This window comes from Saccoglossus kowalevskii, chromosome 3, assembly GCF_978046115.1.
Source record: "Saccoglossus kowalevskii chromosome 3, keSacKowa6.1, whole genome shotgun sequence".
Lineage (NCBI taxonomy): Eukaryota > Metazoa > Hemichordata > Enteropneusta > Harrimaniidae > Saccoglossus > Saccoglossus kowalevskii.
The window spans coordinates 38,585,993-38,658,081 of NC_140643.1; the positions used below are offsets into that span (position 1 = coordinate 38,585,993).

Below are 72,089 nucleotides of genomic sequence, written 5' to 3' on the forward strand. Positions count from 1 at the left end.
AGTAACAAATCTTTAAATGGTAAAAACAAGAACCAAGTATTCTGTGGGTTTGTGATATCAAATGTTTTTTAACCATTTTTTAAAATAAAATTAAAATAAGTACAGTATTGAAAGGGAAAAATCAGCGAAAATTAAGGTCATCAGTACTAGTATGACATACATGCAACTAGTCAAGAGTCATTGACAATAGAATATGTGCAATATATGCAACATATGAAACTATATTATCAATGTCAGGTGTGGATCCAGGCAGGTGTACATGTACATTTGTACCATACATGCTGTATTAGAAGTACATCTCTATACACACATCAATCAAAAATTATATTTATTGCATTGTTGGGTCGTAAACATTCAAAAGGACAACCATAATTTACTTAAGCGCACATGTTACTAAGAGAGAGAAAATATGCACTCAGACTTGCCATCACGATTCTATTTTACCTGAAATCACATAGAAGACTGGTAACCATGACAAAGTCAATGCAAAAGTGTTTTGTTTTACAGTTGCATTCCCACTGCAGAAGTCCCTTTACAAAGCCCAATGGATTTCATTCAATTCGCATAAATTCAAATCAGACTCAAGTGATTTGGTGATTAGACACCTTGATCTTCAGTACAAGCTACCAATATTTCTGGGTTTGTTGTCAAACCAACCAATTTTATTATTTCCATGGTGATCACAATAATCAGTGAAGGTGTTCTTCATATACTGTAGAATACTTTATTTTTGCTTAGAAATAATTTTCGCTGAAGTAATTATTCAGTGAATTTAAATTCCAGTGAATAGACTTTTTTTTATATAATGTACATTCAACTCGTCAAAAATCAGTGAAAATAAATTCCATACAAAACCCTCAAAATGTCTTTTCGGCGAAAATCAATTCCAGCTAAAATAAAGTATTTTACAGTAATACAAAGTGGGAATGCAACATTTGTGTATATATCAAGTAAACTTTTCTAACATGGCATTTACTTGGTGTGTACACTTCTAATAGCTCAAACACAGTACAGTACAGTACAGTACAGTAAACTGTATTCTCCATAATGCAGCAAATAACAATATAATGCTTTACTGTTACTGTATACAAATATCCAGGATAACTGATTCCAAAATGCATTTATAGCTATTTTAAAAACATTAACAAAACCAATTTAAAATTTTAACAAATTAAATATATCCAAACATAGAAAATATAATATAACGTCAATTAAAAACTTAGTCAATTGTTTTTTGAAGTTCAACTTCTAAGACCAAGAACAAACTATAATACACAGCACTGATTCAGCAGACCCCAATCAGTTACAATTCAATTGTTATAGAAGTGTCACTGAATTCATGCTCAAGCTCGGCTAAATTTGCATGCACCTCAGACTCTGTCTTGGAGACCTCGCTAGTTCGATCAATTTCTGAATCGCGCGACGAATTCAGCAGCTCAGTTTCTGTTGAACAATAATCAGCATTCTGTTGCTGATCACTTTCGCTACCACTTTCCAGAAGCTGCTCAATCTGTTCGGTAATTCCTAACGTTGGATGCAAGTCTCTTTTACCCAGATAATATAGTTCTTTATCTGGAATGTTTGGCTGAGTATGCATACTTTGGCTCCTCTGAATGTTTGTGACTTTACTGGTATAAACTGGACTATCAATACTATTGATGGAAACTTGTGAATACTGTCTCCTGACCCCTATAGATGAATTGGAGTTTCCAAGTTTAGAGAAAGATTCTTTCAACCTTTGAGGCAAACTTTGTTTTGAAGAGTTTGTGGAACTCATTCCAAGTTCCATCATAGAAACACTGATATTGTTTTGTTTTGATTCTACGCCAACATTTTGCTGAGACAGAGATTTTGCATTCCCATTTTGACTATCACTAAAACTGTTACCGAGTGATTTATCAACATTATGAATGCTGACTGCTCTACTGAACTGCAGCCCCCTATCTGCTAATGCATTGTCAATACTGCCACCAAGGCTAAATGTGGATAGAACACCAGGGCTGAAGTCCAAAGATGAATCACCCCCACTGGGGCTTGGCAGGGAATTGCTTTGCGGAGAGGTACTCATTGTCTTTCCGTTCAATCCAGAGGAAAAATCAGTTGTTTTATATTTTACAGTTTTGTTTTTTCCATCCGCAGTTGTAGGACATTCCCGTAGTTCGTGGTATGGATTGTGCAAGTAAGGATTAGCATCAAATTCCGGAATTATCTGAAGCTCATCCTCCCCGGATGACGAGTACTGGTATTTATTAACATCAAGCCCACTGATATTATGCTGGTTATAACAGCAACATTTCGTACACCAGCTAAAATTTATACTGCTATGTTTTCTTTCTCCTTTCCTGGTGTAACGAAATGGCTGTGTTGCAACATAACTCATTGTCACACACATTCCTAGCTCACAGAGTCTGAAAGTGAACTGGAAAATCCACCAAGGCCACGGCTGTGGGGCTTCATGTCGAGCATGTAACCCATACACATCCACCATCCCATACAGCTGCAGTCCACAGCAAAGTAATCCAAAGCTGGCAGTAACAAGGGTAACCTTTACAGCTGTACCTAAGCTTGTCCTTGGCTTTTTCCTAATTGGTCTTATTCCTGGTAAAGCATATACAGCTTTTTGTAGACTCATTTTTCTCATTTCTCTGAGCCTATGGACTGTAGAACTATATAATCTTTTAAAAATATAAATGTAACTACAAGAAATTAGAAGACCCCAAAGAACAAAGGCAGCTTGGCAAACAAGAAGAAGTATCTTGGCCTGGGAGGTGAACCCAACAATTAGGTCAGCTGAAACAGAAAGTGCAAAATGCACACAAATAATTGAAGTTAAAATCTTAACTTTTTGGATTTTAGGAGAAACCAACTGCATTTTTGTAGATTGCAAAAGAGCCAGAAACAAAATGCTGAAAGCAGATGTCAAACAAGGGAAAGCTAAACTATGTAAAAAATAAGCTAATGGTGCGGGAAATAACTGGCGTGAATTGTATGGGTCTACTAACAAATACACAGCTCTGTCAATACCCATCACTAACATGATAAAGTTCAAAGCAATAAAATATCCCTGACTAAGAAGTCTACGAGATCGAAGTCTGATCATACTGACAAGGGAGTAGAGTGCCAAGAGTGCAAACAAGATTCCAATACCATACACATGTATTTCCCAGGCAGGCCCCCACACTTCATTAATAGCAGTATCCCATTCTGGTACTGGTTCAGCATGAGATGGCATTTCTGGCTCAGGTTCAATTTCTGGCTCATTATTTGTGTCAGGCTCAGGGTTTCCATATTCTGATTCAGGTTCCACATTTGACTCTGGTTCTGGTTCTGTTTCTGTTTCTGTTTCTGGTTCTGGTTCTATTTCTGGTTCACTTGTTACTTTTCCTCCAGAAGAATTGTCTCTATCAACTGGTTCTGATTCTGGTTCTGGTTCACTTGTTATTTTCCCTATGGATGAATTGTCTTTTTCAACTGTTTGGTATGCTGGTCCAGATTCTGGCTTCGTTTCTGGCTTACTTGTTACTGTCTCTTCAGATGAATCATGCTTCTCATCTGATTGGTGTGGTAGCTCCGATTCTGGTTCGCTGACTGTACTCACAACAGAGGGAATATGTTTGGTTGTAGTTGATTGCTGGGTTGGTTCTGGAAAGGGTTCTGGCTCAACTTCTGGATCCACAACTGCTACTGGTTTGCTGACTGTTCTCATACTTGAAGTGGTGTTGGTAACTAAATGTTTGGTTGGTTCCATCGATGGCTCTGGTTCTACATTTGATTCTTGGTCACTAGTAAGATGTAGCACGGCTGTGGAGATTGCTGGTTTTCTTGTTTTGTACGTTCCTTTATCAGCAGGTGCGGTAGTCGCATCATGTATCATTGTTTCTGGTTTTACAGATGGTTCCGTAAACGGCTCTTGTTCATCAGTAAGTTTCTTTTGACTTTCATTAGTTGTCGTGAGTGATGGAGGGGTATACACAGAGAATGGCTCAGGTCTAATATTTGGTTCTTTCAAAGTAGTTAACAGGGAATTAATAGTATTCATGGATTCTGACATTTGTGTTGAAACGTCAGATTTTAAGACAGTTGTTGGTTTCAGTACACTGGTTCGATTAATACTTGAAGAAAATGAGGGAACTGAAGTGTTGGTGATTTGTTGTACTGCATCTATGGAATTTGCTGGTATTTCTGTATTTGCATCACTACTGAACATTCTTGATGTAGTTTCCGGAATAACAACTTTAATCGTTTCATTTTTATCTGATAAATCTGGATATTCTGTTACATGTCCTGTAGTGACAGACGATATTGACAATATATCAGAATTCAGATGTGATACTGTGATGGTGGTGGCCTGTTGAAAATGTTTAGTTGAAGCAGTATTAGTGGGAAGTGAAGTACTGATATCAGATGAAGATTTGATGTCATCATTCAAACTTGACATTGTGGAAACATGCGTTTTTTGTTCTGGATGAGTTGTATTATTCATTAACATAGAGCCTTGATGTTGATTAGTGATTTCACTCTTATTGATTGTTTTTGTGAAACTTAATACTGAAGATATTCTTGCACCACGTTCAGAATTTGCTGCAAACATAGTTGAATTTGTATTCCTATTTCTAGTTGTTGTGTTTCTGTTCAAGAAAACAGAATGAGTTGTCATTTTTAATGGTGTACTTGACCCAGAACTCAAGGATGTATCAGAACTCAACTCTGTATTGGTGTTTTGAACAAATTTAATTGAACTTTCTTTAGGACTCATTAGCAGGGCAGTAGACGACTGTAATTCAATCTCATCAGACACATGGACTCTTGACTCTAATGTGGGTAGTATCGGTAAAATATCAGTTTTTTCAACAGACTGCTGGCCAACTGATAATGAAGCACTGGAATGGTGTTCTAACAAAGATAAGCTGTGGTTCTGTGTACTTGGCATGCTTGAAGCGTTTATTGACACTGGTGATACTATATGTCTGGCACCAGTTGCATTTAGTAGACTTCTCCATTTTGATTGTACACTCAAATTGTCTTTGGTAACTGGCAACAAAGTACTGTGGGATTCACTTGGATTCACCTCACTGCTACTTTTGTCCAATGCAGTTTGATGAATGTCCCATGAAGTAATTTGTGCTTTAAGTTGCATTGTTGTGGGAACACTTTGCCCAGTGTCCCCATTCTGCCTCGTTATTTCTTCATTTAAATCGACTGACTTGCCAGTTATTTTGACAGGCCTGCCCCATGCTGTGGTCTGCTTTTGTGGGAGTACTGATATAAGAATGGTTGACCAGTTCTGCTTTGTTGTTGTAAATGTAGCAGATTTTTCTTCTGAATGGGTTGAATTCCTAGTGAACTTTGTATACAGTGAATCTGGTAGATATGCTGCTGAGGTTGGTTTTGTCTTATGAAGTAACACTGGTGTTGAGAGGAATTTATTTGACGATTGAGTTGTCCTATTTGAAGTACTTGCAGCATGAATGTTGATACCTCCTGCATCTGAACTATTGGTCCTATTTATTCCATGATTGTAATCAGCTGTCGGTGTTATTAACTTATTTTTCACATCAGATAATTGCACTTCATTTTTCCCACCATCACCAAGTTTAAACGATAGTTTTGCCGTCTTGTGTCTTTCATCTTCAATCAGACCATTGTGCAGGAACTTTGTCTGGCACTCAGCAACACTGAATAATGATGCTATGATATAAACAGACACTACCTTCAAAGAGACGTCTCTGCTCATATTTGTCAAAAAAGCCGCAGAATAAATATCAGTCTTTTAATCACGCCATTATTCTGTCACCGCAAAGTTGTGGTTCTTTGAGAATACTTGCCACGGTGTGAAGTATAATGGCAGCTAGCTGAGATCTTTAACCTGAGCGATGACATTTGCCCAGTAAAACTATTCTTTCTTTAGCAGTCGTCAGCCACCAGGTATGTGTATAACACTAAATAGATTAAACAAAACAAAGAATGAACATCAATGAGTACATTGAATTGATTTCCTGTGGTTAACATTCCTAACCAATTTATTCACTCAGCCCAAAATGTTAAAAACCACATGTGGCAAACTGTGACCCTACTTACAGCAGGGGGGGGGGGGGGGGGCAAGTAAAAATTTAGCAATTGATTTTAAAGTAGCATGCGCAAATTACACAAAATCTATATGGCGCATGTCATAATTTGATAAACCTAAGGAATATTATAAAGAATTTTTATTATTGAAGCACACTAAAGGCAATCTGGTAGGTTATCCAAGTAATTGCTTCTGAATAAGACTAAAATAGGAAAATAAATGTGTATAAATGGGTAAAAGTAAACTGTCTAAAAAGGAAAAAAAATATTGCATCTAAAATGGGACAGTAAATCTCTAAAATCAAACAGTGAATATGGCTAATAAGAGAAAGTGAATGCGTCTAAAATGGGAAAGTGAATTGTCTAAAATGGAAAAAAATATTACATCTATAATGGAACAGTAAATCTCCAAAATGAAACAGTGAATACGTTTAAGAAGAGAAAGTGAATGTGTCTAAAATGGAAAAGTGAATGAGTCTGAAATGGGAAAGTGAATGTGTCTAAAATGGGGAAGTGAATGAGTCTAAAAAAGGATAGTGAATACGCGATGTCTAAAATGGGAAAGTGAATACATGATGTCTAAAATGGGAAAGTGAATATGTCTAAAATGGGAAAAAAAGAATGCATCTAAAATGGAAAAGTGAATGTGTCTAAATTAAAAGAATTGTTACTCGACCTCGCTATTTTAATATATATATTTTCATTAATTTGTATGTAACTTATTTAAATTTTTAGATACATTTTTAAAATTTTACTCACTGGATGGGATTGTAGAGGAAAAGTGACACTATTTATGTCAATGTAAAAAACAACTATGAGATTTAATTTTCCATAGTGGAATATATTATTATTATTTTTAATATTTTGAAGAAAAGACTGTTATAAAAATCATTAGCAACAATTTAAATATGTTCTGAATTAAATATTAATTAGAAAAAATCCATTTAATTTTAAGCAGAAATGCATTTTTTCAGGTACTACAAAGTTATTTAGCTAAAATTCCGCTTTCCATCAATTTTTAGCAATCTGTCGATTTTTTTGATTTTTTTCACACTTTTTTGTGTTTAATTCGTTTTTATGTAACCAGATTTTTTTTTTTTTACACATTTGCCAAAGTAAAACATTAATAAAAAAATAAAAAAAATAAGCATGATTTTGCTCTTTTGTTCATCATTGCAGTACCAACTATAAACGACAAGGGGGGGGGGTAATTTTTGGGAAGACATATCCCAAACCCTGACCATAACATTAATCAGTTGAGGTCAACAGTATTTGCGGTCGCTACTTAAATTATGTGGCGATGGTGTGTTGATAACAACGTTTTGCCACACGAAGTAGTCAGAGGATTTATATGCACAACGCGAAAACTAAAGCATGAAGCTAAGAACATAGCTCCATGCTAAGACTGAAAAGTTAGTGATCTTTCGACAAGTGCTACTACAAGCAAGCATGTACTGTATGGTACGATACGGTCAAAATAAAAGAATACATCGTGGCAGAACGGGAGACGGAAACCAGTAGCATTGATAAATGGTTACAGTGGGTCGTGAATCAAACTGTGGTGTGAAATTTATATTTGTGGTCTAAAGTTGTAAAACTTTAGAGTCCTTCGTTGTCTTCATTGTTTTACAGCTTTGTGTACCCGGTCGCCCACGCTCACCAACTCGCCAATAACAACAATTCAAACGGAACTGGGACACTTTCATTTCGGGGAAAAAATCATTTAAATCCTACACAAGGCACCATTTATGAAACCGTTCTGTCTGGTATAGGTATCAAACATAATACAATCCATATAAAAACTTACATTTCTGCATTCTTCCTCAAAACAGTCACACACAAAGGCAGACAGAAGGTTGATCGACTCCGTGCTCCAGACTTATAGCAGCCGGAAATGACATCATCATAAAGTTGAGACAATAAGCAAAAGCGCGGGGACGTGATGGTATGTGGTGCGTTTAAAGAGGATTATTGACCACCTGACGAGAGACTGCGTATTTCCATTGAATAGTACGTGATACTCATTGTACATCTTTCATTCCAGTTGTCTATGTACATTTTCTAGCGCTCAGTAGTATTAAACGGAGTCCATAATGTACACCTTAACCATCTTCATAATAATAGTCCACTCCGATTAAACTTTACTCAGTTATCTGTTGTGATTGATATCAAGTCCTCACTCCCCAGGATTGCACCATGGAATAATAGGATACTATTGTTCTTGTTGTTTAAACTGCCAATTTGGCTTTTTCTCTTATTGTCTCTTTAATCCAGTAAGAAAATAAACTGAAAATTAATCTCATTAACAACCCCGCGCGTTTCAATAAAATTCACTGTAAATTAATTTTCTGCGAAAGCCTCGGGGAAAGCCTGGTCTGAGAAGTTGCCAACGAGTTCTGTGAGTAAAAAAATGTGTTGGAAATTTCCATTCAGAGTTTGTAAAACGGTCCAATGGAACATTTAGAATTTAGGCGAAATATAATTTTGTTCGCATCCCAAACTTCACTGGGTATTTGTTGAGTCCTTCTCTAAGCACGTCGTCCTGATATCGTTGATGGCGCTATGTGCATAGTCTTAAATGTAACGCTCAAACAAAAAGATTGTGTCCCGGGACACGGTTGCGTGCCTAGGATAATGTCTGAAGAAAATTGCAATTGATTTTCTAAAAACTGATGGCTGGAAATTTCCCGTCAGTTGTTATGTTCAACTTGCTTATAAAATGAGTGGGAATTGTATCCTTGTTCGAATATTGAAGAACTGTAAAGTATTAAAATGGTTCAAAAAAATTACAAATACCTAGATGAGTATATATATACATATATATATATATATATATATATATATATATATATATATATATATATAAGTGCTTTTCGACAAGGGGAGAAGTAAAACACACTGAACTACCTCGAACTTCTGTTACGCTACCACTTTATACATATATGCATACTTATTATATTATTATTATTATTTGTAGTTTTATATACTTTATTGTTCCCAATAATAAATTCTTTAAAAAGAAAATGGCAAAAAGCATTGTTCTCAATGAAAAAAAGTTGCCGATAAACCTTTAATCTACATTTAAAAACAATGTTATCCCTCTTTGATAAATTAATTAGACCAATACTAGTATACGGTAGTGAACGGTATCATTGCGTAATAACATCCCAACTAGACAAGATTAATGAAACGCAATTAATCAACACAAACGTTACAATTACAAGCACTAAACAACGACAATTAACAAAAAAGTAGAAAAAATTCATCATTCATTGGAAGAAATAAATAAATTCAGATAACACCAAAAATAACAAACCAAGAAAAAACAAACCGAGGACATACAGAGAATTCAAGAAAATGTTTGAAATGAAAAATGATTTAACATTGCTAACAAATATTGATATACGAGAGTCAATCTCTCAATTCTGTTTAAGTAACCACGACCTGAAAATCGAAACAGGGATCTAGGGAGGCATTCGGAAGCGAAATTACCCATAGAAAATAAAATCTGTTATCATTGCTTAAATAATGAAGTAGAAGAAGCCGGAAAGCAAATAAATGACTTCACAAATTTGACAGAAGAGAACAAATTTATAATGATAATGAAACTTTGTAATCCTGAATGACAATTGCATTGGCCAAATTTGTAAAAAAAAAAAAAATAGATTATGAGACAGCAACACCTCTTGTTGGCTTAGCACAACCACGATCTGTATGAACATTGTACAAAAAATAGTATAAGTATAGATGTAATTGAGCGTCTGATCTCTTTTTATAGGTCCAATGAAGTTAGACACTCGGATATCACAGAGGTGATGTCTGTGGGCGTTGTTACGATTCTTGGATTCTGGAAATACGCCCTCGTAGGGAAAGAATAGAAAATCTTTCGATAGTTTGATTGGTTAACATTTGAATCGGCGCCATTTTTGTTTTTATTTTTTTCAAGAAATCTACGCCTTGTGTCTCGGATTGATGTAAGTTATTGTTTTTTTATTTTGTACTTCATCAACCACAATTTTACTGCATGGCTGTTTCAAACCGATGTTGACTTAGTTTGACAGCTCCGTTTGGTCAGTAATGTAATGTAAAATGTAAGTACATATGATATGCGTATGTTAGCGATACGATGTATATGGTACCAGGACAGTGGTACCATGTTCTGACGACAACCTTTTGCATTGCACATTTACAGTGACTGTTTGTAAAATGGTGGTCCGTCCCAAATCACATTCGTCCGCAGATTCGTTCCAAGTTAAATAAATATAACACCTACCGTACAGGGGCCAAACGGTCGAAAGTACATATCCTTCCATGAATTATGATACCTCACAACAAAATTATTAGACTCTCATTTTATATTGTCTGTCATTAGGATGTCACGATGCTATAAAATTTAAAAAAAAATGAAATTAATCTAAATAACCCTCCAAAATGTCCAAATTTCCAGTATGTCATTTTCTCCTGAGATACTTAACCTTTAACCTCAATTTCTTATTTTTATAGCATTATAGTTCTTAGTCGTTTTGTATTTTGTATGTCTTAGTTTTAGTGTTTTTTTAAAGACTATACTGCTGTACCTTTCTGTGTCAGTGTTCTGTCAATAAAATATTATTACTACCGTCAATAACAAAAAAAAGTGTCTTATTCTTTATAACACACTGCACGTCTATAACCAGACTCATCTGAAGCTAGCAAACACAATAATCAGTTTCTCTTGCAAACCATCTATGTATTAGGATTAGGATTGACTGCAACATCAGAGAATGGAGTTAGTGCATGTTCAACTTATTGGCAATGGTGAACAAAACTGCCACACCCAAAGCCAAACTTTGAATGCGTGTACATGTGTACATGTTTCGAATGACAGTTAAATAAAGACTATATTCTATAAAAAGTCAAATTATATAGACATTGCAAGTATATCAAACAAAGTTTGATAAAAGATAGAAAAACTGTGCTTCAATCTGTGCTTTAATTGGCCTATCAAGATTAATCAACTTAGGATGAACCAATGTTCACCACTGTGATTGGTACAAAAAACAAATGTGTTATTTAGCTACACTGCAGTGCATTATGTCTAGCTGATGTGAATTGATTTTCTTCATCTTGAAAAATGGAGCTGAACCTGCAATAAATGTTCAAGGTGTGTAAATAGCCATGGCCTAAAAACAACAACAGAGAAATCAAACGCTACAAAACTGTAACTGTTGTTAGATGGGAAGGAGGTGTTTGAGTTATTATTATGGCACACTATGTCACAGTATGTTGACACTGTATCTGATTACTTGTAAAATGTTTGTCAGATAGTCTTGTTAAAGATATAACAGGATTACAACTTTGTAATACATTTACAAGTCAATACAGTGGTTCCAGAAAAACTGTTTCATAACACATTTATTGTGCATTTCATTCAAATCCAATTGAGACAACTGGTTATAATAATAATTCACGTAGTGTTGAATTACTTGTTCATAAAAAAACTGTGCAAACAGTGAAAATGAAACTGTATTGATCAATCGTAATATTCTTAAATGTATAGCATTTTTTTTTTCACCCCAGCATATTTCAACCATAATATCATGGATGAGATAAGTAAAATTGAGATGTTGAAGAATGAGTTAGAGATTGAAAGATCCAATGTGTACAAAGCTGCAGAACTAGGTAAACAACTGCTGGAAGATAACCAGAATTTGGAAAGTAGACTTGAATCTATGCGAACAGACCATGTGTCTAGAGTGGAAGTAAGTCTATACAACAACTACTAAATCTCATCATGAGAAAATTCACTCATTATATCATAATGTGTATGAGTGAGAGGATTCATGATTTGGAGGCTAATTATGGGCGTTTGACCCGAGAACAGGAGATCATTTGCCAGATGTTTAGGAAGGTAAATCTTCTCCTTGCATGAGGGCACAAACATTCATATTCGGGATGTCCTGTGAAATACTTTATTTTCGCTTGGAATTAATTTTCGCTATTTACGCTGAAGGAATGATTTCCTATACTTTATATTCAATTCGTCAAAAAACAGTGAAAATAAATGCCATACAAAACACCCAAAAAGTCTTTTCAGTGAAAATTAATTCCAGCTAAAATAAAGTTTTTCACAGTAATCTTTTTATCAGATGCCTCTCATATGATAAACATAAATTTTAGTCTCTAAACAAAATATTGACGTCACTAATTAATTAGTTTTGTGCTATAGCTTCACTGGACAACTAAACATTCTGTATATACCAATTTATAAACCGTGTATCAAATTAGCATGTAAGTGAAGGCATGTACTAAAGATAGTTTTGTTATGTTCATATTTTAAGTGATGAGGGTGCATAATATTGTATTGTATGTGTAGTTTAATTGTAGTTTATTTTAAAAAGCTTTAATACAGCAATTACCAAAACTGAAATGTCAGATTTCATTAAGGATGTAATAAAGCATTATTCTATTCTATTCTATATTTATAAACCTTATTCCATTGCAAGGAATTGTAGGTAAAAGTGGGTACTTTCATTGATAAATTGAGTAATACTGATGCGAATTACCGGTACTGATAGTTCAAATTTTCAGTGTGAATATTACTGGTGTATATAAATATAACAATGGAACTTAGAAGTGCAAATACACAATAAGTATAGATATAGAAACTGTGATGTCATACTTTACTCACAATACCTTGCTGAAAAATCAATACATCATATATACTGATGAAAAGTTGAATATCTAAAGAATGACAAGTGATATAAAAAACAAAATGTGAATTGCTTTCTTCTGCATTTGTGGAGCTCTTTCATCTAAGAGTGTTTATTTTTTTAAGCTTTACCGGTATTTAAACTTGCCATAAAATGAATAAGATACTTAACAGAGAAGTTTTTGTGTTAAACGCTCAATTTTCCAGTTGTGTATTGCTAGTTATTACATTCACTACTATTTATGTAGGCTTTAGAACAAGAAAAATACAGTCTACAGTTGAAAGTGACCACAAAAGAAAACATAGAACGGTCTTTGACTGGCGAGCTGGAACAAATCAAAGAACTGGTGCAAAATGCAAAGGAAAATGAAAAGGACTGGAAGAAGAAAGAAGCGATCCAGGAGAAGAGAATAAAAGAACTAGAGAACCAGAATGAAGCTCTTCAGACAGATCTAGAACAGAATAATTTGATTGTTGAGCATCTCAAAGAGACGGTAAGTTTCTTTTAAGTACCGGTAGTCTAGTTATATTGGGCCATTCCAGTTTATATCTGCACCCCCCTGTTGATGAGTTTGTGTGTTTACTTCATACAGGGTATAATTTCCATGGGTGTATAAGTCATACAAAGTTTTATTTCCAAATCACCATTCACCATACAGTAATGGAAATCCAAAACTATAGTTCCTACTTATGGTGTTGATGAGTTCCTTTGTGACACCATACAGAGTAGGATTTCCAAATATAACTTTCATCATATGCTAATTTACCAAGTTCAAAATTTTATATCTGATAATGGAAATCCAAACTAGTCCTGATTCGCGGTGTTAATGAGCTCATTCGTCCCACCATCATTATCTAATTTCAGTAATAACTATCAGTCAGAATTCCAAGTTTTTTTAGTCATACAGTGTTGGAAATCCAACCTTATCAACCGGTATGTGGTGAGATAAACTAGGCCATATTTTATTTAGTAGCCATAACTGCCTGGATTTCCAGAATTTTTTTTTTCCATACTAGTCTAGATTTCCAGATTCTGTTTCTCCATATTGGAATTCCGGGGTATTTTCCCCATCATACAGTGCTGGAAATCCGACCTCATCAACAGGGGGGGGGGATGCAGATATATACTGGAATGGCCCATTCACAGGATTTAATTATTACTGATTGATCTTGCAAGCTTATCCGCTAGGTTTTAAATTCACTGGTTTGTGAAGTAAACTTTATATTCAATTCTTAAAAATAAAATATTACTGGTATCAAAGTTCTATGTACAGTTGTCGTGCCGTGCATGTTCAAACTTCATGTAAACAAACATTGTAATTTACATAAATGTGATTTGGACTGTACCATTATCTGAAACGGGGAAGGAGAACACACATTAATAAACATAATAAATACATATCCTGGCGTATTAATGTACACAATCAACATAGTACCCCGGTAAGTCATGTAACCAGCTATTTAAAATGAAAAGGATTTGTATACCAAGTTATAATTAAAATAAAAATTAGTGTTACATATTTCATAAATCTCTGCTCCCTGTGGAAATGGAACAAGTCCACTATCACAAGGCACAGTGGTTGGGGAAATCCGATAAGATAAACTTCTATTCAGTCTTTGTGTCCCAGAAAACACTAGACAGTATCATTTCATCGTTCTTGAGTGAACGAATCTGGCAGGTGTTGCATGGAATCAGAATATTTCTTTTTATCAAAAACTATTCAATTTAGAATTTATTTTGTTCTTCCAGCCAGTTTCATTTTGTAAATGCTGAACCAAATGCGTATTCCTGTAACTTGTCTGAAAAAATGCAGCCAAACACTTTGATTCCTACAGTTTGTTCATGTTTTGTGAGAGAGTCTAGACTGGGCACAGAATGCAAGATACAATTGTATGTGAATATGAGAATTATTTTTGATTTATTGCCATTATTAATAACTGTCGTCTTAGATAGAATATCTGCACCTTTTCTTCTTACTCCTGTTTGATAAATATATTAAACATATTTTCAGCAAGCCCAAGGTGTGAGGGTAGGATGAACTCCTACAAATAAATGGCGCACCCCAAGTTGTTTAGACTAATGTCCCAGTTAGCCATGCCTCTGTATCACCAATAGAGGTGCGTTTTGATGAAATTTTCATAACATTATACCATCTTTAATTCAAGTATAGAGAGAAAAATCCAAATTTTATGCAAAGGCTGTATTTTTTATTACATAGGTATCACATCAAGAAAATCTTGTGAAGGATGCAAACTGTAAACTCAAACAACAACAAAATGTTAGTTTCAATGATGAAGAACTTGTCCAGTTACATCAAGAGAACAGCACACTGAAGAATAAAATGGTACGTATTACCTTGTTTCTATGTATGTCTGTTCACACAGCTTGCTGCATGACATTTAAAATCACATATTCTGATTACAAGTATTACAAATATGTACAAAATATTGTATTACCCCAGTAATAGTCAGAGTTCTGAAGGTTCAGTAGTGATACGTGTGAAAGAAACAACATATTACGGTAATTCAAAAGGAACCTAATTGGTTTATAGAAAACAACTCAAGTCACTAGTGTGCATCACAGACCAGTCTTACCTAATAAAAATGCTTTTTTTGAACTGAATTTTGATTCTGTGATAAGGTCATCTTCAAATCCTTGAATAAAAAATTCTGTATGCGATTCTTTGACTTGATGATGGCGTATGATGCTGGCAACTCAATCAAATCAACGTTTGATATCTATCTTGGGATCACTGCAATCGGAATTTCTGTGACATAATTTTAATATTCCAGTTCTAAGAACAGCAGGGTTCTCTCCGCAGTCGGGCCACTATATTTAAACAATAGAGCAAAATTACCATGACAATGATCACAGTAGTGGTAATTGACATCAAGTTGATTGTTCATCATTTTAAATTCATGAACCCTGAATTTTATCTGCTTCAATGGTTTTTATTTCATATTTTAGTTAAAGCACAGTACACAAATTTGACATCTGTAACTTGGTAGCCCAACTTAGTATGAAAGTTGATAGAAATGTGATTATCCTCGCTAGTGATGATCCACGGTGATAGTCCTGCATCTAATATCTGAAGTGACAGCTTAGCGGTAATTATACTGGCAAAACCTTGTCTTCGATAGTGTGGTTTTGTTCCTGTAACTCCTATGTCGCCATACTCTTTGATTCGTGCCCAGGATATCAACTGTTGGTCTTCATTGTATATTCCTAGACAGGGCATATACTGTATGAAGTTTTGACATTGTTCCAGAGGAGGCTGACAGCCGTACCTCCACCCTGGAAGGTCCTGTAGTGTATGTGCGTCATCTTTTTTCAGTGCCGATAGTGTGAAGCCTTTCGGCAGTGATTGGTTTGCAACTTTTCGAACTTTGTCAGTATTTTTCAGTGTGTACATGTACACATTGGCTTCCAATTGAAATTTGAACCTGTGCTTTTTTGCAATATTTTCAACAATCTCTGTGGTAGACTCCGGGATTGCTATCCAGTATACTACCCCCTTTTCCCAGGCTACAACTCCGTCTTGGTCTATTAGCCATGAGAGTTTAGTATTGTTGACAGAATACAGAAAGTATACATTAGCTACACTTGCTTCATAGTAATCTTGTATGTAACAAACAATGCTGGTCATTTCATTGATATTATCGTTATCTATATAAATATCAACACATGGCCATTTATTGTTGTTTTTATAGCAGTTATGTACCAAGTAGTAGACGGGATAGTTGTCAGGTCTCCACTTTTCCAGCACTTCTAGTAGTTTTGGTACTTCATTAAACTGCACCTTAGTAGCCATTGTCTATGAGAAAGAACAAATGTAATGTGTGTTAATGTTATGTACACCCACCTTCCAGCATGTTTGTTTCATACCATATTAGCATATTTTAATCAGCTTTTGCTAACCCTTAGCCAGTGTACCCAATGGAACATTTCTTTCTCTCAAAATATTATGTCACTTTTGACAATGGCTAAGGGGTATTCTCACATTAGCAAAGTTTGACTTGGTAAAAAAAAAAATGATGTGCAAGTAATAGTATGAGGTTTATCTGCCAAGCTGTGAACCCATCCCTACAATACCAGACTTTAAAAAGAGGAAGGCTCCAAATCTACATAAGATAGTATGGTATTCACAAGAAAGATTTTCACCAGTTTGGTACATCCACCTACATTTAGTGAAAAATTACAGTTTAATAAAGTTCTTGGTGATTTTGGATATGATACAATAACAGCCAGACAAGTATTTTTATAATTTGCCAACAAACACACAGATGTTATGCAATAAACATAGGCCTTATTCCCAGATCCAGTTCTGTACAGTATGTCTTCAATAACCACATGCAAGTGAAAACCAATATTTGGCATGATTAGAAATTTTAATCAATTTTCGAAAACGGTACATACCTTGAATATATCGAAACACAACAGATATAGCCACACATGAAATTTACTCTTTATAAAGAGCATAGTCAAATCTTTTAAGAAACAATTTTATGTTGCAGAAAAAAGAAAACTATCAGAAAAGTGTTTACATTTAAAAAAACAACCACTGTTCATTAATAAACTATTATAGATAGGAATAATTAGCAAACTAATCACAAAAAAGCACAATAATTTAATTGAAAGATATATTACTTTGCCAATATTCGGACAATTCATGACAAGATATACAATACAATTTTGAGAAGGGATTTAATTATTTGAAGATTTGACCTCAATAAACATTGAAAGGGATAAATTAGCGTTGAGTGGAAACCCCGGAAAACACTAAACCAGTTGAAAAACACTAAACCTATTGAAAAAGACTAAACCTGTTGAAAAAACACTAAACCCTTCGTAAAGGGCAAATTATGGATATACCATGATCGTTCAGTTGAGTATTTATGAAAAGAAAGCTAAAGAAAAATTCCTTTATGATCGAGGCCAGGGCCGCAGCTGATTTGGCAGCAGGACGCCCTCTATGTTAGATACTAGTATATCGCGCCCCAAACCAAACATTTTATTTTATTTATTTATATATTTACAAATTATGAACACAGCAATTGGCATATTTTTAGATTTGAAATTCCTAAAACTACATCATGTCAAATTCAGTCCTTGTTGTAGATAAACATCGTGCACAACATCGTGACATGTCAGAGGAAATATTTAACAATACATCAAACCATTTACACCATCACACTTTACATACCGCTGGACGATTATGGTACACCCATAATACACCCTTTACCTCGGGTTTAGTGTTTTTATTGTCAGGTTTAGTGTTTTTCGACAGGTTTAGTGTTTTTCGACAGGTTTAGTGTTTTTCAACTGGTTTAGTGTTTTCCGGGGTTTCCACTCAACGATAAATTAGTATTGACCACACTAAAAATTGTAAATCATGTAAATACCAAAAATCCCATGATCACATAAGAATGTGTGTTTGAACACACACCTTCATAATTTTCTAGTGTAAGCAAAGTCAGGAGAAGTCAAAAGTTCAAATAATTAGGTCAAAATAATCTTTGATTATGTAAGATGAGATCTGCCAAAAAGTACCAAATTTCAGTGACTAGACCATAGTTATAGTCAACAGCCTCAGGCAAAATGCCTTTCAGGGCTCATACCACTTATTAGATTTCCAGGTTACAAAGATTAAAATATTGTTTTAATTTGCTGAAACCACATGTATGTAATAGAATACTGGTCAGAAAAACACATGTTGGCCAGCTCAAACTCCTACAAAATAGATATAAATAAAGCGCACAGATATGTCAGGTTTTCTACCTTCAATACTTTCAGAAAAAGCAGCAAAGGTTTTGTAGTGTCTAATTGAGTGTTGCCCAGATCCACAGGTCACCAGTTCTTGTCAGTAAACAAGGCAATACACAAGTCTAACAGCTGACGTAATTGAAGTACACCCTCACACATCGCTTTTCAGATAAAACACTGTGAAAAAAACTATTGGCTGACAACAATCATGTGATTTTAGGGCTATGAACACTGATAGCCTATTTGGTGGTATGAGACATGCACTTCCAGCTGATTAGAATCCAAGAGCGCCCTCTATAAGTTGTCACTGACTCATTCATAAATGCCATAGAGGGCGCTCTTGTATTCTGAATCTCCTCTTTCTCTTTTTTTGTTGTTGAAATGTTGCACTTTCCATTTAATTATAACTACTTGTCACACCTGAAAGTCTTCTGCAACCAAATATGTCTTGCTAAAGTTACCGTAGCTCAAAACTATGTAGACAGCAAGTAATAACAATATTATCTTTTATTTTCATTTGTTACAGTCCTCCTTGCAGCTGGAGTTGAAGCATGCTAAGGATACATTACAGCAGGTCATTGCTTCAAAGGAAAAAATAGAAAAAAAAATTTATTCTCTTCATGACGAGATGGAAGAAAAACAAATACTAGCGACTTCCTACTACAATGCACTAGAGGTAAATTATACCTGGGTAACCTGGTGTGAATCTTCATTGTTTAAACACACATACACGCAAACTTCCTTTTGAGTTATGCTTACATAAGGTAAAGGTGTACCTGGTTGGTCAATTTACCATTGGGAAGGAACGACTGCAGATAAAAGATTCCATAACCCAAGACCATTTTATTTGGGAATGAAGGATGACGCACTGCTCGTTATTGCGTGATAACAGGGAGGACGAGGATATTCACAATAATGGCACAGTTGAGGCACTTATTTTAGCAAACATCTCCGTCTGAGCTCTGTTATATGCAATAATGGGCAGTGCAGAGTACTTCATTTCAATTATAATACCTTTATAAAATTATAAAATTGAATATATATATGGTAGCTTGAGAGTGATTAGCATACATAAGTATTTTAGTTCCGAATGAATTTTAACGAGCAAACAACACATGTACAACATAAGTAAATTACCAGATGGAAATAACCAGATTTTCTTAACCTGAACAAATAATGTTGGGTTTGTTATTTAAACTATCCATACAAATGTGGGGAAACATTGAATGTTGATAAGTCGTGAACACACACACACACGCACACACACACACACCCACGCACACACACACCCCCCCCCCCCCACACACACACACACACGCACACACACACACACACACACACACACACAATCAATCAATGAAAATGTGGCATTTCAATAATGGGCATTGTTAATGTTAATATTGTAAATAATCATTCTGTCACAATCATGGCTTTACATGAAATAGTTTGTAGTACAGTCAAATGACCTTATATCAGACTTCAACATTAATTATTTTTTTTTATAGAAAAGTCGTGAGGATGTGACAGACTTACAAGTACAGCTTGATATGGTTAAAATGCAGACTGTTGATCCAGATAGTAAAGGAAATTCTCTTTTTGCTGAGGTATATATTTTCTCAGCTGATTGCGGTTGTTTCATTTTATCATGATAATTGTCACATTCAAGCCCCAATTCATCATTTGATTGATAACCACTGTAACAACAAATAATGTAAAAATTAAATGGTATTAGACAATGAGTTAGTCACCCTGAAATCATATCACTTTCGCAACCATTGGCAAAGCATGTCACAGAAATGTGATATACTGCTATATTGCATTTTCCATTTTGTGACAAATTCATGATTTTTCATTTATCTCTTAATACTGCCATACATGGTCATGAAACATGAAAGTTGAATGTACTTTTTCTATAGATGTGTAATAATAATACTACGAAATTTATATTTTTTTTTAGAAATCCTCACTATGCTACTAATCTTCACATATATTTGCAGTTGTACAGTTATTGCTTGAATTGAGTTTGACTTGTTGTACATCATCATTTTTGTTTCATTATTCAATGCTACTCTGTAGGTTGATGATAGAAGAAAAACTCTGGAAAAGAAACTGATCACTCTGAAAGTTGAACACGACTCATTAAAAGAACACTATAATATTAAAAAGCAACAATTGATGAGGCTGAAGGTTGGTTCACATTAAATTCTTTTCATAGTCAAAGAACACTCTGTATGTCTGACTCGGTGATGATCATGTAACTTTCAAATTTCAAGAATTGAAGTATTATGAAGTTTTTTTTCACTGGAAAAGGCTTGTGAAAATGCAAGGACTATAATCAGCCTTAATACAAGTGGGTTCATGCCACCCTGTCTGTTTATTCTTTTAACAGATGAAATATGGTGCAAATTATATTTTGAACTTGCTTGCTGTATTTTGTTTGATGCAAAAGAAAAAATGCAATGTGCAAAATGGAGTAAAAATATTCCAAAGTCATACTACAAGGAACTCAGAAATGAATGAAACTGACAGACAAATATTTCTTCTTTTTCCTAATATGGCTACCGCTAGTCATATTCTTACCAGCATCAGTTATTTAAGATTTAAATTACCACCTCTCAACAAGAATTTTAATTGCTGTCCAAACACATAGCATGGTGCATTATGGTCTAGTATTTGTAGGTCAAAGTTCATCAACACAAAGTAGCATGTATGTAAAAGCATATGCGCTAAGGTTTCACGCTATAAATCACCTTTCAGTAGATGATAAGGTGAAAATTTAGAAGGGGTGTACAATTGTAAAGAGTTTGGAAAAAATAATTAATGTCTCAATAATGTATAGCCACTATGATACTGATGTTACTGGAAAAGTATGTATACTATAAACTGTTGCAGTATACTATTTCAAAACTAAAATAAAACCATTAAATTTTCAACTGATTACTATAATATGATGAAGAAAAACAGTTTCTGAAAAATTTGATGTGCTTTTATTTGAAGTTTTTATGAAACTTGAGTCTTTTTTTTACTTTTCTCTGAACTTCTGACATAAGCCAGAAAAACAAAAACTTTGATGTGCACATTTCAACTCATGAGTTTACCAGAAACATGGCGTAAGTTTCTTCCTTTCATCCGTAGGGTCAGATTGCTGCCTTGTTACAGATGAGTAGTCATGAAGCGGATCATTCCCAGCTACAAAGACTACAGACAGCTTTATCACAGAGCAGAGGAGAAGTTCAGATGCTCTCAGAAAAACTGAAAAACCTTGAACATTTGGAGGTGAGTTATTATAATTATTATAATACTGTATTTTCTCTACTAGAAGTTTGTCTCTAATAGAGGTGCATTTGAACAGAAAAAAATGCTGTTCTGGTTGGATTTTAAAACAACAGTGTTTTTATGCATTTTGAATTATACATGCAAGTTGCATACATCCCATGGGACTCACATCGAAGGAACATGATGCAGCTTGACGATTGGCATCCTAACTACTCTAAACTAACGCTGATATATTTACATCAAGTTTATAAAGCAGATTTGTATATAATTGCGTCTTTCCTTATGTGTTCCATTAGTCCCAAGCAGTAATGATTTTCTAATGTGGTAAACATACAAATACATATAGTGGAATTTTTACTGCAGGTACTTGTATATTTCTTGTTAACAATGTAGTTTTTCTAATTTACTCTATACAACGACAAGCCCTGTATTTCTAAGAAATAATTTAAATATTCATGAAATGGTAGTAATGCTTCTTCACTGTGTCTGGTTAAGTCGCTTTAGCTTGAGTCTTCATTTGATTGGTTCCCTCAAAATTTACAATCATTTTGAAAACCAAATTGTTCTTCTTTCAGGGTGAAGTTTCACTCAACAGAAAATTAGAAGATTTTCACAGACAGTTTCCTGGGGAGACACTAGGAGACAAAAAAATGTTTGTGGAGTTTTTAGAAGAACAACTGAAATGTACCAAGTAAGATTGAGATTGTCACAAGATCACATACACATTGAAATCAACAACATATTAAAGTCATGTTTGTGGTATTCACAGTGAATTGCATTATATTATATTAAAGTTTCAATGCAAGTTGGTTCATGGGTGTTTTAAGACAATTTAAGTCATAATCTATTGTCTGAACAATACATGCAAACATGTTTAATAACAATTGAACTTCAAACAAAAAATCTGAAGGATACATGTATGCTGAAAAACAGACATGAATCCTGTAATTCCTCACATACATCTATGTATTGCAACAAATATGTCTTTTCATTGTACATATACATCTGAAAGTACCATCTTAGATTGATCCTTCGATTAGTTTCATTGGCTTAGCTGCTGTTTCAGTATCCGTCAGTTTGAAGTACAGTTTTGTACACTGACTTTCTGATGCAGTAATATTCACATATGATAAATACACTTTATTTCTCAATAGAACCGAGCTAACTGATCTTAAGCAAGAACTGCAGACCCAAAGAGTACTGAGAATGGAAGCCACTGATAAGCAATGGAAAACAGAAAAAAGTCTGCACCAGACTGAAAAAACCATGGAGAAGATAAAAGCTGAAAATATGAGACTTTATATGAAATCTGAAGAGCTAAGACAAAAGTATGGTGAAGGTGGTAAGTATAGATAGCATCATTTATTTCCTGGTTATGTGTTAAGTTTGGGATTCAATTCAAGCTGTAAAACTTTATCAGCAATACTGTACTCCTGATCATAAGCCCAGGGGCCTGATTTTGTAAAATCGGGAAAAAGTAAGGGATGGGCTTATACTCGAGTACCACCTCAGAAAAGATGATTTTTTAGGGGGGTTTAACATTGCAACCATTTTACCACCCACGAAAAATTACCTAAATTACATCTTTCGTTCACCAGCCGGGTTTGGGGAAATATAACCTGTTCGTTTTTCCCAACCAACCTAAAATACCATCCTAAATAAAATGATGCTTATTATTTTAACCCATGACAAATGCAAAAGCATTTTTTTTTGTCTTTTTCTCTCTGTCATATATTCAGCTGAATAAATTCTAGTAAAACTTCTGGAATAAAAGGTTATATTTATTCAGCGACTATTTTCATATTTACTGTTAGAATGAATGGCAATAGTCTGTTTTGTGTCAATTATGCAAATAGTAATCCTTTTGTTTTTATTCATGTCAATGCTGATTGGTCACTAATATATTCCCATCTACATATGATTGGTAGCACTTAATTCCTTTTTTTTCTATGTCTTTAGATGATAGATCAAAACATCCAATTTTTTGTGGAAAAATTGAGAAAATACCGATTGTAAAAAAGGAGACTGTGGCCCAACAAGTGGAAGAAGATGAGAACAAAGTTCCTAGTACAGAAACGGATTGTGCAAGTGTTCCTGAGATTACTTTGAAGGAAGCAAACACTGAATTGAAAGATGGCAGCCAGGAAGAAAAATCTCATCCTGTTACCATGGTTACAGATGATGTCGACTGTAAAGTAGAGAGTAATGTTGATAACTTAGAAGGAAGAAATAAAAGCAGCAAGCGAGTGACAATGTGTGACACAGTTTCCGTGCTGAATGAATCCGGCACTGTCAGTCAACAGAACATTGCAGAGGAATGTGACGAACCAAGTGAAAAAACTGCCAAAATGTCAACACAGCATGATTCTGTTAAGTCAAGTAAAAAAGGTGGAAAAAAACACCACAATGTAATACGTAGTAAAGATGCCATGGTGAAGAACGAATGTAACCAGCAGTAAACTGTACATTACAATGCATTTATAGTAAAGTCTTAGATAACCAGCAGTAAACTGTACATTACAATGCATTTATAGTAAAGTCTTAGATAACCAGCAGTAAACTGTACATTACAATGCATTTATAGTAGTCATAGATAACCAGCAGTAAACTGTACATTACAATGCATTTATAGTAGTCTTAGATAACCAGCAGTAAACTGTACATTACAATGCATTTATAGTAGTCATAGATAACCAGCAGTAAACTGTACATTACAATGCATTTATAGTAAAGTCTTAGATAACCAGCAGTAAACTGTACATTACAATGCATTTATAGTAGTCTTAGATAACCAGCAGTAAACTGTACATTACAATGCATTTATAGTAGTCTTAGATAACCAGCAGTAAACTGTACATTACAATGCATTTATAGTAAAGTCTTAGATAACCAGCAGTAAACTGTACATTACAATGCATTTATAGTAAAGTCTTAGATAACCAGCAGTAAACTGTACATTACAATGCATTTATAGTAGTCTCGGATAACCAGCAGTAAACTGTACATTACATTGCATTTATAGTAAAGTCTTAGATAACCAGCAGTAAACTGTACATTACAATGCATTTATAGTAATATCTTACATAACCAGCAGTAAACTGTACATTACAATGCATTTATAGTAAAGTCTTAGATAACCAGCAGTAAACTGTACATTACAATGCATTTATAGTAAAGTCTTAGATAACCAGCAGTAAACTGTACATTACAATGCATTTATAGTAGTCTTAGATAACCAGCAGTAAACTGTACATTACAATGCATTTATAGTAAAGTCTTGGATAACCAGCAGTAAACTGTACATTACAATGCATTTATAGTAATGTCTTACATAACCAGCAGTAAACTGTACATTACAATGCATTTATAGTAAAGTCTTAGATAACCAGCAGTAAACTGTACATTACAATGCATTTATAGCAGTCTCGGATAACCAGCAGTAAACTGTACATTACATTGCATTTATAGTAAAGTCTTAGATAACCAGCAGTAAACTGTACATTACAATGCATTTATAGTAATATCTTACATAACCAGCAGTAAACTGTACATTACAATGCATTTATAGTAAAGTCTTAGATAACCAGCAGTAAACTGTACATTACAATGCATTTATAGTAAAGTCTTAAAATAGATAACCAGCAGTAAACTGTACATTACAATGCATTTATAGTAGTCTTAGATAACCAGCAGTGAACTGTACATTACAATGCATTTATAGTAAAGTCTTGGATAACCAGCAGTAAACTGTACATTACAATGCATTTATAGTAATGTTTTACATAACCAGCAGTAAACTGTACATTACAATGCATTTATAGTAAAGTCTTAGATAACCAGCAGTAAACTGTACATTACAATGCATTTATAGTAGTCTTAGATAACCAGCAGTGAATGGCCAATTACACATGAATGTACTATATATATAACAGTAGTCAAAATTCAGATAACCAGTAGTAAATTGTACATCACATTGTACATCTCTGTAAATAACAGTAAATTGTACATTACAATGTAATTTGCTCTGATAATTGATAAGTCACTCAGATAACAATAAATTGTACATTATATTGTACAAGTCACTCTGATTACCAGCAATATAATTTACTATGTTCAGCCATTCTTAACTTACACCCAATCAGCAGATTTGCTGAAGTCAAGTATGATACTACGGGGAGTAAAAGACTGGTTGACAAATCAATGAAGAGAGACCACCCACCTGATTATACCTATCTGCGCATTTTTGTGATTGAGCAAAGCAGCGAGAGAGTCAGCCCTATAATAGAACTGAGCTTCGTGATTCAGTCTATAAAATACCAATTCAGCATTGCACTGCATGTTGAACGTAAATGCCATATTAATAGTTGTTGGAATTTAAAGTTGCACTCTCTTCTTACTGGGGATTTAAAATTGGTACGTATTTGTTGGTTTGGAGTTCAAGGCAGGCTATTTCTTTCCCAAGTGTGCTTCTGTAATCTGTCCAAGAGTTTCAATTATTATTATACCTTATTATCGAATGGATGTAAGGTAAGCATGGCTTCATTCTCTGTGTAAAACGTGTAATTATCACCTTGGTGAATTAAATATTGTACATTACAATGTATTGTGTAGTAAGTCAGTCTGATTACTAACAGTAAATTGTACATTACAATGTATTGTGTAGTAAGTCAGTCTGATTACTAACAGTAAATTGTACATTACAATGTATTTTGTAGTAAGTCAGTCTGATTACTAACAGTAAATTGTACATTACAATGTATTTTGTAGTAAGTCAGTCTGATTACTAACAGTAAATTGTACATTACAATGTATTACGTAGTAATTCAGTCTGATTACTAACAGTAAATTGTACATTACAATGTATTCCGTAGTAAGTCAGTCTGATTACTAATAGTAAGTTGTACATTACAATGTATTCCGTAGTAAGTCAGTCTGATTACTAATAGTAAATTGTACATTACAATGTATTTTGTAGTTATTCAGTTTGATTACTAACAGTAAATTGTACATTATAATGTATTACGTAGTAAGTCAGTCTGATTACTAACAGTAAATTGTACATTACAATGTATTGTGTAGTAAGACAGTCTGATTACTAACAGTAAATTGTACATTACAATGTATTTTGTAAGTCAGTCTGATTACTAACAGTAAATTGTACATTACAATGTATTGTATAGTAAGTCAGTCTGATTACTAATAGTAAATTGTACATTACAATGTATTTTGTAGTAAGTCAGTTTGATTACTAACAGTAAATTGTACATTACAATGTATTACGTAGTAAGTCTGTCTGATTACTAACAGTAAATTGTACATTACAATGTATTGTGTAGTAAGACAGTCTGATTACTAACAGTAAATTGTACATTACAATGTATTTTGTAGTAAGTCAGTCTGATTACTAACAGTAAATTGTACATTACAATGTATTGTATAGTAAGTCAGTCTGATTACTAATAGTAAATTGTACATTACAATGTATTTTGCAGTAAGTCAGTTTGATTACTAACAGTAAATTGTACATTACAATGTATTACGTAGTAATTCAGTCTGATTACTAACAGTAAATTGTACATTACAATGTATTACATAGTAAGTCCCTCTGATAACAACCATAAATTGTGCATTACAATGTTTTGTTTAGTAAATCAGTCTGATAACTAGCAGTAAATTGTACATTGTTTAGTAAGGACTAGTTGTAAATTGATCAGAATGTCCTGTGTGTGATTTGATGTCTTGATTTTTACACAACACCTATTCAATATGTGGTGTGTTCACAATAAGTTACCCCGGTAGAACAGGAAGGTGAGGCCAGGCACCAAAATGGCTCTTGAGAAATGCATTTTTTCAATCAATGTTTTCTTTGTTTTCCGCCATTTCTTTGTAACCCTAGAACTTGAATACTGTTGCTCAAGCACATTGGGGATTGTGAGAACTGGTCCAACTAACTTTAAGAATTTTGATTGGTCGACTGGCTTGGCAGCCATCTTGGATTGAATTTAAACAGAATCCCTAAGCATTATGGTTTTTTGTAGTAACATTTCATAAATAAAAACGTTAGCTGTCACATGACTTTTTCTGCCATGTTTACCCAAAAAATGGCAAAAAACATCTACTTCAGAACCACTGAAAAAATTGATCTTTTCCAAACATGAAATAATTTAATAATTTTTTTTTACTGATATTGCATTTATCTATTTATTTTGAAATTTGCAGTGTTGTATCTTTTTTTATACTAGTACCTAACTCCTTCACACAGCAAACAAATAATTCGGCTCAGTCACCATCATCTTGAATTTTGCAAAAAAATGGCAAAAATTTGGGCCATTTTTTTTTAAAGACTGCTTTAACCAATCAACTGGATATTTGCCTTATAGCATATATGACCCATAGCTTCTAAGGAGAAAAATTAATTAATTTTAATCAGTCATATGCTTTGGCTGCCATCTTGGATTTTTTTCAAAAATGTCCAGAATTTGAGAAATTTGTTTCTCATGAGTTCTTCAACCAATTAACTTGATATTTTGTGTATAGTATGAATCAGCAGAGCTTCTTAATATGAGCAAAATTTAAATCATTTTTATCAGTCATGTGGTTTGGCCACCATCTTGGGTTTTGTGGGTACATATTAAGGCTTATTCTACTGTCAGCCCCCAAATCCGACAAAGCTGCTCTACAGATTTAATGTACCAGGTATTTATTGTATCAGTATTACAGTATTCATTATGAGGACTTTCCTGTTAATTTGTATTTTGAGAAAAACTTTCCAAAACCACATTTTAGCAGTGGTTTATACATTTCAGTATTAAAAACCCACAAAAAAAACTATTTAATACTTCTTGATTTCAACAAGTACTTTGTAAGACACTAAATATAATTTGTTCACCCTATGTCACAAAGTAAAATGATGTGATGTTAATATCCTTGACATAAGAAACAACAATAACATGTCTTAAATGTCACTCTATTTTTGTCTATTATTGAGAAAGGATGCTATATTGAATAATTTAAAACTAGGATTACCTGCTACTATTTTTTTATATATTATTTTCACTTTAAGTTGTTTTGTACACCATTTTTTTCTAAACTGTGACCCATGTTTTTGTTTAATTCTCGCCATCAATGTATTAGACGTTTTCCTTGTACTACAATGCTTAAATAATTATTCATTTGCATTTAAAAGATGTAGAATTAAATTACTCACAGATATGAATTCAATATGATACCGGTATGTGCAGGCAGCGTAGAAATTCTGTCACAGTAACTTTTCTTCACATTTCCGGTTGTATTTGTGACCGTTAATGGCGCTATTACACTTTATATACTAGTACATTAATGCAGCCTTAATTAGCATACTTTTAATGTTGTAATAACGTTACTTAGGTAAATCGTATCATTAATTTTTATGGTTGCCCTTCTTACTAAAGTTGTATTAACCCGTTATTTATCGGTCAGACTCATTAGCTAATATATTGACTCGTTTTAATATAGTTTGCTATAGCCTATTCGTATTTTGTTTCGCGCGTGTACTAAAGGTCAGAAACGACTGACCTAAAAAATCGTACATTTTGGATGAACGGAATAATTATAAACCAATTTGTTGTGTTCATGCCATAAATTTGAATTTCAAATGCAAACTGGTTGACTGTGTATTGGTTTGTGTGGGACCATATTGTGCGTAACGCGGTTTATATTCTTCTGTGAATCATCTAGAACAACGTTTTATGCGATTTGAAAATGTTTGCTGTGCCTTGGTCACGACACAACTGGTGAATTTATAAAAGAAACACCCACAGTTACACGTTTCTGTTTTCTAAGATCTATGGTCCGAGTCACTTTGATGGTGTTGAGTCAACTCAATGGCCTATATTACATGCCGAGATAACGTGTACGTTCGAACCGTTATTCCCCGAATAACCTTTTTTTTAACACGTCTCAACATTTCTCGCTCGTGGAATAAATTGTCCTCACACATGTAATAAAGGTTTCACTTCGATGACTCTTACAGCAGTGGTTAGTTTGCAAGGCTTCCATTACCACGACTACTCGGTTCCAACATCATTTTATTACCTCGATCGTAAATTGGAATAAGAAGGAAATATTTCCATCGTAAATATTTTTCTTCGGGTTCCTTATAGTAATAACCTCGATTAGGTTGTTATAAAGTGTGATAAACTCTTGGATAACTTGGATTAGAAATGTCATGCACAGCATGGCCTATATTTATGTCTATATATGTTTTCAATCGCCCAGTTATATTAACCATCAGCTGACAAACATTTGTAAAATTTGTACCACTGTTGCGAATTGTTGAGTGCCGTAGGGGAGTATAAAATATATCGACATATTTCGTACTTTTCCATGTGCCATACCAGAACACTGTGAATGGGTATGATGTAATCAAATTATAGAAAGCTCATCACCGATTAAAGACACGCGGTTACGTACACGTGGTTAATATAGTTTGACGTCTCTGGTGCTCTACGGACGATGCTGCGTCGAAACATGCGCGGACCACCTCGTGAAATATTTCACAGACACAGCGCTTCAAATAAAACATTACCCGACAAATACATATTTGGAAGATGTTTATGTGACTAACATTATCAAAAACATGTCATATTGGGAAGTGAAAAATCAATGTGTGTAGCGTTGTTTATATATACAATTACGGGTTCATACGAAAATGTGTAACACATTTCAGAAGTGTTATTTATTTATTTTTTTTCTTCGTTTTTGGACAGTTTTGATGATTTCATATTATGTATTGATTGTTTTAAATGTCTTAAGTTAGTATCTGAGAAAATCAGATTGTATAATAATAATTTTAATGTCTGAGAGACCAATGGATTATCAAGATAAAATATTACTGGAAATTTTACAGATAGATGTATCACCAGTGGTGGCGCTCTTCTCACATATTCGTACCTTGTGAGTGCCTTTACCTATTAAATTCATGTCTTTTCTTTTAATACAAGAAACCAACTTATGTGATCAGTGTCCCTCGTCGCAGTAATGAATTTCTTCTTATTCTACTGGTTTTGTTTTCATTTCAACTAGTGGTGTCCCTTTCATGGCCGCCGCGATCCAGGGACGTGAAATTAAATCTTGTCTGTCTGAAAGAAACATCCTGTCACGATCGTCTCAGCTTGGTACTATTGATCCCTGGCTGGCCTTCGTCTCCAAAAACCTTCATGACATGTATACCCGGAGTCCTGCCGGAATCAGGTACTAACAAAGGATTGTAGCTCTATAGTTCTCCCAGTATCCGTAATAACGGGGCCTTGAGGGTCCATGGGTTACAGAAACGACAAAGATGCCACGTGACTGTCCATCCAGCACACGTAAACAATGCGATACATTGTGGGGTAAAAAACAAAAGTCCTGAGTCGTCAAGGACTCACTTCAATACTGCGTTACCTCGCTGTAAGGGTGGCATTCGCCCAATTTTGAACGAATCGGGTGTTTAGGAATTTTAGGGATTGTTATCTAAAAAATCACAGTACATGTAAATATATGAAAATGTTAATGTTTATCCATTCAAATCCGTACGGAACCATTCTATGTGGGTGGTACGGGAGATTCGGTTTCACCAACGTCGAAGGAAAAGGTTACATCTAAAGTTGTTTACGCTAGTAATTCTGTAAATACTAAGTGAATGACCTATAGAGTACACGTGGTTGTCTTCGAGGTTCAAGGTTTTAGCTGCTCACTTGTTTCAACAGCGGATGTTTATGACTGGGTAGAAGAAGGTTATGTATGTGCCGCCGTGGATGTATGGTGCGGACGATGACACTTACGCCACTTATTCCCAGGTCACCAGTTTGTATGTCATCTACTGTCAATTTACGTGTGAATCAGTGAGAATAACGATTCCTTGAATATATTTTCCTGGTATATTTTTTATAATAGAACATAGTCTTCACTACTTCCATTTTTAATAAAGATACATTTCCTTATTTGGTTTAATAATAATATGAGTAAGTTTATAACTCTGAGAAACAGTAGTCTGTAAATTATTTTTCTGTAGAAGAGTTCATTTGGTTAGGAATAGTAGAAATTTGTCAGCAATTGTTTGATATCATAGTAATTCAGTTTGTATGTAAATCGGAGAAGATCAATTAAATATATCATTCCAACAAAAAATAAAGTACTCCTCAGTAAGCGTAATCATAAGCGTGACGAATATAGAAAGTGAAATCGGCAACGCATGCCTAGTTGGTCCTGTACTGAAACAATCTGCGGTTGTTGGAAATATTATGTATCACCTCCTGTACGCATTCCGGATATAATGGAAAAGAAAACCTTTCTCCGTAATTCCGGGTTTCTAGGTAGTGACTGATAATGCGTACGATTTGATTACTCCGTACACAACTAATATTGTTTTTTTTTTTTACAATTTAGGGCTGGTTATATATTTTCGTTATTGAATGCGCACTTTATTTCATCGGATACGAACTTTGTTTCTTTTTGGCTGCAGGTTTCTGTATACACATGTCAAACGTCCTTCCCAAGGATACGAGTAGGCGGAAGGACGTCTGCAATTCTCGCGTTTCACAATAAAGTGCGCCCTCGGCGGATAACCTGGAAAGACGCATTTCTCACTTCCGGTGTCGACATCGCAATAATGGCGCCACCAGCGTAGAACGTTGAGAGGCTTATTTGTATGGCGGTCTTCTGTGACTTTAGTCGTCTGCGAGTCCCCGATTTAAAAAAATATTTAACTGATCGTCGTATACCATGTGCTGGGAAGAAGAAAAATGAGTTGGTTGAATTGGCACAAAAAGCAAGCGGTATATACGATGTTATTGAAGACTGTGATCATGATGAATCAGAGAGGAAACGCCGGCGGGTGTTAAATGATGACGGGACTGTTGCTGTTAACCTGAATGGTAAACAAGTGGTGTGGACACGAACACTTCATTGTCTCCCGAAAGTTGCGCTTGGTGACGTGTTTGCGTATTTAATAAAAAACTGCGAGTGGACACCGGAACGACTCACAAAATATAAACACGACGATGGGTATCTTATGTTTAAGGATAACCATGTAGAGGACGTTCTTTTAGGAAAGGTGTCTGGGCACATAGATCACGTCTATGTCAAAGCTGAGGTGAAACCGGAACAACGCCAAACTGCTCAGCGGTACGCAACTTGGCTACTTCTTTCATCAGATGCTGAAGTTATGTCCGCCGGTTGTGGCTGTGTTGCAGCGTAAGTGTTACCAAACCAGTAATTGTTATAATTATCTTACATGTACTATGTAGTTCAAACATTCATATCTTTAAGAAGCTACATGTAGTGTTTTGTTGATATTAATGTACTGACGCAAACATAATTAATTTGAAAATATCTACATTGTTTACAAAAATTAGCATGTAAATATAAAGTTGTAAATAACAGTATATTTTAAAATTAAAGAATGCTTTAAAGTTTTAATCACTCCTTCCCACATCTTAGAACAAGTATAGTGCATGCCATCCATTTTCTCTAGTTCCCAGTTTTTAACTATACAAACTAAAATAAATTATGGTTATATGGTAAAATATTTGTTTATTGGTTCCTCCATTAAAATATTTTATATTTATTTTTCTATTAGTGATGATGGTTCTTGCAAGCACACAGCTGCTCTACTATTTGCAGTAGCTGAATACGTAGACAGGCAGACTGACAGGGGAACTGCAGTAAGTACCGATGAGACTTGTGTGTGGACTAAGCCCCGCAAAACATCCATACCAGTTAAGGTGGAAGACCTAGATTATCGCAGAGATAAAACAACACCAAGGAAACCTGGTCCCCAACCTAAGAACTACAGACCACTGAGAACAGTGAACAATACAGACATTCTCAGGATTCAAGAGCATTTAAAAAGGGTGAGGTGCTGATTTTCTTAAGGGGTAACCATTTTAATAATGGGGAGGGGCACTTGGGGAAAATGGATGTACATATTGTAAATTTTACTTTCTTCCCAACATGGTGGCAACATATTTCATTAACTAACAGCCTGTCGGCTGATATAGCTCCGCTGTATACTCTGAAAACAGATGGCCAAAAATATCTATTTACCAGTGCCCCATCGTAACATAAGAAACTTTGTTTGTATATAGATAAGTACAATTTCCTTTTCTGTCATATTGTTAGACAACTCTTTACCCACCACTTTATTTTAGGCAATAAAACAAAAGGGAAAAGAAAACAAGTCCCCTCTCCCTTATTCACTCAAATATGGATAGTAAATATGACTACATTTTTTCCAGGTATGTGAAGAATCTCATCCCGGTGCATTATTTCTGAAGTTAGTGAAAGATCCACAACTATTGCCTGAGACTAATGTGCCGACGATGCAAGAGATTTATACAACTTACAGATCTTCAGGAAGTAACATGATGTTTTTAGATTACTTAACCCAAAATACAACAGAGCAGCATGTAGAAATTCTAAAAAACCTTCTTCAATGTGATCCTGCATGGTATGAAGCCAGAAAGGGACGTATAACAGCAAGCATTGCTGACTTGGTGAGATCAGTGAGAGATGTTCACAAGTGTGAAACATTAGTCAGTAAGATTTTGGGAACTGCAAAACCTATTGAAAACAGTGCTGTAACTTTTGGTAAAGAAAATGAGCCGGTTGCAAGGCAATTATACTCAATTAGTGAGGTTAAGAAACACAACAAATTTGAAGTTAATGAGTGTGGACTAATAGTAATGAAAAATAAACCATTTATGGGAGCATCACCTGATGGCACTGTTAATTGTTCATGCCATGAACCAAAACTAATTGAAATTAAATGTTCTTTTAAGCACAAAAACATTGCTGTTGAGAAAATACCTTGCATAGATCCCAAATATCATTTAGAACTAGTTGATGAAACTTTGCATTTAAAGCAGACTTCCCCATGGTACAGCCAGATACAATTCCAGTTAGGTGTGACAGGTATAGCATCTTGTGATTTAGTTGTGTACACACGTAAAGGAATACAAAAAATACCTGTATACTTTGATGTGGACAGATGGGAACTGTTACAGAGTAAAGCAGAACTTGTTTTTAATACTGCTGTACTGCCATTGCTATGAAAATCACTTTGACCGCCATATATTATTCCCGCTTAAAATTCAGTGCAAATTTTTACACATTTTGCAAAATTTTCTGTACATTTCACCATAATTATGAATTATACAGATAGTATCAGATACTGCTTTTTTATCAAAAGGTTTGTAAATTATTATCAAGATTTCATGTGGGAGGAGCAAACAGTACAAAACCTATATTGTTAGTCAAACTTTTAGTTGTTACATGTTGTAAACCTACTCCAACTTGTATGATTACCTATATTTTCACACACTTAACACTCAATATTTATTGTGGTGTTTTTATTCAATGCAAGTAAGATGACAGATGAATAATGTATGTTTACTGACATGAATAAATTGTTACAAAAAAATCACAATGGAAATCTGTACATTTCTTTTAAAAAAAAATATTTTATAGTATTTAGTATGTATCTCTTGGTGTGCTACTCATGTATCTGCTACCTTGACTGGCTGGTCACATACTCCAGAATGATGCAACACGTACAGCCAATGGTATGAAATCCTACGTTGTAAGTTTGGCATTCAAATTATATAAAAAAAACAAACTTATTTCAACATTTAGCTTGCCTGCTGCTAAAATTATGTACACATTTACCAACTATAAAAACTAGTGTTGTTTACCTATTTAGTATGATAATTTATTCTAAAAATTGGCATTTAAAAGTATGGTAACAGTAACAACGAATTTGTTAACGGTGCATCATTCATGGTCATTAATCATGTGAACATATTCACATCATCTGAATTACGTGATTGCTAACCAATCACAATCTAGGATCAATATGTGTGACAATACAATGACTCCCACACAGGAAAAACATGCAATTTTAATCAGATTGGACCATGGCAGAAAAAAAAATTGATAAGTCTGAATTCAGTCAAACAATATGAAAGAACAAAAAACTAATCAGAAATCCAGATAATAATAAAAACTGGACTAGAAAATCATTACTGAAATACATATTTAGTACAAGTGAAGAAGACTTTTTTTTCTGTAATGGTACATTTGCATACAAACGTGTTGTAAAGATATACATTTGCATTCAAGCATCAGCAACTGTGTTTACGCTTAACTGCCTTTTTGGGTACAACTTTAGACATTTTCAATGCTTGTTCGTTTTTAGAATAAAATAAGGGTCCTTTGAGATTGCAGAATGCTGCAACAAGTTTAACAATCATTGATGCACAATCCTGTAAAGAAGATGGAATTTGGTGTTTCAAGATCCTCCAACATTTAACACGTTGGATTGCTCTTTCGACATGAATCCTAAGGCGTGCTATTTTTCTTGTTCGTCTAATTTCATTAACATTAAGTCTTTTACCCTTCCCATTAAGCCATTTTCTGGTGAATGGAGGAGCAATGAGAGCAGCATTTTTTTTTAAAAGTAAATCTTCTATATGGAAGCCTCTATCAGCCATCACAGCATCTCCATCATCCAGCTTTTCTATCAGTCCACTTTGTTCTGTAAGATACTTGTCAGAAACATTTCCTGACCACAGGTCACTTACAAATGTGAATGCACCAAAAGGTGAAACCCCAAACAAAACTTTGTATGTATTGTGACTTTTATATTGTGAGTAAGTTTTATATTGTTCATCTTTGTTTCTTGGCCGATCAATAAAAAATTCAGAACAGTCAATTACAACACGGGTATTGGGGAACGACTTTTTAAAGTCCAGTGGCATCCATCCTTGAATATTTGCTTGTGATGGCCAGACAAGTAATGCTGGCACTAAAGTCTGGTACATGTAGGAGATCCATGTGATTGTTATTCTTGATACAGTTGAGCAGCTTACATCGAACAAATCCGCTAGGAGGAGAAGTGGTAAATTTAGACGTAGTCTAATTAAGCACATAAGAAATTGGTAATAATGTGGCAACTGATGTTGCCTTCCTGGTCTTTGTCGCCCACTGTTATGATGATCAGCAGTACTCTCTGCACCTCTCCAGTACTTTAGTTGATCAACACCACCACTAATTGAGTCATAAACACCTACAAAAAAAAATAAAAAAAAAATAAAAATATAGCATATGAACAAAATAAACAATGCAGTACTGAAAACATTACCTTAAACTATGTATTGTCACCACAGAAACTATATATTAAAACTGTACAAAAATAATAAACCAGTAGTATAGCAACACAAGCAATAACACATATACACAATTACAACAATAAAAATTTTGAAAAAAATAAAATTTACAAAATGTTTTAATATGAATGAATTTGATATTGTGAATGTCTCACCCTGAAGAATAGACTTTGAGTGCAATCCTGTATAGAAATTTACTCTCTCATCAGTCTCAGTTGCACAGTTGACTACACCTTGTCCTGGTTTTTTTGAAGATGGTGGTTTAGCTGTACTTTCTAGAACATTTATGTCATCCATGGTCATTGTGGTTTGTGTACTTATGTTAACCAAAATAGGAGATGCAGTATGGAGGTAATCATGATCCAGTGGTTGTGGTGTCTCAACAAATGGACAAACGTTAAGCTGCAAACCTATATAAAAATAATGAAGACAGTTTGATATTCAGTAAATTGTTCACTTCAAATGTACAGTCACAAACGTTTGGATGCACAATTATAAATACGAATACTGCCTGATCACAAGCAGCTACCATATTTCTGTGTGAAATTAGTTGATCATAAAAAACACAATCCTTTAGAATATAACGAAAACGCTCTGGGATTCAGTGTTTGGGGACCACGTATCATATCATATACACATACTCGACATTAGCCAAACTAACTATACATCAACTAATTTGATTTACGGGCATCGAACGACATGTACGTTTAAAGTCAACAAAAAAATACAACTTACGTCCAATATCAGGTTTCTGCTTTATTGCAACATCCAACTCTTTGCCAACAGTCGGTACCAATTCATTTGGGACGTTCTTACACACCTGTAAAATTGATGGCCGTGGTTGCCTAGCAGCTTGATGTTTATTCAATGGCCTTTGATTTACAGGTTTCCCCCAGTTGTTCCATGCAAAGTATTTGGGATCACCGGACGCATTTCCCCACATATCGATCTCATCTTCATCAAAATGTCGGGAACAAAGTCTCGACCGTCTAGAAATATTCAGAATATCCACTATGTTTTCATCTTTACTTTTTCCGCCACGTCTAATCAAATGTTTCCACCTTGCAATTGCGTTTTTTTCTTGCGGCCATTTTACCCACCTAATACCCTTCATCCAAGGATATTTGTCAAGGTTTCGAAGCTTCGATGTATGTGAATAGCATTCCGAGGATTCGCAAAGGAAGACCATGGCAATAAACTGAATTATTATATGAAAAACAAATTGACGATATCAAATACGCGCGGTAAAACTTCAGAATAAAGATGTCGACAATTTCCCATGATGCTTTGCGTATCATATGCCTCTCTCTACAGCCCGGTAGGTGGCGCAGTGTATTGTGAAACGCGAGAATTCCAGAGACCAATATTTATCAATCATGGAAACATTCGATTGACATTAGGGTAGAAACAATCTTAGTATCGCCTCCTCTAGACTGTATTCTACACAAGGTCGCGTCGCTGTCGTGTAGTGTCTATGGCATGCATTTAATAACTTGATTAAATCTTGTCTGAATATATAATTTGTATTGTGCGTTTTGTCATTCTCTCATGAATAATTCAATGTATACCAGTTGTCATGGAAATGATCTATCTAATGCCTGATTAATATCCTCCATCGGTATTCGGAATAGATCAGTCGTTCAATGGCCTCTTCATCGAATCCAGATATCGCACCTTGGAGTCATGACCAATACAGCGGTTTACAAAAATAAGTTATAGTTATGTAGCCAAGTTATATCAGTTATCTATACCAGTTACACCCTGCATATAAATACAAGTGTGGTTTCAGAATCTGCGTAAGAACAGAGGGTTTACACAAACAGACAGTCAGAACAGTAGGCTACAAGATCAAGGGTGGTAGAATTTCTGTAATGCTACATTTTGGCCTGTCTCTATTTTTTTTAAAGCTAGCTAACTTTCGATAGCCAGGTCTGTGGCCAGCACTTTTAAATGGGGGGGGGGTGGTCGAAAACAATAATAAATTTGGTGTGAAACGTGCGATTTTTTGTATTTAAAAAGAAAAAAAGAACGAATTCTATGGAATCTTAGAGCTCTGTGACTGACATTTTTATGTTCTCAGTTTTAAATTCAATTGGCTTATTTGTATTTCGTTGTTAAGTTATTACATGAAATAACTTTGAACTATTTTACTATTTTTTCTGAAAGAGGGGGTTTCTGAGCAAACAACACAACACGATCAATATCAATTTCTCTATCATAATGAATGTGGAGTAAAGCTAGAGATGTCAATCTCCCTTGCCCCTTGCAAGAACGATTATATGTATTCAACCTTCCCAACGCAGAGAAACTGCGTGTACACTCTCAAGCAAGACAACTTGATATGTTGGGAATGTGTGATTCATCGCACACTTTCAGTGCTGGAGCAACACTAAATTCAGTCTGTAATATTCTTCAGGTGAACTTACCGGTGTGAACAAGCGTTGTGCTTGATGCCTTGCCACATGTGTGTTTGTAGGTGTGACACCAATCAGCAGTACGTCAGCTTGACTTCTGCAGAACAGAAACACAAGTATAATTATATAACTTGTATAATACCCAAAGTTTGTTTAGCGATTGATAATAGATAATATATTTTTGGTGTGAATGTGGTAAAGATAAATCGTAAATATCTGTCTTGACAAAAAGTATTATCTAATCTACTTACCAATTGATAAGCTCGATATGTATATTTCCTGGTACCTTGTAGCAGTGGGCGATATACTGTGACAAAGAACAAAGTCAAAACAGACAGAGATTTCCGTTACATTATTGTTGTTTGAATTTTTCGTACATACATGCTTAACCATCTTAATATTTGACATCACCTGCTTGAACGCAATTTTCACAACACAATGCCGAATTGCCGAATAAACGTGCGTCAATTTAATATAACAACTCTTTTGTTTCGATGGTATTTAGCCGCTCAGCTCAGCACCAGCCAATCAAAGCTGGCGTAACTTCACGATTGACATTTAAAGCTCGTTGCCACCAAAATTCGCATTACTATGCAATTCCTGATTCATTTCCAAATTTTGTATTTTGTATTTGTATTTATTTATTGACACCAGATAATATAAATGAAATTGTACAATAAAAAATTACAGTATTCATATGTAAAAAGAAACAAATGTAGGTAGCAAATCTTCTGGTGCAGGTCACAGAAATAGCTCTGGTGGTTCGACTGAAACTCTATTCTGAGTATGGACAAAATATATGTTCAGTTGCGTTCAGATAGGTTCAGTCTTTACGACTAAGATGTTTCGAACACTGCTACGCCTGAACACATCTGGATTTCTCTTCCTCTATCCATAATGCATACTGGCAGAGATGCGCATAGATATCCATAGTATACACATATAGAGACGCGCATAGATATCCATAGTATACACTAATAAAGACGCGCATAGATATCCATAGTATACACTGATAGAAATGCGCATAGATATCCATAGTATACACTGACAGAAATGCGCATAGATATCCATAGTATACAATTGCAGAGATGCACGTCAATATCCATAGTATACACTGATGGAGACGCGTCCATATCCATATCCATAGTATACACTGATAGAGACGCGCATAGATACCCATAGTATACACTGATAGAGACGCGCATAGATATCCATAGTATACACTGACAGAAATTCGCATAGATATCCATAGTATACAATTGCAGAGATGCACGTCGATATCCATAGTATACACAGACAGAAATGCGCATAGATATCCATAGTATAAACTGACAGAAATGCGCATCGATACCCATAGTATACACTGACAGAAATGCGCATAGATATCCATAGTATACACTGATAGAAATGCGCATAGATATCCATAGTATACACTGATAGAGACGCGCATAGATATCCATAGTATAGACAGATAGAGACGCACATAGATATCCATAGTATACACTGATAGAGACGCACATAGATATCCATAGTATACACTGACAGAAATGCGCATAGATATCCATAGTATACACTGATAAAGACGCGCATAGATATCCATAGTATACACTGATAGAGACGCGCATAGATATCCATAGTATACACTGATAGAAATGCGCATAGATATCCATAGTATACACTGACAGAAATGCGCATAGATATCCATAGTATACAATTGCAGAGATGCACGTCGATATCCATAGTATACACTGATGGAGACGCGTCCATATCCATAGTATACACTGATTGAGACGCACATAGATACCCATAGTATACACTGATAGAGACGCGCATAGATATCCATAGTATACACTGACAGAAATTCGCATAGATATCCATAGTATACAATTGCAGAGATGCACGTCGATATCCATAGTATACACAGACAGAAATGCGCATAGATATCCATAGTATAAACTGACAGAAATGCGCATCGATACCCATAGTATACACTGATAGAAATGCGCATAGATATCCATAGTATACACTGATAGAGACGCGCATAGATATCCATAGTATAGACAGATAGAGACGCACATAGATATCCATAGTATACACTGATAGAGACGCACATAGATATCCATAGTATACACTGACAGAAATGCGCATAGATATCCATAGTATACACTGATAAAGACGCGCATAGATATCCATAGTATACATTGATAGATACGCGCATAGATATCCATAGTATACATTGATAGAGACAAGTGTAGATATCCATAGTATACACTGATAGAGACGCGCATATATATCCATAGTATACACTGATAGAGACGCGCATATATATCCATAGTATACACTGATAGAGACGCGTATAGATATCCATAGTATACACTGATAGAGACGCGCATAGATATCCACAGTATACATTGATAGACACGCGCATAGATATCCATAGTATACACTGATAGAGACGCGCATATATATCCATAGTATACACTGATAGAGACGCGCATAGATATCTATAGTATACACTGATAAAGACGCGTATAGATATCCATAGTATACACTGATAGGAATGCGCATAGATATTCATAGTATACACTGATAAAGACGCGCATAGATATCCATAGTATACACTGATAGAGACGCGCATAGATATCCATAGTATACAATTGCAGAGATGCGCGTCGATATCCATAGTATACACTGATAGAAATGCGCATATATATCCATAGTATACACTGATAAAGACGCGCATAGATATCCATAGTATACACTGATAAAGACGCGCATAGATATCCATAGTATACACTGATAAAGACGCGCATAGATATCCACAGTATACATTGATAGAGACGCGCATAGATATCCACAGTATACATTGATAAAGACAAGCGTAGACATCCATAGTATACACTGATAGAGACGCGCATATATATCCACAGTATACATTGATAGAGACGCGCATAGATATCCATAATATACACTGATAAAGACGCGCATGGATATCCATAGTATACATTGATAGAGACAAGCGTAGATATTCATAGTATACACTGATAGAGACGCGCATAGATATCCATAATATACACTGATAGAGACGCGCATATATATCCACAGTATACATTGATAGAGACGCGCATAGATATCCATAATATACACTGATAAAGACGCGCATAGATATCCATAGTATACATTGACAAAAATGCGCATAGATATCCATAGTATACACTGATAAAGACGCGCATAGATATCCATAGTATACACTGATAAAGACGCGCATAGATATCCATAGTATACACTGATAGAGACGCGCATAGATATCCATAGTATACACTGATAGAGACGCGCATAGATACCATAGTATACACTGATAAAGACGCGCATATATATCCACAGTATACATTGATAGAGACGCACATAGATATCCATAATATACACTGATAGAGAAGCGCATATATATCCACAGTATACATTGATAGAGACGCGCATAGATATCCATAGTATACATTGATAGAGACGCGCATAGAAATCCATAGTATACATTGATAGAGACGCGCATAGATATCCATAGTATACACTGATAGAGACGCGCATAGATATCCATAGTATACACTGATAGAGACGCACATAGATATCCATAGTATACACTGATAGAAATGCGCATAGATATCCATAGTATACACTGACAGAAATTCGCATAGATATCCATAGTATACAATTGCAGAGATGCACGTCGATATCCATAGTATACACTGATGGAGACGCGTCCATATCCATATCCATAGTATACACTGATAGAGACGCGCATAGATATCCATAGTATGCACTGACAGAAATTCGCATAGATATCCATAGTATACACTGATAAAGACGAGCATAGATATCCATAGTATACAATTGCAGAGATGCACGTCGATATCCATAGTATACACTGATGGAGACGCGTCCATATCCATATCCATAGTATACACTGATAGAGACGCGCATAGATATCAATAGTATACACTGATAAAGACGCGCATAGATACTAGTATCCAAAGTATACACTGATTGAGACGCGCATAGATATCCATAGTACATACAGGCATAAATGCGTGTCGATATACATAGTATATACTGACAGACTCGGAGATGCGCATCGATATACATAGTATACTCTTGCAGAGAAATGCATCGATATCCATAGTATACACAGATAGAAATGCGCATAGATATCCATAGTATAAACTGACAGAAATGCGCATCGATATCCATAGTATACACTGACAGAAATGCGCATCGATATCCATAGTATACACTGACAGACTCGGAGATGCGCATCGATATCCATAGTATACCCTGACAGACTCGGAGATGCGCATTGATATCCATATTATATACTGACAGAATTGCGCATCGATATCCATAGTATACACTGACAGAAATGCGCATAGATATCCATAGTATACACTGATAGAGACCCGCATAGATATCCATAGTATACACTGATAGAGACGCGCATAGATATCCATAGTAAATGTATACACTGATAGAGACCCGCATAGATACCCATAGTCTTCACTGATAGAGACCCGCATGGATATCCATAGTATACAATTGCAGAGATGCGCGTCGATATCCATAGTATACACTGATGGAGACGCGTCCATATCCATATCCATAGTATACACTGATAGAGAGGCGCATGGATATCCATAGTATACACTGATAGAGACGCGCATATATATCCATAGTATACACTGATAGAGACGCGCATAGATATCTATAGTATACACTGATAAAGACGCGTATAGATATCCATAGTATACACTGATAGGAATGCGCATAGATATTCATAGCATACACTGATAAAGACGCGCATAGATATCCATAGTATACACTGATAGAGACGCGCATAGATATCCATAGTATACAATTGCAGAGATGCGCGTCGATATCCATAGTATACACTGATAGAAATGCGCATAGATATCCATAGTATACACTGATAAAGACGCGCATAGATATCCATAGTATACACTGATAAAGACGCGCATAGATATCCATAGTATACACTGATAAAGACGCGCATAGATATCCACAGTATACATTGATAGAGACGCGCATAGATATCCACAGTATACATTGATAAAGACAAGCGTAGACATCCATAGTATACACTGATAGAGACGCGCATATATATCCACAGTATACATTGATAGAGACGCGCATAGATATCCATAATATACACTGATAAAGACGCGCATGGATATCCATAGTATACATTGATAGAGACAAGCGTAGATATTCATAGTATACACTGATAGAGACGCGCATAGATATCCATAATATACACTGATAGAGACGCGCATATATATCCACAGTATACATTGATAGAGACGCGCATAGATATCCATAATATACACTGATAAAGACGCGCATAGATATCCATAGTATACATTGACAAAAATGCGCATAGATATCCATAGTATACACTGATAAAGACGCGCATAGATATCCATAGTATACACTGATAAAGACGCGCATAGATATCCATAGTATACACTGATAGAGACGCGCATAGATATCCATAGTATACACTGATAGAGACGCGCATAGATACCATAGTATACACTGATAAAGACGCGCATATATATCCACAGTATACATTGATAGAGACGCACATAGATATCCATAATATACACTGATAGAGAAGCGCATATATATCCACAGTATACATTGATAGAGACGCGCATAGATATCCATAGTATACATTGATAGAGACGCGCATAGAAATCCATAGTATACATTGATAGAGACGCGCATAGATATCCATAGTATACACTGATAGAGACGCGCATAGATATCCATAGTATACACTGATAGAGACGCACATAGATATCCATAGTATACACTGATAGAAATGCGCATAGATATCCATAGTATACACTGACAGAAATTCGCATAGATATCCATAGTATACAATTGCAGAGATGCACGTCGATATCCATAGTATACACTGATGGAGACGCGTCCATATCCATATCCATAGTATACACTGATAGAGACGCGCATAGATATCCATAGTATGCACTGACAGAAATTCGCATAGATATCCATAGTATACACTGATAAAGACGAGCATAGATATCCATAGTATACAATTGCAGAGATGCACGTCGATATCCATAGTATACACTGATGGAGACGCGTCCATATCCATATCCATAGTATACACTGATAAAGACGCGCATAGATATCCATAGTATACACTGATAGAGACGCGCATAGATATTCATAGTATACAATTGCAGAGATGCACGTCGATATCCATAGTATACACTGATGGAGACGCGTCCATATCCATATCCATAGTATACACTGATAGAGACGCGCATAGATATCAATAGTATATACTGATAAAGACGCACATAGATATCCATAGTATACACAGGCATAAATGCGCATAGATATCCATAGTATACACTGATAAAGACGCGCATAGATATCCATAGTATACATTGATAGAGACGCGCATAGATATCCATAGTATACACTGATAGAAATGCGCATAGATATCCATAGTATACATTGATAGAGACAAGCGTCGATATACATAGTATATACTGACAGACTCGGAGATGCGCATCGATATACATAGTATACACAGGCAGAAATGCGCATAGATATCAATAGTATACACTGACAGAAATGCGCATCGATATCCATAGTATACACAGGCAGAAATGCGCATAGATATCAATAGTATACACTGACAGAAATGCGCATCGATATCCATAGTATACACTGACAGACTCGGAGATGCGCATCGATATCCATAGTATACACTGACAGAAATGCGCATCGATATCCATAGTATACACTGACAGACTCGGAGATGTGCATCGATATACATAGTATACACTGACAGACTCGGAGATGCGCATCGATATACATAGTATACTCTTGCAGAGAAATGCATCGATATCCATAGTATACACTGACAGACTCGGAGATGCGCATCGATATCCATAGTATACGCTGACAGAAATGCGCATCGATATTCATAGTATACACTGACAGACTCGGATATGCGCATCGATATCCATAGTATACCCTGACAGACTCGGAGATGCGCATCGATATCCATAGTATATACTGACAGAAATGCGCATCGATATTCATAGTATACACTGACAGACTCGGATATGCGCATCGATATCCATAGTATACACAGGCATAAATGCGCGTCGATATACATAGTATACACTGATGGAGACGCGTCCATATCCATATCCATAGTATACACTGATAGAGACGCGCATAGATATCAATAGTATACACTGATAAAGACGCGCATAGATACTAGTATCCAAAGTATACACTGATTGAGACGCGCATAGATATCCATAGTACATACAGGCATAAATGCGTGTCGATATACATAGTATATACTGACAGACTCGGAGATGCGCATCGATATACATAGTATACTCTTGCAGAGAAATGCATCGATATCCATAGTATACACAGATAGAAATGCGCATAGATATCCATAGTATAAACTGACAGAAATGCGCATCGATATCCATAGTATACACTGACAGAAATGCGCATCGATATCCATAGTATACACTGACAGACTCGGAGATGCGCATCGATATCCATAGTATACCCTGACAGACTCGGAGATGCGCATTGATATCCATATTATATACTGACAGAATTGCGCATCGATATCCATAGTATACACTGACAGAAATGCGCATAGATATCCATAGTATACACTGATAGAGACCCGCATAGATATCCATAGTATACACTGATAGAGACGCGCATAGATATCCATAGTAAATGTATACACTGATAGAGACCCGCATAGATACCCATAGTCTTCACTGATAGAGACCCGCATGGATATCCATAGTATACAATTGCAGAGATGCGCGTCGATATCCATAGTATACACTGATGGAGACGCGTCCATATCCATATCCATAGTATACACTGATAGAGAGGCGCATGGATATCCATAGTATACACTGATAGAGACGCGCATATATATCCATAGTATACACTGATAGAGACGCGCATAGATATCTATAGTATACACTGATAAAGACGCGTATAGATATCCATAGTATACACTGATAGGAATGCGCATAGATATTCATAGTATACACTGATAAAGACGCGCATAGATATCCATAGTATACACTGATAGAGACGCGCATAGATATCCATAGTATACAATTGCAGAGATGCGCGTCGATATCCATAGTATACACTGATAGAAATGCGCATAGATATCCATAGTATACACTGATAAAGACGCGCATAGATATCCATAGTATACACTGATAAAGACGCGCATAGATATCCATAGTATACACTGATAAAGACGCGCATAGATATCCACAGTATACATTGATAGAGACGCGCATAGATATCCACAGTATACATTGATAAAGACAAGCGTAGACATCCATAGTATACACTGATAGAGACGCGCATATATATCCACAGTATACATTGATAGAGACGCGCATAGATATCCATAATATACACTGATAAAGACGCGCATGGATATCCATAGTATACATTGATAGAGACAAGCGTAGATATTCATAGTATACACTGATAGAGACGCGCATAGATATCCATAATATACACTGATAGAGACGCGCATATATATCCACAGTATACATTGATAGAGACGCGCATAGATATCCATAATATACACTGATAAAGACGCGCATAGATATCCATAGTATACATTGACAAAAATGCGCATAGATATCCATAGTATACACTGATAAAGACGCGCATAGATATCCATAGTATACACTGATAAAGACGCGCATAGATATCCATAGTATACACTGATAGAGACGCGCATAGATATCCATAGTATACACTGATAGAGACGCGCATAGATACCATAGTATACACTGATAAAGACGCGCATATATATCCACAGTATACATTGATAGAGACGCACATAGATATCCATAATATACACTGATAGAGAAGCGCATATATATCCACAGTATACATTGATAGAGACGCGCATAGATATCCATAGTATACATTGATAGAGACGCGCATAGAAATCCATAGTATACATTGATAGAGACGCGCATAGATATCCATAGTATACACTGATAGAGACGCGCATAGATATCCATAGTATACACTGATAGAGACGCACATAGATATCCATAGTATACACTGATAGAAATGCGCATAGATATCCATAGTATACACTGACAGAAATTCGCATAGATATCCATAGTATACAATTGCAGAGATGCACGTCGATATCCATAGTATACACTGATGGAGACGCGTCCATATCCATATCCATAGTATACACTGATAGAGACGCGCATAGATATCCATAGTATGCACTGACAGAAATTCGCATAGATATCCATAGTATACACTGATAAAGACGAGCATAGATATCCATAGTATACAATTGCAGAGATGCACGTCGATATCCATAGTATACACTGATGGAGACGCGTCCATATCCATATCCATAGTATACACTGATAAAGACGCGCATAGATATCCATAGTATACACTGATAGAGACGCGCATAGATATTCATAGTATACAATTGCAGAGATGCACGTCGATATCCATAGTATACACTGATGGAGACGCGTCCATATCCATATCCATAGTATACACTGATAGAGACGCGCATAGATATCAATAGTATATACTGATAAAGACGCACATAGATATCCATAGTATACACAGGCATAAATGCGCATAGATATCCATAGTATACACTGATAAAGACGCGCATAGATATCCATAGTATACATTGATAGAGACGCGCATAGATATCCATAGTATACACTGATAGAAATGCGCATAGATATCCATAGTATACATTGATAGAGACAAGCGTCGATATACATAGTATATACTGACAGACTCGGAGATGCGCATCGATATACATAGTATACACAGGCAGAAATGCGCATAGATATCAATAGTATACACTGACAGAAATGCGCATCGATATCCATAGTATACACTGACAGAAATGCGCATAGATATCAATAGTATACACTGACAGAAATGCGCATCGATATCCATAGTATACACTGACAGACTCGGAGATGCGCATCGATATCCATAGTATACACTGACAGAAATGCGCATCGATATCCATAGTATACACTGACAGACTCGGAGATGCGCATCGATATACATAGTATACACTGACAGACTCGGAGATGCGCATCGATATACATAGTATACTCTTGCAGAGAAATGCATCGATATCCATAGTATACACTGACAGACTCGGAGATGCGCATCGATATCCATAGTATACGCTGACAGAAATGCGCATCGATATTCATAGTATACACTGACAGACTCGGATATGCGCATCGATATCCATAGTATACCCTGACAGACTCGGAGATGCGCATCGATATCCATAGTATATACTGACAGAAATGCGCATCGATATTCATAGTATACACTGACAGACTCGGATATGCGCATCGATATCCATAGTATACACAGGCATAAATGCGCGTCGATATACATAGTATACTCTTGCAGAGAAGTGCATAGATACCCATAGTATACACAGACAGAAATACGCATCGATATACATAGTCAGAGACATCGACTGGTAGAGATTTGTCCAGGGCTGAGCGAACATTTTAGTAAAAGACCAAATATGAAAGGTGATTTCAACTGATGGGCTATCATGATCAAAGATCACACAGATCCCCTCATCATGGTACAGTTCCATGACCCAGGCAATTGTGCTAGTAATCCACGTTGATACACGGTTGAGGTATAAAGTACATTGTAAAATAATAACATTGTTTGTTATTGATTTATAATGCCATACCTTACCTTCCAGGTTCGGGGAGTTAATTTCGGTTGATTTTATTGTCGTACAGTGAAATGAAATTCAACGCGACACCATATATGGGGAGAAAGAAATGATTCTTCTACCTGGTTTAGTACCGCATATCCTGTCTTTTGATATAGCCCGGTTTGTGCTGTCAGTTTTATAGCACCTCTTTCTAAGATCACGGTTTAACTCTGTACGTAGTCAGTACGTAGAGTAGAACTGTTGTTTTCACACGCGAAAAGAGAACAACGTTTGCAGAATCATGATAGATTCAATCATTTCGATTTGACTAGAAAAAAAAAAGTTTTCATAGAAATACTCGTGACCAAATCATGTCTTCTCTTCCTAAAACTGCTCACACTTTCTTGTTTGACATATGTTTCCGATTCTACTTTCATCTAGACTCATATGTCAGCCACTAGTAACGGCTTCTCTATTAGTTGACGTCACGACGTGTATACTTATATATATATTGCGTCTGACAGGCTTCTTTGTGACGCCAGGCTAGAGCGTATTTTTATAATGCAGATAAACGTGGCGACTTATAATAAGGGGAAAAGAACGACTAGGTATACATATCTTCACCGGAAATATAATATTTGGGGTTGGAAAAGGTTAGATATGCGTTCATAGGCTAAATGCATTGTGAAAAAGTCGCATATATTGGAACCGGTAGTACGTCATGATCTGCCCGTGATACAGTGAATGGATGATATCATGAGTGAGGTGAGCGCCATGTAATTAATAAATGGACGCAAAAGGCACATGCTTCGACTGAACATGATCGTGCTATTGTCACCTTTGACGTTGTATAGGCGGAAACAATCGAACATGATATATATAAGTGTCTCAGGCCAGATAGATTTGGATCAAACAATCGCGATCGTACCATCACATTAAAAGCTAAGCAAGGAATCTAAATAAAGAACCATAAAAGAGACCCCGATTTGAAAAGAATCCATGTTGGGTACAATTAAAAGATGGTACGGCATCGAGTCTTCATGGGGACCACGTAAACTGTGACGTGAGCAGAACTTAATTGAGCCAATTACTACAGTTATGAATCAGTCTTCATTGTCGTCATCATCCCCATATCAAATGAAGCGATATCAACACACCATAAAGTTAATGGCCACGACACGTTTGCTTGGCTGTTCCGTCAATTGTTTTCACCCGTAAAAATTGCAATAAGATAGTATTAGATTACGTAACAGCAATTGAATTAAAACATCATGCCACTTCACCGAATCAGTGTATATTGAAAATAAAATGATAAAAATAATGTCTGGAATGAATCTAATTCATGCATGAAAAATAGAGCGACTGTAATAAAAAAAAAAGGTTCCCAGCTTTCAAAATAGCAGTGACGGCTTAACCCACCAGAATATCGGGTGAATAATAAATGGTTTATGCAAATGTGTGGTTAAAATCAATTACTTTTATTTGTTTCTTTAATTTTATTTACCTTAGTTTATTTAATTTATTTTGTAATCTATTTTGGCTTCGAGAGTATTTCGTTTATATCTCATCAATCTGATGAAAAAAAGAAGAATCAAATAAAAACTTTTTTTTTTCATTTTAACCTTGTATACGTGGTCTGTGGTGCATCAACTACATTTTGTTTAAAGACAATCAATCCTAGTTCGCGTTTTCCCATTTGTAAATGTTATTTAATAATTTATATTTCTATTTCATTTCATTTCATTTCATTTCATTTCATTTCATTTTAATTTATTATGTACTAGTATTTGCTGATCAGTAGTTTTGGTGGTTATTGTTATACTGGACAGCCTTGTTCGTTTCAGACCATCATCATAATGATTACACGTCAAAGTCACGTGTCCAGTGAACATGTCGGTTTTGTTTGTTGCCGGATATGTCACAGGAAGTGAAATCAAAAAGACATATTCGTTTTTATTAGGTAATAAAGGATAAGATATTGAGAATAAGAGTGTTTTATTAACCCGAATTAACCACTATATAGGGCTGGTTTCACTTCATTTTGTCACCGAGTCAGATATTCTATCTATTTTATTGCTAGTTATAAAATATTACCGTTTTAATACCGTGATTTCGAGTAGAAATTAGCACTATTAGCAAGAATTAATGAGTAGACAACGGAACACATTGGCAATTGAATATCAGGCAGTTACCTGAACGAGCGATATGACCCCGGTTTTCATGAAGAATGTGTTGCATCATCACTCACAGCGCTGCCCCCTCTCATTTGAGCATGGCGTGCTAAAAATAAATACAAATTAAATTTACTGTTCACGTGGATTTCTAAACGAGCGCTTTTCGACGCCGAGCGTTCCGAATGTCGCGTAGTCGCGAAAATCGAAACAAATGTATTTTTTTAAAACATTTACCATTGCACAAATACAAAATATTGTCGCTTTTTGCCCCAGAACTTGCAAGGGGATGCACGCTTCATTTGTGCGCAGTGTATCTTTTGCGACCTGCCTGTGATTTTCGCGAAGATTTTTTTTTTATTAATTCATAACAACCCACTGAAGGAGGTTAAAGGTTACAACAACAACAAAAATTACAGAAAAAAAAAATAATCAAATTACAATGGCTAATAGTTTAAAGACAACCAAAAACAGACTAAATTGAAGTTAGTAACGGAAATATATAATAAAGTAAAATGAAACACCAACAAAAAACTATAAACTGAATATAAAAACAAAAACCGAATGAATACATGTAGTACCTCTGACGTGACCTACGTGTTTCATCATCAGATTAATAGTCGGAGTTTCAATATATGAGGGAGGGGTATTTTAAAAACTGAAAAGTCAGCGTTTCCTGAAAAGGGTGCTCAATATTCAACTTATTAACAATTGGAAAGCGGTATTTTTTTTATTTCGCGGTTCTTGTATGTCGTACCTATGCAAATCAAGTACATGTGTGTGTTGGGGTGGGGTGTCATATCCACTCGAATCGGCGATATGTAAATGTTTTATTTTGTTTTGTGGAAAAAACTTAATACCCAGGGAGGTGGTACAAAGTCCCGGTACTAAGTACACAAAAAGGTGCGAATTGTATTGTTTTCTGTCACAATTTTTTTTTAGCTTATTTTTTTTCTTCATATGTTGGACTAGAGCGAAGGAAATCCGGGCATGCTTTCTCTGGAATTCGATACGAGGACTGACTGTTTTCCAATGACGGCCAAAATGCGTTTGTTGGTCTTTTTTTGGAAATGATACCATGTGTGGTGTTACGCCCACTTTTATTTTGGTGAAAATTAATGTTCGGTCATCTGGACAAAACAAATCTACAGTATTGTGAAAAAAAAGTGCAATTGACAAATTTCCTCTAAGTCCACTGGCACCCCAGCATTCAATTGGGTCACCCCTTAAAGAGAAATCGGGTTTAAGTATTCACTGGTGGTGGTCACACGACGTGTTCAATTACATTACGTGGAAACCGACTCCCTGAAAGATGTCGCGTTATTTATAGTAACACTCAGTGATGTCACAAGATTTAAACGGGCGGTGGCCACCATTCGTGTCCAGACTCAACTGCCCGTTGGTTGAATCGATCGCCTATGGCCTTATAAGGACATCGGAGCCGGAACCAAGCGACATCCTGTATTTGAGCGCGTCCGTGCATTGACATGGGCTGGGCTGTAAAAAAAAACATTTGCATCACAGTCATGTATTGTTGGACTACTACACAAATGTGACGCACTAAAATGAACTCTGACCAAGTGAGAGACGTTGTCTGATCGGCAAACAATGCGCCGTTATATTGTAAACAGATATGTTAGTAATCTGCCCTCACTCTGGAGTCGGCGAGGCTTTTGTTTCCTCTATTGATACACGACGCGCGTAAATTTGTATATCAATCAAAAGCATGAACGCGATAGTCAACCAATGAGAAGCGCCTATTTGTGCTATGACGTCACTGCAGACGTACGTCGACTATTTATAGGGTGTTTCCCACACTACAAACACTACAACTTCCGGTTTTCCAGCTAAACGAGAACTGTACATTGAAATTGACGTACAAGTTAACGACGTCGCCCGAAACTGTGTGGGAAGAGAATCAAAGTTATTGACGATATTTTCATTTGTACAACCACAATCTCGAGGGTGAGTATCTCTTCTAATCTACCTGCTCGGAAAAAAAATCAACGTGGTCTAAACAGTGAGTTTATACGTTGCCAGTCTGCTCCGTCGGCGGATGAGTTGACACTATAGGATAAAGTGACGAATCACCGGTACACTCGCGACTATGTATCGGTTTATAGTATAGTATCGCCGATTACAACAGAACAACTGGCGTCGACACTTAATTGTATTTGTTTCATGGTGTCTTTTATTAGATCGTCGTTGCGTCTTGTAGGGTAATATTTTTTCGTCTTCGATGCAACAGACGCAGATGACGGTACATCTTCCGGTGTGGCCTGGGTATCCCGATCATACGTGGGCGATTTAGTTGTGTGTCTGTGAAAACAACATTTAGCTATATTTAATTTGGCCTCGTCAATTTTATAGCGTTAGTTTCCATTGGCACTACCCGAACATAGGTCAACGTTCGCTGATAATTCGCCTCGTATCGCCGCTTCCTGTTGCCGTTTGATCATTGTCTCCCAACACTTAAACCGGATTTCCTGGCCCTTGTTGTGCGCACGATTGAAAACGCCATTACATTTCTCTCCGGCTAGAAAACGGTATGTTTCAGGTGTTTTACTGTATGTGATCAGAGTGCCAGTGGCAGAGTTTAATATCCTTCGCTTTAATTTTAATTAACAAGTCGGAATTCACACATACTCATGAAACACTCTGTAACATCGTAAGCGCCCCAGTCGCATGTGAACGCGTCATCGATATTTACAATCTACACCTACGTTCATGATTCATCGTTAATTTGATGTAAGTGTCGCGAATTGGTAACGAATGCGGTGTACAATTTGAATTGGCAAACGTGTCACACCATGATCTATTGCAAACGATTTACACCCTCCTTCGGCTAGTCAAACCATCGACGGGATTTAATCATCCAAAACTAAAACGCCGCCCGGAAACTACTTGGTGAATTACGCGTGCCGTTACGAAATACGTGTCTCACCTTGCCTGAGCGTTATCACGGCTTAATCTAATAGCCATAAAATCACCCCATCATATTGAAAACTATTGGCACATGTGCACAATACTTCGGTAATCACGTTAAAACACATTTCGCTCTTTGTTACAGCGTTGCACTTTACTTTCGATGATTACATTTAGATCTTGTATAATGGGTCTTGCAAACAATACACACAAGACAAATTACCACTTTAATGGTATCACATCTCCCCTAGCATAAAAAAAGTGAGGCGGTATTACACCCCTCCCCTCTTGTGTATATTCTAATATCATTTAATATGTCTGATTACAGTCCATTTCCCCTTATAATTATAGACATGTTTGGTAGTTTCATTCCCACACTTTATTTGGCGATCATCATCATCATCAAGCAGCAGCTTTATTATGTTATTAGGCAATATGATTCATTCATCAAACCAGTCATGTACATTATGTTTTGGCAAAATTGATCAGCTTAATTCACAGCCCACTTCTTGACCATCCTCATCTCTTTCATGGTCTACCCCTTAAGTTATTTAGATAGAGGATTCAGCTAAATGTGTGCTTTATCTCAGCATCATTGAAAAGTCAAATTTAATTTGCAGAAGCGTATAACTTTATTCACTTCCCTTTTTGACCAAGCTTTGAATTGTAAGTTTCTGAAGAAGTAGTTTGTGATTATTATCTCGAAACCAAAATTAAGTCAACAATGCAATGGATTTTTATTCTGTTCTTCCATTTTTAAAAAAAAACTCTCTGCAGTAAGGAATATGTTAATCCATTATTGAGAATTAATCATGTAAATTCACATTTGTTGCATTTCCATGCAGATCTATTTTGAAAACTGAGGATATTATAGAGCAACATCCATTGCCATAGCAACAAGTAAGATGCAGGTGGAACAACTTCAAGTGGATGACACAAGGCATGGACTAAAGAGAACGCTAGCTGAGATGGGTGAGTTCTCAGTTCACAAATATGGAACTCTCAAATAATGAATATGATACATAATCTGATGTTTGAATTTTAAATTATATGAAGTCTGGATTTTTGTTCATCAATGAACACCCACCACAAGTACTTATCTAAGTTTTGATGCTAAATATAGTAATGATAATGAGATAAGGAACTTGAAACATCATCATAAGACTTAAATGAACAGTTTCTCACTTCCTGTATCAACTGGTCTACTCCAATGTGTCTAATAAAATTGTAGGGTTTTATTTGCGTTGGTGTTATTGGTTCATAGTTCCTATTTTTTAGAGACTTCCCGTCTCATGTTGGCATGTATGCCTTACAAAGGAAGTAGTCATGTGATCACTTCTGCTACCATGTCTGTTTCACTCAATTGACTCATAGTGTGCTGCATTTTTTGACAAAACATTGATTTACTATTGTCAGTGAATCTACAAGTTCAAAGATGTTTACTATTTTGTTTATAAACTTTCAGACACGCCCCTTTAAATTCAAGGTCTCTATGTGGTGTGGAGAGTCACAAAACACAATGGAGGGGGGGGGGCAATCAAACCAGTTTATCACATACTAAATAAATAAAGGCAAATTTTATTTTGTAGACTTTACTCCCAGTTTGGGTGATTTATGTGTTAAAAACTAAACTCTATTGTTAATCAGCACAGTGCATGCCAAGACAGGATAACATTCATGTTATACCTGAGTAGTCAATGTAGCCCATTTAAAATTTCATAAATCTCCTCTTCCTGTTGTGAATTGCATCACTATAGTAACTGACAACTGCTTATGATACTTATTTAATGGAACCAATATTAAAGTGGACGTGAGTTTAGTTATCAGTTCGAGCCATTGACCTCGTGCTCCACCATGTTTTTAAAAGTCTTGTTGGGGCATGTTTTGTTGGCAAGCAATCTTCCGCTTGGTAATACATTGAAAGACCTGCTGAGTAGTGAGTATGTACTGGGACGTAGCCATGTTGTACCAAAGTTCAGGGCTGCACAATAAATCACTCCAATTGTGTTTTACTGACAAGGATTTTAGAAAACAATTGGAGGAAGTTTGGTTTTCTATGGCTGAAGGCACTAGCCAAAGAGGCAGTGTTGTTTCATTGTTTGTTTGTTGTTTATTCATGACTCAGCATGCAGTAATTCAGGGGGTGGTGTATTTTGGCAAGCTGACAACCACTCCAGCAATAATTTTTGTGTGATAAGAAAAAATCCCTTGTCTCTACTTTTATCTACTTTTCATTTGTGGAATTTAGAATCATGTCAGAGAAAAATTCATTTTCATTTTGTGGGCAACTAATGTGAAGCTTCTATCACCAAGTTTTTTTGTTTACGACCACATTAATTTTATTTTATATCATAATATATCCCGCTACAGATATGAATATATTTCTTATGATATAGATTTAAAATTATGAGTGATCTTTCAAAATTTGCGAAAGTTTAAGAATTCATTCTGAATAGAGTATTTACAGTACATCCAGGGGGCATTGAACCATTCTTTTGTTTCCACTTCCTGTGTGCCTGGATTGTTCAAGAAAAAATACCAAGTATATTGATAGAATTCTACCAAGGGTGAAAACAGAAAAAATAAAATAAAACTACAAATTACATCAAGTATTGAAAGAAAATAAATTGAGAGTCACACTCATGTTTGTTTCCATGGTAACAACACTATTTGAAAAGAATTCACTTTGGTGGCCATTTTGAATTAAAGAAGGGAAAATTTCAAAATTAAAAAATTAAATATAGGCACACCCTTTCCCCTCAAACTTTCTGTATGCAAGCTGTGGAGACTTGTCCCAACATCAAAAGTATTCACGAAAGTGTTTACATCTAACGGCTGAGTGAGTTAAGCACATGATGTTGAATTCCTCATTAGCATATAGCTGAATGTGCAATATGGACTGAAATACAGAAGCAATTCACTTATATTATAATAACTGTTTACTTAGTTACAACAACTAAGACATGGCTCTGACAAATAACTTAACATTTGTTTAATTTCCGTACTGGAAAGTCCACTTCCTGTTTAAATGTTTATTAATATTAATATATCTGTGATATAAATAAAAAAATAAATAATAAGTTCATAAAAATGTTTGAATAAACATAAAAGTATTATGTAAACATCAACTCATCAACAATATTTGTATAAATTTGAATATTCCAACTATTGTTTATACAGTTGTTATAAATTATAAACTACATGTGTTTAGAAGAAAATACAGACCTGGATTTGCATCAAAACTTTATACCCCACAGGAAAATTATTTAGGTTTGTAAATCTATTGCTATAGATACAGTATAAAAGTATCAAATGTAATAGATATGAAATTTCATATTGTACACCATATGGCATGTGAGCGTACAATTTTATGACGAGTGATTATCATACTGAATAAATATACCGAAATGTGTTTGTACGTGTTCTCTTAGTGGTTAATATAATGAGCAAGTCTCATTACCCAATGTACGTCAAATGGAAAATTAAGTAGCGATACTCAAACATCTGTATTTGTTGATTAATTGTGGAAACTCAAATTCCAGTTAATTTCGAAAATATGATATATGTTTTATGATGACGTGTTGGTATTTTTTTTATACATGTATAGATTTGTGCGGATTTGTTTTATGTGTCACAGTTTCATCAAATTTCAATATTTTTGGAGGCAGATACTGGAAGGCATTATTTACTATTACTGATTTGATAGCATTGATCACATAGGGGGATCTGTGCCATTTGACATAAGGTTGTTTCAGTTGCAGTAAGATCACCAGGATGCCTTTTGATGGCAAGCGGCGTTTCACTTTACACAGCTTAATAACGGGGTGAAAAAGCGCTTGATTGCAAAGAGTTTCACAATATGGTGTTATTATTTTGTCAAATATGGCGTAATGTATTTTTAATAATCTGGCAACATATTGGATAAGTTTTATCATTCAATATTTCCATCTATTTTATATTTGTAATTATTTATTTCTTGCTTTTGAGTAAAAAAAACAGTGTGCAAGATTTACCCCTATTTTTTCTATGTACATCTGTTGAAACCATGGTAACTTCTAAAATGTTGAAAAAAACATGTGTAGCATCTCATGCTGATTGAAAAAAAATACACAAAATTAAATGTGAATTTCCAGGTGGTTTCCCTAGTAACACATAATATGGCCTGGAAATAATATGTAAACCGGCCGGATATATAAATAGATCCCTCATGGACCGATTGAGAAGCCAATGCTGGAGTCAATTTAAATCGATTGAGCATTATTATCACCAGGGGTAGTAGAAAACGTTACCGACCGTTGAACTTAAAATTAGCATCAGATGATACTTGCGTTTTGTTTGAGCTTTGCAAATATTTGTCAAGTAACAAGTATGATTTGACAGGTAGCGGAAGCATAAGATACCGCTCACAGGAGTACAAATATAACTTCTGAGTGGATACATCTGTCATATGGGTGTAAAACACAGCAGCTGCACAATGTACTATTCCCTCTTATTAGGATCTTCCGTTACCATGGTGTTAAAGTGGAGCGGAAATGGTGTTCTGTTTTGTCCTCAATATCTGCTACATTCGTTTAAATGACATCAATGTACGGCAAAATGTGAGAAAGTAGAAGCTTATGTTTAAAAAACTTTTATTACTGAGAAGGGTATTTTAGTGTTATTGCTGACTCGTTGAGCTTGATGTCTTTAAATTTTATTTCCAGAATCTAAAGATGAAATGTCTTCAGCAGAGTCACAGTTGAAGAAACGATGTCTGATGCCGTTTGTCAAACCAAAGGGTAAGTTTTAATTGTTGTATTGAAATCATTATTTTTGCTTTTGTATTTTGAATACTCTCAATAGTGGCTTATTTTTTGAGTAGTTTCCATGCCAACCATACAAATTTTAACTATTCAACAACTTGGAAAACAAGTATGAAACAATAAAAATAACTGGCAACCATCATCATTCAAAGAAAAAAAACAAAGTTCCCTGTCAACGAAAAACAAAACACTGCCATGTTATCAGGATTCATCTTAATTGAACTTGGAATATTTTGGAAATTAAAAAACTTCTATGTGTGAAACTGTCACCTGTTGGGGTTCTTTGTAGAAATATTATATCTCAATCATTTTAGCAAATAGACAATATGTTTGTTCTTCTTTCTTCCCCCTTTGGTTAACAAACAGGATATACTGTCTGAATATCCTGTCTGTATTTGGATAGACCTCTTCCTCTTCGATAAAACGCCTGCCAAGTTATCAATTAAACACCTATTGCTGTAGACTTGAAAATATGTTCACATGAAAAGTGACACATTTTTTGTGTTGGTTTTAATGGTGCATATTTTGGAGGATTTTGGTAAAAATGTTGGTAATAATGAAAGAAAAATGATTTCCACAGTACCAGTAATTTAAAATACAAGCATAAATGTCAACTTTGAATATACAATGGCCAAAAAAATCTTATTTTTAACTTAAATTTAATGATCTGTACAATACAGTATTTTTTTATTAGCGGTGTAACTGTGTGGTAAAGTTTTAATAAAGCCAAGGCAGGTTTTACATTAGGTTTAGGAACGGCTTTGTATACAGGTGAACTTTGGTATGTTTACTCAGGTTTACCCAGGTAAAGCCACCAGGGGGAGGAGAACAGTTGATTGCACAGCTTCATTGTTTTATATGGAGGGAGTTAACCACAGGAGGTGCCTTATGCTCTTATGCTTTGGGGGAGGGGCACTGACTAGTATGTGAAATTGACAAGTTGTTTTCATTCATTTGCATATCATGTACATTCATATTTGGAGATTTAATTGAGTTATTTATTCACAAACTAGACAATACATTATTGTTATAGTCTAGAAAGCACTTAGCAATGTACGGTAATAATTCACAATTGTCAATAGTCATTTATGAGAAGATTTTATCTCTTAATTTAAGAAATGCAAAGATATATAATTCAACTAATGGATTTTAACATGAATTGATTTGATGGGATGAGTTTTATCAATGTGTCTGTTTTCTAAAAAGTGTTAAATAACTTGATATTTGCATTGTGGGTTCCCTCTGTTTTATGAAAGACTCATTTTATACGACTTCCTTTTTACTTCCATCATTGATTGCATGTTTGTCACATCCTTGATTGTGATGTTGGGGGAAAACAATGTACTCAATTGTAGGGTTCAGTTTACTGTTTACAGACAGTGCAGTGTATAGTGAAAATAACAGGGTAGTTATGATATATATTTAATCTGTTTTGATTTATAATTTAAAATAATAAAAATTCACACCCCACCTCAGCTTCAGTAATTGTGCATATCACACAGCCGCACATTTAACCGCAGTAATTCCCATCGTAATTTGAGATAACACAAATACTTTATTTCATATTGTAAAAATATGTTTTTTTTGTAACAAATTGTGAGGTCTTTCTGGATAGTACTGCACCATAATCTTTCTATTGTGATAGCCTCAGTAGTACAAATCTGCCATTTCCTGTCATAAAATAGGAGTTTTTATAACCACTGCAAGGTATTATATGAGAGGTTTAATGGCTAACGTTTCTAGCACAAAGGATTTAATATGATGGTTATGCATGGTTATTACACAGTGCATCTGGCTCTCCTATTGTCAGCTTGTCGTTGGAGCCTGAAAACAAAATGCTTCTCTTCATCCTCTTTAATATATGTCATGCTTTTCCAAAAAAAATAGACTTTGTACATTGTTCTCTGCAAAAATACAATAAATTATAACATTGCAAAAGATCATTATTAAAAAATCAATTTCCAGACAGTTAAAATTGTGAACATTTTTGTTGTTGGATTGGATGAGAATCTAAAATTGAGAAGTGGTGTAGAAAAATAAAAAAAAATCTCAATTTATTTTGTTGCAATTTATATTAAAGGGCATAATAATTATGATAATGTCATTTATATGTTATCATTTCCTGTGTTAGGATATAAAGTAATGGCAATGTATTTTAATCAGTACTTCCTGTTTGCCTGTTAATGTGGTATTAAAACGCTTTCCTGCAGTGTTCACTCTCACTGCTGACTCATCTCCAGGTCACTAGAAAAAACAATTGGATTAATCCAAACAAAACATGCAGTTGATTTTGAAATTCACAGTTTTGCAAGTTGAACTTGCATGTTTTCAAAATGCATCATTGAATTTGTTTATAAATACTGTTGTAATTGCACTTTTTTTCAACTATATCAAAGTTTAATAATTTTTTTTATTATCATCTCATGTTTAGATTTGGAATTTTATTCACAACACATTTTTTGACAAAAACAGCTACATATAAAAAATCTAATCTTAAAAAATTATACCGTTTTTGAGATAATTGATAAGATTATTAAAATCTACTTAACATAAAAACAATCAAACTCTCCCTAGAATTTACTTTGTAAATTGAACTACAATGCATAAAAAAAGACAGAACACAAAGAAAATGAAAAAAATTGAGATTCTGTAAAACTGTATACTAGTATTTGTTTGTTACACTGAGTCAAATTTCCAGTTGTACTCTACAGGAAAAGGTTAGGAGTCGCCAATTAAATACGAATTCTAGCAAATTTAATTTCCCCTATATCTCTCTAGACATCCTGTTAAAGGAAATTCAATAGTGTAATCTGCTGAAAGCATTGCTTCCAGTTCCGTGTCTCACAGTAATGAGTTTAATGTATATCCTTTGTACATAACAGGGACAGTGATCTTTACACACATCAACATGTAAAAAGTATAGCCCCGCTGACACATACCCCGCTATGCATATATTTTATCCGTTTTACTGGCTCAACGTAATCCTTTAGGAAAAGGGGTAAATTAACTCAGATTTGGGAAGATATAGTGAATACATGCAAGAATATCATTCTCAAATTGTCATTGAAATATTATTGATTAAGTTTTTTTAATTTGTGGTATGATTAAAATGTGTTATAATTTTTAATTAAATAAATGTTTTCCCTTTTATAATGTGAAAATAATTAGATGAAAAATACATTATCATTATTATAATTGCTCAGTCAGATAAAAAGAAAAGGGATACCCACCCACAAAAGTAAAGATTACAAAGTTAAATTACTCAATTTTAAAAATTTTGAACAATTCAATGCACCTACTGAGCATGTTAATTTCATTTAATAATTAACTTTAAATACCTAAAGAAAGAAAGAAAGAATAGAATATAGAAAACTAATACCAATACATGATGTAACCCCCTACAAACACAAATACTAATAATACCTACCCCCATTTCCCACGAGGGGGCCCAGCTACATGTAATTGCACCAGAAAATAATCATTGTTAGATTAAAACTGTATATATATTTTTTTAATATTGATTTACTCGTGAAGCTGGAATTAAATTGTGTGATATATCCGGGATTAGAGTGCAATTAGGCTTTGATTATTGGAGCTTATAAATGCCCACAGCATCATTGATGTATTATGTTCCGCTATCAGTTGGTAACCGCTGCAATCTTGGAAATTTGATGTTCTCCAATTTCGTACAAAGCTTCTCCCATAACACACGGCTTAATTGCAACAAATCGGGTTTGTTTTTTACAGAAAGACTATTCAAAGAATCCAAAAGTGAAAGCATCCCCGAGATGAAAATTCAACTCAAATATAAGCTGAATCCAGAGACAGAAAAAAAAATATTCATTATAATATTTAGAGTGGAAAAAAGTCCATTTAAAAAAAAGCATTACAACTTTTCCATTTGAGGCTTTCCATTCATAAGCAGAGGTCTCGCTCTCCAATTAACTAATGGTACACTTTATGCTAATAAGTATTTGCAATCTTAAAAATAACTGTTTGAAATCTAATCTCGAAATGATTTGAAAACCAGGGCATGTGATTAGTGCTTGTGTTGGCAAGTTTAATTGCGATTTTTTTCATTCTATGTAAGTATATTTCCAATAATGGACTCATATACATTCAATGTAATAGAAATAATACGAATAGATGTGTTCTTAGCGACACAGCAACATGTTACTTAGATATTCATTCATTTAACATTTAAGTTGAAAGATAATATCATACATTTGATATTGTGAAGATGACTTTTATCATTTGTGTGTAGCTGAACGAAAATCACGTATATACCGGTAGTTTAATTTTGACTTCTAACCATATTTTATTTCTCTTTTGGATGGCTGTCATGTCTGTGTAAATGGAACTTCCGAACTGATTTTGAGAGAGTGTTTCCGTAGTGATTCAAGTAGTGATTCTGCTGCATTACTGTAAATTGTAAAATTGTCTCTAACACTTGAGTTAGTATGAACAGTAATTAAGGGGTGGGTAGAGTGGGTTATGGGAGGGGGACTGTTTGACATGGTACATGTATGTACAGTAAGGGGTGGGTAGAGTGGGTTATGGGAGTAAGGGAAAGGGACTGTTTGACATGGTATATGTATGTGCAGTAAGGGTTGGGTAGAGTGGGTTATGGGAGGGCTGCTTTATACATGTACATATGTATAGTGTGCATAGTAAGGGTTGGGTAGAGTGGGTTATTGGGGGGTTGAGATGCTACAGACATGTCAGGGGTTTGTTTGGGTTGTCGCTATGCAATTTCATTTTCAGTGAACCACTTTAGTTAAGAAAAATGTAAAACCAAAAATACTTCATAAAGACAATGAAATGCAACCTATGTGCAATTTTCATAAATTTCCTTGTGATTTAAAAAACATAATCATAAGTTGGTGGTGTAATTATCTTTGTCTCAAGACCTTATGATCAACTAGGGAGTAGGTGCAGTCTGCTTGTTTTTATGATCGATCTCACCTCGCAGGAGGATTTTCCTGTATTAACATCTTCCCCTTTTACCATTTCCCAACTTTTCTCTTCTGTACTGTGTTAATGATCCATGGCAATCCTGGTAGACTCCAATATGGAATACAGAGATCCCAGATACTGATAACTCTCCAAACAATTCCTAATAACTTTAGAATAAATCATTCTCTGTATAATTATTTAGCAATACCAACTCATTCACAGAAAGTACACTTAAATATCAAAAAATCATTGCCCATCGCACATTTATATTCAGTGAAAATATAATAATTACTTAGATTACCGAAATGTACATATCTTTACAGCTGTAAATCACATGTAGCACCATGAAATAATCATGATTTTTAAATAACATTTCCATAAATCCACATCCATTTAAAAAAATCATTGTCTTACATTTTCACAGTTTTATCACGTTGTTATAGAGTTGTGCTTAAAAGAAATAAGCATATAATCATTTGAAAATAAACAATTGAGAATACTGAGATGAGACAATGGAGTCAATTCAGGTATCCTATACTAAGCTGTAGTAATCTCCATCGTGGTGATACAAGGCCTCAGAACTTCCTCTGTAATTTCCAACTCACCATAAGGGAGAGTAGATAGTTCCAGTTGATAGCCACACATACCATATCTCTTAACTCCTCATTCCATGAATAACTACACAAGATGAGAAAGATGCGGTTCAGTGAGCGATTTGATCAAATGGGTTGTCAGGCGCGATGATGCAGAGAGCCAAAATTGATGATAGTTGATTTCCCACTCCTTGTCACTAGTAATATTTCTTCATGTAGTACTTTCAGTAAGAAAAAAATCACAGTTTCTGATTATAGAGTTTAGTGAACCAAATCAAACACTCTTTAAAAAGGAGAACTTCTCAATCCCTGGGATTGCACCATTGCATTATGGGATATTGTAATTTTAGTTGTATCACTGTTTCTTAATTTCAACAATTTATCCGAAAAGTAAATTTATTTCAAGACTAATGTGATATGGATAAACAGAGAACAATACACAAAAGCCTTTGTTTTTTTGACTATTAAAAAATGATCTGTTGCTAAAACTTGTACATGTACATGTATTATTGTGATTATTATTATTTTTGAAAGCTTGGTTCTTTTTTTTAAAAATTCGTGTATCATTTCACATCACAAGAAACAGTGTTGATGATTTTGTAATTGTCTTACTGATTTTGGAAATCCAAACTAAAAAAAATGGTAATTTGCAAATATGTTTTCATCTTCACTTAAGTGCATTAGACAGGCAAGAACCTGAAAATTAGAAATTATTACCAGGAAAGATAAAAGTCACGAGAAGTCACGTCTGCCAAGAGTAGTTGTATGAAACCTTTGACATCACTGCTCTTCAGTAAATGAACTGTCGTTGGAAAATAATGATACGATTTATGCCTAGGTGGCTTCGTGATTATAGATTAAACGGTTTGATGTTCAGCCACCATTCAGGATGATTAAACCTTTCCTTCTCAATTTGCTGGGTATCATTAGGAAGCATGGATGAGTGCAATACAAAGTCATTTTGTGCATCCTATTCAATGCCGGTATTCGCATCCAACCTTGAGCAATATCATCACAGCTCAAGCCATAAATTTTTTAATTTACAATCGGACAGGCTCACAAATTTGACCATAAAATATTGTCAGCTATCAGGTGTGTCTATGGCTTCGGGCAGCCAAATAATGAACTAGTTTGTTAATATGGCCCTTGGTTATTTTTCTAATCGGAAACTGCTTCATAAGCCCAGAGGGATTTTTTTCTCTCTCTTATACAAGATTCTTTTCTCATTTGAAAGACATTGGACAAGATTAGGAAGCTGAGCTGGTTTGGATTCTCGGGGACTATATTGCTCCCTCCAAAATACTTCCTCATCTCAACCCTGCCACTCAATGAACACAAATTAAATTACCTCCCTTGACAGAATTGACTGCATTATAATCAGTTCACTCGTCAGATTAAATTCAAAGAAATCCATATGCAAGGATTAATCCATTTTATGTAAGGGGGGTAATGGTATGTCTTCCGAAAAACAACAATGGGAGGAATCTGAAACCTAGTGATTATGTGACCCAGCAATGCATACAGTAATATTCCCTTGATCAAACTGGGATCTTTGTTTTTGATTTATTGACTATCTCACAATAATAAAACTACTTTGATTCTGATCCCAAAATGAATCCCCCCGGGTTCACTTGACTATCGATAGTTGCATATTCTTTGTATGTCCCCATTGGAGAAACAAAAAGTCAGGTCTCAGTATAGTACTAATTATCTCAAGCTTGTAATGTAGATGCCCAGGAAAGGTAAATTTGATAACCATTCCCATCTCTTCACACTGCTCTTCCATTAATCGTCTTAAAGTTTGTTTGATGAGGGGAATAATCAATTGCGCTAGGCATGAGGCTTTATAAGCTCATCTTGTTCGGCAAACTTCCAGAAGTCTTGGGTCTGTTCTCAGTGATACTCTGTATACCCGATTGTTGCTGTCTTGTAATGTCTTGGCAGCATACTGATATCGCTATCTGCGACTGACTGACTGATTGACTGGGGATATTTTTTTTTTCATGTTCATTATTCAAGTTTGTATTTTTATCTATCTTGACTGGCTGCAGTCTTCTTGGAGTAATTATTCAATTATTGTTATCTCCGGATCTTTTTTTGTGTTTTTTCAGAACTACTTTTAGTGCAGTTTTAATTTCTCATGCCTGTGAATTTATTTTTTTCACATTTATACATCCCCTGTGCGTTGGATGCATGTCTCTGATTTTTAAGTTTGGTATTATAGTTGACAGATTGATTGGAATACAGTTGTGATGATATCTTTAATATTTTTGTTGCATCTGATTGTTGGTTCAAAGTGTACTCCATATCTACTCATGTTTTCCACAGTACTGCTATACTCATCTGCTGGGCCCATCTTATTCAGATATGTATCTAACAAACACTACTTACACAAACTCTCAACTGCCATGTTGTTGCTTAGGAAACTATTCGTCTCATCCGTATTCTGATGAAAGAATTGGTAGGCACAGTTCTTCTATCATTTTTAATCTCTTTGAAATTTCCCCCCCCCCCAATAAATGGAATTTATAATGTGTTTTTTTTCTTTCTGTAAAGTATGCTAGAATTCAGTTTGAATAAGAGCCAGTGCTAATTTTTCTTATGTTATTATAGTGTCACTATTGTATGCATTTTTTTCTAACACAGCAAAATGTTTTATAGTCACTCCACTTTAAAAACATTGTATTAATTTTTTTTTCTATTTCCCAATCTACAGGTCTAGAATCGAACATAACACTCTGGCAGTTTCTCCTGGAATTATTGATGGATAAAAACAATCAACCGCTCATCACGTGGACCAGTAATGACGGCGAATTCAAACTTGTCAATGCAGAAGAAGTTGCTCGTAGATGGGGACTGCGAAAAAACAAGACAAATATGAACTATGACAAACTAAGCAGAGCGCTTCGATACTACTATGACAAGAACATTATCAAGAAAGTGATGGGACAGAAATTTGTCTACAAGTTTGTTTCGTTCCCAGAAATTGTCAAGACGGAGACAAAAGTGCCATTTCGTGTCAAAATGGAATCCATCGAACCCCAAGTATCAAGACCTCATAGCTATCCCGGGGCTGACAACTCTACGACAACTACAAGCAGTAATAGTGTACTTCCTAGGACTATTAGTAGCTTGGTAAGCCCACAAAATAGACAAACGAGTTACTCAAACCCGGACTTGACAGTGAAATCACAAGCAGGACACGTAAACCACAGCAGACCATTGTTCTCACCAAATGTCAGTAATTTCACTCAACTGACTAGCGATGTGCATCTTGTTAGTAGCACAGGAAAACCAATCAGCACAGTGTGCACGACAATGCCATCACCAATTAGCAGACCCCAGCCTATCCAGCTGAGTATACCAATGCCTGTTAGCAAGCCAAGTATGACACTGCCGGAGTTGCGCACAACCATGGCCAGCCCATCGTACACTGGTTTCCACCCTTCCCATTTCACCTTTCCGGGCACACCTGTAGTGCTTTCAAGCCCCATCATCAGCCAAGGAACACCAACACCGCTGTTTTCTTTCCCATTTTGGAGTACGATGAGTCCCATGGCACTCAGTCCGCAAATGAGTTCTATGAATCATTTTCAGTTTCCAATCATTTCCAATATTAATGGACACATGGCTGCCATGCAAGGCTTCATGCCGCCGGTTTCTGCATTCAACGCAGTCTCACCAGTTCTGTTATCACCGACGTCACATAAACCAATCATTGCTTCTTGAATTGAAACATAGAACAGAAACATAATTTTTATTTTAAATGTGGAATAATCTAAATATTAGAAGTTTTGACGTGAGGAACTATTTTCTAGATTATCTTGACGAATTTATAGGCGACTGACAACACAGTTTACACTACTGAGCTTTGAGAGATTTTTAACATTTTTATCGTATGATCAGATACTGTACAAATGTAAACCTTTTTTTCTTCTGATCTAATCTGTATATACATGGAACATACAGCACTTAAAAGCCTTGAATGCAAGATTGCTCTTTACTTTAAACAATAACCGAACTGTACAAACATATTTGCTGGTCAAAGAAATGACGGGATGCTGCAACAAAACGTTCATGGCGTTTGTAAAGAACGGGTCAGAATACATTAATCTAATAATTGGTAAACAAACAGCCATTACTAATATTACATAAAACCTGTTCTGAATCATGTAAATAGATTTACTCTTTTTAGGTTTTTGGAGTTGATTGATATAAGTGGATTAATGTTTTCTATATTGCGTTTAAAATATTACTACTGATTTCCATGCCATGAAATTGTATCATGATTTTGTTTTAATTTGAAAAAACAGAGACGATGAAAGATGTTATCTTAAAACAAAAAACCTGTTAAGTATATTTTAATATAGAATATTTTGAAATTCATGCCATTTATTTTACAAAATTTACAGAAATTACCACATTTGTGAAAAATTATATTTTTTGTCAGGCAAATGTTTTCATTTTTATTCAGTTTCATCATTTGGGATATTTCATGTAGTTTTAACAGAAATGACAAAAGTTTGGAGTCATCGATGTTCCAAAAACTGGCCATGATATCACAAAAGATGTAGAATATAATGCTGTTACCCCACCAACTGTTGTTTTTTCTTGCAAGCATAGTAAATTTTAACTTTATTTGCAAATTAATCTTGCATTCTCATTGCCTTCTTACAGTTTTATTGAGCTATCTTAAAAAATGTTACATCTGTTTTTTTTATTTTCTGAGCATATTCCTTGACTTTTGGTGTGCTTTTAGTATACCAGGAACAAAATATATTCTGTATACAGTAGCAACAATCAAAACATGTTTTGAGTTTATAACTCAACCTAACCAGACATTTTAAAATTTGCAAATGTTAACTGCACTTTTAGAAAAAAAAGGATATTTGAACAACGTGTTGTATAACCAAATACAAAATACTAAAACTGACCAATCTAGTGATACCCTCTTTTCAATCTATGTTTAAATGGATGAGACGGGATTTCTCACTGGCAAAATGTGCCACCATTAAATGACTGTGCCAAACATTTTCACAACATATTTATAGGATAGGAAAAAACATCAATCTATATTATGTTTACAGCGTTTGATTCATATTCAATATAATTGATGTGACTCAAAGTTACAGATAGAATAATATGTTTTAGTGAACCCTTTCAATGGTAATCACAAAAAATTCCAAATTTTATTAATCAAGCATATTTGGTTCAAGAGTAAAAACATAAATTTGACAAGAAATGGCAAACAATTTACACTAACAATTTTGTTGAGATAATGACAATTTGATTCTCCCAAACCAATGTCTAACTAGACTATTAAAATATTTTCTTCCTCCTTTCTCAATATTTATTTTGTATTTGCTGATTTGTTCTGAGATTAACAAATCAAAATATACTCAGACTTTTCATTGCTGTACTTATGTTGACATTATGTGCAAAAAAGTTGATCGCTTGATTACAGATTTTTTCTGTTGATGAAATCTACAATAGCATTTTGCTGACTATATTAATATTATTATTTACTATTATGTATTGTCATATATATAAATATATACATGTATATCATGTTTCTTTTGTAATAAAAGTCATGTTTGAAACTACATACGTTTGTGTGATTAACAGTGATTATGTAACACCTGGCGAGGGCGCTCTTTTTAATCTACCAGACAGACCGTGACGACAACCTAACCTCAACGAAAGACAGAAAGAAGTTCGCCCTAATCTCATTTTTAGCCATTGAATTTCATTGCAAGTGTCTGGTACCACAAATTATCCCTCTATAGCCTTATTGTTAGCCAATAAGACTTGTTTGCGTTTCTCAAACGCGATGTGAGATGGCCCACTTTCATATATACTGTGTGGGTGTGTTTATTGATAGCCATGATGTGACGTGCATATGCGGACCTATTGATTAGACACTACAGAACTGGTTGTTTTTTCCGAGAGTCCTGAAAATAGAAAGGCTGAAAATGTGTTTTTTTGTCAAATATCTATGACCTTTGACCATACATTATTTTCATGGTGTATCGTATTATTTTCCTAAACGGATAAAGAAAGGCAGGTGACTAAAATAAATATCCACGCATCTATTTTTATGTATCTTCAAACTTTAATGGGAATCAACATCACAATTAAACAGCGTGATAAACACTGGAGTGGGTGTTAATGAGTGTGAATTCCAGCCATAAGGTTCATATAGCACGTGATTTATAAGGAAGTATTTTATATACCGCCCTCATGTTGTTCTGTTAAGAATGTCGTTGGTGGCGCATCATTCCAACGGTTGATAGTTCCGCATTGTCGAATAGGAATAGGTCGTTATTCAGAGAATATTTCACATGGCATTGAGATTCTGCAGCACGTCAACGAGGGTTGTACTGATCTGTTCCTAGATCTCTATTATATAAGAAATGTGATT

The 72,089-nt window shown here is 35.1% G+C and overlaps 6 protein-coding genes across 6 annotated transcripts; 3 read left to right on the forward strand and 3 right to left on the reverse strand.

The window, feature by feature from the left end:
• Nucleotides 1-311: 311 nt before the first annotated feature.
• On the reverse strand, nucleotides 312-7,963 carry LOC100375776 (uncharacterized). Its single transcript, XM_002737802.4, has 2 exons — nucleotides 7,874-7,963; nucleotides 312-5,939 (listed from the first exon to the last, which is right to left on the reverse strand). The coding sequence occupies exon 2, from the start codon at nucleotides 5,732-5,734 to the stop codon at nucleotides 1,304-1,306; it is 4,431 nt and encodes a 1,476-aa protein (XP_002737848.1). The 5' UTR covers nucleotides 5,735-5,939; nucleotides 7,874-7,963; the 3' UTR covers nucleotides 312-1,303.
• A 1,990-nt stretch (nucleotides 7,964-9,953) lies between these two features.
• On the forward strand, nucleotides 9,954-24,307 carry LOC100375632 (protein Spindly-like). Its single transcript, XM_006820228.3, has 11 exons — nucleotides 9,954-10,040; nucleotides 11,626-11,807; nucleotides 13,006-13,251; nucleotides 14,977-15,102; nucleotides 19,048-19,197; nucleotides 20,027-20,125; nucleotides 20,598-20,708; nucleotides 21,657-21,797; nucleotides 22,373-22,488; nucleotides 22,952-23,139; nucleotides 23,757-24,307. Exons 2-11 carry the CDS (start codon nucleotides 11,646-11,648, stop codon nucleotides 24,254-24,256), a joined length of 1,839 nt encoding a protein of 612 aa, XP_006820291.3. The 5' UTR covers nucleotides 9,954-10,040; nucleotides 11,626-11,645; the 3' UTR covers nucleotides 24,257-24,307.
• On the reverse strand, nucleotides 14,944-18,588 carry LOC144357830 (glycine N-acyltransferase-like). Its single transcript, XM_078011855.2, has 2 exons — nucleotides 18,537-18,588; nucleotides 14,944-16,572 (listed from the first exon to the last, which is right to left on the reverse strand). The coding sequence occupies exon 2, from the start codon at nucleotides 16,567-16,569 to the stop codon at nucleotides 15,715-15,717; it is 855 nt and encodes a 284-aa protein (XP_077867981.1). The 5' UTR covers nucleotides 16,570-16,572; nucleotides 18,537-18,588; the 3' UTR covers nucleotides 14,944-15,714.
• Nucleotides 24,308-32,208: 7,901 nt separating the features above from the next.
• LOC146747968 (uncharacterized) lies at nucleotides 32,209-35,244 on the forward strand. The gene is made up of 3 exons (XM_085497174.1): nucleotides 32,209-33,011; nucleotides 33,397-33,670; nucleotides 34,055-35,244. The coding sequence occupies exons 1-3, from the start codon at nucleotides 32,467-32,469 to the stop codon at nucleotides 34,868-34,870; spliced, it is 1,635 nt and encodes a 544-aa protein (XP_085353300.1). The 5' UTR covers nucleotides 32,209-32,466; the 3' UTR covers nucleotides 34,871-35,244.
• Nucleotides 35,245-35,501: 257 nt separating this feature from the next.
• Nucleotides 35,502-38,255, reverse strand: LOC146747969 (uncharacterized). Its single transcript, XM_085497173.1, has 3 exons — nucleotides 37,718-38,255; nucleotides 37,138-37,392; nucleotides 35,502-36,882 (listed from the first exon to the last, which is right to left on the reverse strand). Exons 1-3 carry the CDS (start codon nucleotides 38,169-38,171, stop codon nucleotides 35,939-35,941), a joined length of 1,653 nt encoding a protein of 550 aa, XP_085353299.1. The 5' UTR covers nucleotides 38,172-38,255; the 3' UTR covers nucleotides 35,502-35,938.
• A 15,968-nt stretch (nucleotides 38,256-54,223) lies between these two features.
• LOC100375484 (uncharacterized) lies at nucleotides 54,224-71,271 on the forward strand. Its single transcript, XM_002737800.4, has 4 exons — nucleotides 54,224-54,357; nucleotides 56,163-56,289; nucleotides 60,021-60,095; nucleotides 68,385-71,271. The coding sequence occupies exons 2-4, from the start codon at nucleotides 56,223-56,225 to the stop codon at nucleotides 69,395-69,397; spliced, it is 1,155 nt and encodes a 384-aa protein (XP_002737846.1). The 5' UTR covers nucleotides 54,224-54,357; nucleotides 56,163-56,222; the 3' UTR covers nucleotides 69,398-71,271.
• Nucleotides 71,272-72,089: the final 818 nt, after the last annotated feature.

What these genes read in the sequence shown, in the direction of transcription:
- LOC100375632 (XM_006820228.3), top strand. Translation starts at nt 11,646, where the DNA reads ATGGATGAGATAAGTAAAATTGAGATGTTGAAGAATGAGTTAGAGATT. An exon ending in GAAATTCTCTTTTTGCTGAG is followed by an intron (nt 20,126 to 20,597) that starts GTATATATTTTC and finishes GCTACTCTGTAG; the next exon opens with GTTGATGATAGAAGAAAAAC. An exon ending in AAAACCTTGAACATTTGGAG is followed by an intron (nt 21,798 to 22,372) that starts GTGAGTTATTAT and finishes TTCTTCTTTCAG; the next exon opens with GGTGAAGTTTCACTCAACAG.
- LOC146747969 (XM_085497173.1), bottom strand. Translation starts at nt 38,171, where the DNA reads ATGGTCTTCCTTTGCGAATCCTCGGAATGCTATTCACATACATCGAAG. An exon ending in GCAGAAACCTGATATTGGAC is followed by an intron (nt 37,393 to 37,717) that starts GTAAGTTGTATT and finishes ATTTTTATATAG; the next exon opens with GTTTGCAGCTTAACGTTTGT. An exon ending in CTCAAAGTCTATTCTTCAGG is followed by an intron (nt 36,883 to 37,137) that starts GTGAGACATTCA and finishes TTTTTTTTGTAG; the next exon opens with GTGTTTATGACTCAATTAGT.
- LOC144357830 (XM_078011855.2), bottom strand. Translation starts at nt 16,569, where the DNA reads ATGGCTACTAAGGTGCAGTTTAATGAAGTACCAAAACTACTAGAAGTG.
- LOC100375484 (XM_002737800.4), top strand. Translation starts at nt 56,223, where the DNA reads ATGCAGGTGGAACAACTTCAAGTGGATGACACAAGGCATGGACTAAAG. An exon ending in GAGAACGCTAGCTGAGATGG is followed by an intron (nt 56,290 to 60,020) that starts GTGAGTTCTCAG and finishes TTTTATTTCCAG; the next exon opens with AATCTAAAGATGAAATGTCT. An exon ending in GCCGTTTGTCAAACCAAAGG is followed by an intron (nt 60,096 to 68,384) that starts GTAAGTTTTAAT and finishes CCCAATCTACAG; the next exon opens with GTCTAGAATCGAACATAACA.
- LOC146747968 (XM_085497174.1), top strand. Translation starts at nt 32,467, where the DNA reads ATGGCGGTCTTCTGTGACTTTAGTCGTCTGCGAGTCCCCGATTTAAAA. An exon ending in GGTTGTGGCTGTGTTGCAGC is followed by an intron (nt 33,012 to 33,396) that starts GTAAGTGTTACC and finishes TTTTTCTATTAG; the next exon opens with TGATGATGGTTCTTGCAAGC. An exon ending in TTCAAGAGCATTTAAAAAGG is followed by an intron (nt 33,671 to 34,054) that starts GTGAGGTGCTGA and finishes CATTTTTTCCAG; the next exon opens with GTATGTGAAGAATCTCATCC.
- LOC100375776 (XM_002737802.4), bottom strand. Translation starts at nt 5,734, where the DNA reads ATGAGCAGAGACGTCTCTTTGAAGGTAGTGTCTGTTTATATCATAGCA.